Raw genomic sequence first — 66,648 nt, 5'->3', positions numbered from 1 at the left:
AAACGTGGGGATGTGCAGACACATTTTTATCTTTACTTCTTATGGGTGCTAAGCTAAGGACTCAAGACTGCTGTGTTTCATGCAAGATCAAGTGTTGCAGTGTGAGAAACAAAATACCCAGCCCTAAGACACTGCTCATTGCACCCTGCTTGTGGCTGGCTCTTTGTTATTGCTGCCGGAATTTAAAATGCCGCTGTGTTTCTACCCTACTCAGGATCGGTGTACCTCAGAGTCCTAAAGGTATGGGGAGTTCCCTCTGTAAATTGAATTTTTATGGGGAAAGTATTAAGAAGAATTATTATGTGTCCAGCCACCAGAAAGAATATTCTATGTCCAGAAGGAAAAAGAAGGGACGTTTCGAAGAAATAATTACCAAACTTTGTATCATCTATAAACCCACATATTCTCCATGGAATGAGGGTGGAACTGTAATTCCCCTGAGAGTGACAAGTGTGGCCTTCCCTTAGCCAGCAAACATGGGTCCAGGTTTCCTAAAAGTCATCTGTTTTGGCATTTATGACTTAGTGTGAGCTAAAAAACTATTGCAACAAGCTGTTATCATCTCGGGAGACAACACCTTGCTCCTACCATGTGGTTACAAAGGGTGGCCCCTCTCAGGCTGGGAGCCAGGGCGGTGGCACCATGGCTCCCAGAGATGGCCACCAAGCAAAGCAGCAAGGTGGAATATCGTCCCATAATCCCCAAGTTTTGGGATTCTTTCTCATTTACCTGCCAGGCAGCAGCTGTAATCTCAGCATGTCACACGGGGGTAACATATGGAGCTCTCCTCCTCAGCAGATGAGGTCCAGAGTGATTCAGTCCGGGTGTGATGTGGACTTCGAAGCCCCCTGGCTTAGGAGGACCTCCCTTCTTCTCTAATGTCTCGGTTTTGGAGACAAAACTTCAGGAGGAAACACTCCAGAATGAGTGTCTCCTCCGAAGGGAAAAGGGCCTCCCCTTTTCCTCCACCAGTAAGACAAGACCAAACAAAACAGGGTAGAACAGAAAAAAACCCAAACCAACAAACCCTCAAAATACAACAAATTCCCGGAGAGGGAGCAGACACACGGGCTCGGGCCCGCCGGGGCTGCTCCTCAGGCTCCCCGGCCCGGAGGGAAGGGAAGGGAGGCAGTGAGGCAAGGGGGGAGGGAAGGGAAAAAGAACCAGACAAACCAACAGAACCTTTTCCCAGCTATCTGGAACACAAAAGACACCCAAAAAGCAGCACAGCGCTGCCGGCGCGCTCCCTGCCGAGCCCTGCCGAGCCCCAGAGCCCCCGGGCCGCTGGGCCCGGCCCTTGAACCGGCCCGCACCCGGGTCCGCGCTACAGGCACGGCGCCCTTGGGCATGGAGCGGAGGGCTGAGGAATAAAGCGGCTTCGTAACATCGCCCCAGGACACATAAACAGAAGAACAACATGAAGCAAAACTAAAAAAAAACCCCAGTCCCCACTGCAGGAAGAAGGGAAGTGTCACAGACCCATGAGACATTGCAGAAAACGGGTAAATAAATAAAAGGTCCAAAGATGCCTTTTATTTTCTGGGGGAGCAAGACAGAATCAAGTGTCTCTGCAACCCGAGTGAAATGACATTTGAGCAAAGCTAGTTTTATATCCACTCATTCTAAAGAAAGGATTTAAGTTCAGCCAAGGTCTTCTTCTGGCTCTCTAACAGTGCTGATTTCCACTCAGGGAGAACAAATACATCTTTGCTCATGTAACAATATCTTGGTCTTTTCTTGAGCGACTTTGCCACAAATTAGCCAGAGGGAGAGAGCTAAAACTTGTGATAGAAATAACTCTCATCAGGAACAAATGCTCGAGGGCCTAGAAATGTGATTTTATTAACTTTCTGTCAGTTTTCAGTGCAGGATAAACATCCATTTAAGAGCATTAACAATGCATTCCCTCAGAAGAGTCATATGCAGGACCTTGCTCTTCCCAAACGTCTCACCAACTGCTCAACTTGCTTTGGAAGGGTGAAAGAACGAGATAGTTGGAAGGGCTGGGAAAGGATGGAAGCAGAGGCAACCTGCACCAAACCTATCCAAGGCTGCATTTCAGCTCCTTTGGCACCAAGTCTTCAGCAGCTGATGCTCAGAGCAGGAAGGGGAACAGCAGTCAGGGCAAGGAGGGGATGTGAGAAGTCCCAGTGACAAACAGGTACTCACTTGACAGTTCCAACTGTTTGTTTTGAGAAGGAAGCAGGAGCCTTGTTTGCACACAGCATCTCACAAACAGGAGTGTAGCCTTGGCACAGCACAGGCAGAGGTGGCTCCTACCTGCAGGAACAAGAGCCAAGTGTGATGAAAAAATGCTTTTAACAGGCTAATCTTAACACTGCTGAGTTAGAGCATGTGTCAAAGCTCACTGAGAGCCTGAACACTGGTAGAGAGTCTGTTCATTTATTATGCAGTTGGCTGAAGATAGAACAAAATGGGACCTGAACCTCACTTGGGGCTCCTGGGTGCTGCGACTGACCTCAACATTCGGGACTGTCTGCTTGTGAACTGTGACATCAGTCTGTAAAATTTACATTTAATTCAGTTTAACTCTCCTTACTCCAGCCAGCCAAAAGGACAGGTTGGTGCCCCAGGAGCAAGGGTGAAATGTTTCCTTGCAGCATCTTTGGAAGCAGGATCTGTAAGAAAATTTCAATGCACATGATGCCTCCTGTCCCAGAGTCAGGAGATCTTCTCTTGGCACTGACTCCATGTCCCCAATCTACTCTCAACAGCAGAGGTTTTGTATTCATCTAGGAAATCCATCTTTGCTAAGTTTCCAGAGTATCCAGCAGACAACAAGGAATATTTCTGGTTCCTAATGCCAGAGCACAGAGAAATATGAGACCATGCTGTGCCAAGCCATGGAATCTGTTAAGATCCCCCCAGAGATTTCAAAATATAGCAGAAGTGAATGTCCATGAGCTCACTGTGATGGGAGGACCAGGGCTCTGGGGAGAGCATAATCCCTGACGCAGGGATCACAGAAGGAAGGGAGAGCTGTAACACCCCAAATTCCCTTCTCCCCGGTAAAACGCCCTGTTTTTGAAATTCTCTTCTGACATTCAAACTCCTTCATCTGTTTGTTTTTAACAGCTAACATTTTCTGAACTTAAATGTCATCTCAGTTGTATTCCCACAGCTTAAATCATTCTGGTCCTATAACCATTCTTTTATGCTTATAGCATACATTTTGAATTAGTTAAATTAGATTTTACTCTGTTGTCAGTGGCTGTCAGTTGTGATGCTTTTGACTTTCAGTTGTAAAATGTGTGGAGCTTCAAGAGGCAGCAGAGCAAGCAGATATTCAAAACATGAATTAGACTTTTAATAGACAAAAAAAGCTAGGAAGATGGAACTCATAAATTACTTTAAATATGTGGCCATAATTATTACATGCATTTGGTTTCTGTATACACATACAGGGATTTTTAGGAGGCTGGTTGCTATGGAAACTTCTTTACTGCATGGTCCATATGTTGCTTCTGAAATTCTTTTTCCTCAGTGGAAAATTACACCCATGGACATGGATGGCATTTGTAAATCTTCTAAAAAAGCGGTAATTTTCCTTTTCTTCCTAAATGTCATCGACTGTGTAATGTAAGTCTTTGAAGTTCAATTCTCCTCATTGTCAGTTCACCAAGCAAGAGACGTGAACTGCATCCAAACCTTCCCTCTCTGCCTCCAAACCTTTGCCTTGCCTTGCTGGAAGACTGACTGATAGCAAATGCTCTGTCTTTGTCATGGGTGAGTGTGAACTCACTACTGTGGGTATGAATGGTTTTGGACTGGAGCTCCTCCACTCTGGAGACAGGATGAGAGAGCTGGGGGTGTTCAGCCTGGAGAAGAGAAGGCTCCAGGGAGACCTTAGACCCCCTTCCAGTGTCTAAAGGGGCTCCAAGAGAGCTGGAGAGGGACTTTGGACAAGGGCCTGGAGTGACAGAACAAGGGGGAATGGCTTCAAGCTGATGGAGGGAAGGGTTAGATGGGATATTAGGAAGAAATTCTTCCATGTGAGAGTGGTGAGGCCCTGGGACAAGGCTGTCCAGAGAAGCTGTGTCCCATCCTTGCAAGTGTTCCAGGCCAGGTTGGATGGGGCTTGGAGCAACCTGGGATAGTGGGAGGTGTCCCTGCCCACGGTGTAGAGGTTGGAACAAAATGATTTTTAAGATGCCTTTCTACCCAAATCATTCTGTGATTCCATGAAAGGAAATCAGTATTTCTGCAGAATGAAAGCTGGTTCTAAAAGTTGCTGAAGAGCAGAATTATTGTCTTCCATGTAGCTCAGGATGTCACTGTTGTACAAAGACAACGAGCTGGAGATCAGAATCAGCCCAGATCCAGGTGCATGCAGAGCTGGGAACACCATGTTCCTTTGGAAGCTGCACTGTGCTCTGCTCTCAGGGGGGACAGGGCAGCAAATTGGAGCCATCTATAGGCACACTGACACTTTTTGGTGTGTTTTTTGTTGGCTCTGAACCTTCAAACAGTTCCTGTAAGGTTGTAGCATTTCTCTATTCATCTACTGGGGTTAGGGAAAAAAAAAACCCAAACCCAAATACCTGCAGGGTTGCAATAAATTGCTTTGCCTGGTGTGTTTTTGATGTTTACGAATCCACAATAGAAAACTCCAGCACTGAGGTTGAAGGAGCAATTCTCTGAGCCAAGAGCCAGACTGTCTGACATGTCCACACTCAGGCTGTGCCTCAGCATTTCATTGCTGCCATCAGCCATGAGCACAAGCACATTTGTAAAACATGGATTTCAGTGCGACTAGATTAGGGGTGGATTTAACTTTGTGTATCTGAAGTTTACCAAAAACCCAGAGACATTTAAATGTATTTTTAACCTTATTTTTCGCAGCAATTCTGATTAATGACTGTGGCTTGGAAGCCACCACCTTTATACACCTAAAGAGTCTGTGAATGTTGGCTTTGCAGAAACCTTCCTCAGCGCCTTACACAGCTGCACTTCTGTTTTACATTGGAAAGGTTTGACACCTCAGCAGTATAAAGTTATAGGTTTTATCCCTAAAACTTCCCAAATGCAGTTTCCATTATTAACACAATTGTGACAGCTATAGTTTGTTTATATTGCTTCACCTGGGGCACATAAACTTAAAGGACTGAAAATACCTCCATGCAATAAAAGAATTTTATATAATTGCTACCTCTTGCTGTAAGGGACAGCTGGCCTTTGAAAGTTGGGAACTCATTTACGTCATTGAAGTAAAATGTAAGCCTGGGGTTTAAATTACTGTAATTTATGTTTCTGAAGCTCGAAACAAAAATATGGCTGTCCAAAGGGCAAATACCTTTCCAAACAAACTCTCATAATTCATCTCGGAGAGTGTACGTGTCTACAATCTCCTTATAGAAGGCCTTCAATGGCAGTTGCTGTTTTCTTTTGATATGTATTCTCTTATTACCTCTGGTTTGCTATCCCCAGTGTTAAAATTTCTATTGACACCTTCCTAATTCAGCTGTTTTTAATGTTTCCTATTCTGCTGTGCAAGGCTGTGCCACATCCCTGTACAGTCCCCAGGGATACATCCCAAAGTTGTCACAGGGGGCTCTGACTGGTGCGGCCCAGGTAAATGTGGAAGTGGTTGGGTCACCAAAGCCTCTTGAGAGCACTGAAAATGACTTATTTCTTGTGGCTGGACAAAAACAGTGCCCTGTGAGCAGAACAGCTATAAATGACCCTGCAGTTCTTGTGCTGAGCATTTTCTTGTCACTGTCTCTCAGCATGTGTCTGAACATCATTTATGTATTTTGGGTTTAGGGCTCCATTCCAAACAGCTGTTGCTTGTTTAGCTTTTTAATTTTTTCCCCCTTGTTGTTAATTTATAATACTGAAAATCTCTCTGGAATGGGCTGACACCAAAAATATTTGTTCTAGTCCTTAGATGAAAGCACTCACCCATGGTCCCTGCTTTTATGATTTACAAATTCACCAACATTTATTACGGCATTGCAAAACAACAGTGACAATAAGAAATTCAACCACAGCTCCCTCGCAGCGAATTCCAGGCCCAGAGCTCCTCTGCAATCTTGCAAGCCCATCATCAGGGGGGAGCCTGCATCCATTTAGATGGTTTATTTCCAAATCTTGTTTGGGGTGTGATCATGCTCTTGGCTCTGTCCCACATTTGCCATTTTCTTTTAATATATGTTCAGATATACCCATGACTTAAAATAATTAGTCTCATTTTCATGCTTTTGAAGAGTTTGGTTGTGCTGCCCAGTATAGCTCAGCAGAGAAGAACAAATGGCAGATTTTGTCAGTCTTGGGTTGTATAAGTGTGAACACTGAAATCAGGTTTTTGGAGCAAGAAGACCATGACAGGTGAATCCAAATTTCACCTGAGCATTGTGTGGGTGAACTCAGTTCCTTCCCTGAAAGCACCTTTTTGGGCAAAAGTGAGCACAACTGCAGGCAAAGTATATCCAGTTAAAATGAGGCTGGATATGCTGGCCCTGCTCTGCCTGTCCTCATCACATGAGGAATGTGACCATGCACCTGCTGAGAAGGAGAGGACACAGCGGCCGATCCACATCGGCTCCTTTACCTGGGAGCTGGGACCGTGGCGAGGCTGCACCTGGGAGCATCCTCCTTGGAAAGTCCCTGGAGCTTTATTTAGTGTGCTAGCCTGGTGTTTGGGAATGCTGTGGCTCACTGGGGACAGCTCACATGTTAGCTGCTGTGGGACAAAACGCCCCTTTTCCATAGAGCTTTTCCCCCGAATTGGGGAGATGTGGGTGCACACACACAAGTGAGGCAGGGGGATCCTGGCTGTGACACAGGTGCTCAGCAGTTTGCAGGCTGACCCTTGATGATGGATTATTTTCCCTTCAGAATCACAGTGGAAGTATTGAGGCAGCAGTTTGGGAAAAACACAGAAGGAGCTTTAGAAAATGTGTTCAAACCCTGTTCCCCAGTGAGAAGGGGAGCCTGAATGCAAGCCCAGTCTTTCCCTCCCAGCACAAGTGCAGCCCCTGGGCCCCTGGGATGTGCCGTCATGTCCCGGGAATGTGTTTCCTGGATGTGCTGCATCCAACTCCCTCAGCTCTCTGTCCTGGTCCTGCTGGGACCATCCTCCCTTACTCTGCTGGCTGAGCCTGCTCTGAAGGGACACCTCGTGCTGGGGATGGGGGAATTGCAGAAAGACCAGGACCAGGACTTGTTTCTCGGAGGAGCACAGCTGCCTGCAGCTGCTGCTGTGGTCAATAGTGAGTATGGATGGGCCACCCAAGTCAAAACCCCCCAGCCCAACTGATCTGAGACTGCCCGAGGGCAGGAGTGGACCCAATTCCCAGCTGCACCATCCAAACTTTGCCAGAGGCAAAGGAGTGAAGCTTGAGTGAAACCAGATTGCTGCTGCACCCACGGATTGTTCCCTGAGGAAACAGTCACAGATGCCAAATCACAGAATCCCAGAAGGATTTGGGTTGGAAGGAAGTTTAAAGCTCACCTTTTTCTAACCCCCTGCCATGGACATGGACACCTTCCACTAGTCCAGCTTGCTCAGTGAAGAATATATTCCTAAAATAAATTGAATGGTGAACAGAACCATCAAGTATGAACCCCTGGTCACTGCCATGTGTACACAGAGGTGGATATGTAGGTGGCAACCCAAGGAGCAATTTCCTTTCTTACTCCCCTTCCAGGGCTGGATGTCACAGGATGCAGTGGAAGTTTAATGTTTCTAAGAGGACACTATAATGAGGAGGTTTTCTGCCAATCAGGAGCTTGCCCCTTCCCAGGGACTAACTGATGGAGGTGACTGCCATGATCAGGAACTGCTATTCAGGTCTGGACAATTTTTTCCAGTCCTCCCTCTGTGTCACTGGTACCTTTTCTTCTCTACCTGCTCAGAAACAGCTGCAGATGCCGAGAATTTAAAGCGTAGCCCTTAAGATCTAACGTAGTTGAAATGTCTATAAACACCTCGAGTCTCTTTAGAGAACTCTGTGCCTGCCAAACTGTGCAGCTTAATAGGACATCTCATTATTTGCGGTGCTTCTCCCCTCCTGCAGCCCATGATTATGTGAGAACTGCAGGAAAAGTACCTTTAAAGACTTCAGTACATCCTCAATGCCTAAACTGAAAAAGTAGTTAAGAAAAATAACTTAATTAAAAAGTTGAAAACGTTTAATATTATTTAAGATGACCTCAAGACTTGGAGCATGTCTGCAGCTTTTTTTCCCAGCATGGGCAGGTAACAATATTGAAATATTATCAGAATATTTTTTCCTTATTTCTTTGTATTAATAACCCAAGAGCAAAGATTGCTCAGATGAAAGCTGTTGGACATTAATCAACAGATTCTGTTTTATGGCTGATTAGAAAACAGAAAAAACCCCCTAGTAAAACTAGTGTCATGATTCACCATGATGGAAACTCACTGATGGAAATAGGTTGCTTATAGAAGTCAAGTTTTGGTTTTGAGTAGAAATACGTATTGCACAGCTTACCAGGGATCAGCTAAAATGGATCCTAAAATGGAGGTCATTAATCAGCAGTTATCTTCTCTGCATATCTGTATGTTAAGAAGATGGCAAGATGCTTGATATAGAAGAGCTCCAAGGATGTACAAGAGGTAAAATTTTTTGGATATTGATTAAAACAGAAATTTCATTTTCTCTTCCTTCTCAGGGCTGGGTCTCCCACAGTATGGTCTGGGGGCTGCAGAGCTGCATAGCATCATCCATCACAGGAATGTCCTCCTAACAGGTAGGTGCTGTACCCAGCTATACCTATGTAAGGTTTGTCGTTAGGATCAGAATTTGGAAGCCAATTTCCCAACCATCTCCCCTCAAGGCAATTCAGTTTGTGCCATGGTGTGGAGCTGCAGCACATGAACTGCATGAGTCACTAAAAACCCCTCAGAACTGAGACCAATTCCCCAAAACACCCAGCATGGGCACTGGTAAGAGCAATGCTGATGTAGCCATCATCCCCGCTCTGCCCACAAATGTGTCAGGCAGCAACAACCATCCCCCAGCTCATGAGTGAGGTTATTGCTGTCAATACCAAATGAGATTTCAGAGACTTTCCACCATTTATCTTCTCATTGCCTCTCTCCTTCCCACAGGTGTACACCTGATACAGTCACTTTTCTCCAGGGGAAGAACCTGTTTCCCTGGGGGACAGGAATGACGACCTGCTTGCCTTCTGCTTTAAGCATCCATCAAACCCAGGCTCTGTGTCCCCTGGAGTTTTAATTTTCCTCTTGACAGCAAAGACAAATGACTCCCCCAGGGCTGTTTGCTCGTGTCTACTCAAGGTTTCTGTGACATTTCTTGAAGATGACCTGTTTTTTAAACACAATGAGTTTTCTTTCCACTGCCACCTACCACTATGAGGGTAGAGATAGATTTGCTTTCAGAAAACCTAATGGTATCAATCTCTGACACATCCTCCCTCTCTGCTTTCTGCTTTAGGCTTCTTCTGGTTCCCAGATGTTGCCAGCTGTAATTTTTTCCTGTATTTGGGGTTGTCCTGCACAGTTAAAGAGATATTTCATTGAGGTGCACAAACCACAACAAAATATATTTTAATTTTCATTTTTTTTCAATCCAGGTTTTCCCAAACTCACCCTGTAATCTGCCTTCTGGGTCCCCTAACACCATACCCCCAGCTCCCAAATGGTGGGGAGTATTCCTGTGGGGAATATTTTCCTGTCTCTAGGATTATCCCATGCTCTGACCTCTTCTGGGTCCACAACACAAAAAGCTGGGAGCTGTTGTTCGAGTCATCAAACCAAAGGAAAGGGGTATTTTGTGTGTTGTTTAGGACAATAGTTCAACTGGGGTGTTCCAGGTGATGCAAGCAAACATTACACCGGGAACATTTGCTGTTAAGACAGCACATAGTAATCACCAACTTTGCCAAAAGACAGTCGGATGGTTAATCTCCCTCATATTTGTTACTTTTAGGCTTTTAATAGACTTTAAGACTTTTTTTTTGGTTCCTTATTTATAAGATATTCCTGGAAATGGCAGCCATGTTTGTAAGTGTCTCAAAGACAATTTCTTTCCCAGTAATGTCCCCCGGGAACAGAGTGAAGCAATGGCCACCCACCTGCCAGCCCCTCACCTGCTCACAGGTGCAAAGCTGTGCCTTGAACACAGCTCTCCTTCTCTCCAGCCACATGGAAGGAAGCTGACCTCTGCATGCCACCGTGGGGAGGCAGGCAGGCAACACAAGGAATCAGCAGCTGGTCTTGTTATTGATATTTTCATGATGAGCCATGCAGAGAAATAGGGAAAAAGCACCTTCAATTCCCCCATTTTCTTATTTTGGAGAGCTTGTCTTTGCAATATACCTGTTTAATGCCATCCTTGGTAAAAATGTCCTTCCCTTTATTTCTGTCTTCCCAGAAGAACTGCCCTACAGTATCATACATGGGATAGCCAGATCTTGCACTGGAAATACCAAACACCCGGATCTGCAAGGAACACTGCCAGCCCTGGCTGTGATTAAACCCCATAAAAAATGCAGGGACTCTCTGGCCAGATCCATCCGGATGTTGAAAGAGAGAAGAATGTGATTGCCACTTTCCAGTTTCCCTTGGCACGAGGATTTTCCAATACTCCAGCATATCCTGAGGATGGGAAATGGTGCTGGACCACCTGCGTGCTGGCTGTGCTCAGCGGCCGCACATCCCTCCAAGCATCAGCATTTCCAAACACAGCCCTGAGGTTACACAAAGTCTTTTTGATCCCACCTCAGTGACCCCAAGGCTACAAATGCTGCCATGGGACCTTCCTTGCATTGGAAGGAGCTCCTTGTTCCCATAAATCACAGAATCATAGAATAGTTTAGGTTGGAAGGGACCTTTAAAGGTCATCTAATCCAACCCCCCCATGGAAACATTGCAATTTGGGCACTCTACCATGCAAACTCTCCTTGGATGTTGAATGCAATAATCACACTCTGGATAGCTGTGCGTTACTGTGCAATGGGAAAAGGCCTCTCTCAAACCCCCTGCTTTGTCCTTTTACCATTTGTGTATGTGGCTGCTTAATATATATTGAATAATTTAAACAATCCACATGCCATAACATGCCCCCAAATGTTTAGTTGAGTGTCCCCAAATTTGTTTTGCATGTTTATCCATCCATTCGTTAGGAACGTAAGTGTTCTTTGACTTCACCCTGTGCCTTTCAGCATTATTTTATGGAAATTCCGATTTCCTGCACTGAAAGAAACCCTGATGATAATGAGAGGCTTGAAGCATTTCAAACAAAGAAAAAGCAGATTGAGTCAATTCTTCATTTTGTTCTTAATCAAAACTAGTTGTGTGCATTTGCATCGACAATGAGCTCAGCACACAATGCTCCATATGGGCTTGGCTGTTGGCATTCAGTGAAGGGCAGGAGCCACTGAAAAACCTCCCTGGTTTTCAAAGATTTAGGGATGACCTTGTAAAAGTATCATTTGTCACTGCCTTCCTTGTCCAGAATCACGAGGAAAATCCCTGGAAACAGGCTATGGAATTGCAGAGCCCAGTTCTCACAGGCCAAAGCAGCACAGCAGCACTTGGCTACGGAGAAGCAGTGGGAAGTAAGGAGCTGGAAGCTTTTAATGGAGCCCCAAAACATTCTTTTTCATTATTCTTTATCTGCATATTGGTCTTCTACTTCAGATGTTACTCATTTTTCAGGCACACTATTATACCAAGTCTACCATAAACATGAATGCAAACAAGCTATGGTCCATTAATCCGGACACCTATTTGCAATTCCAAAGTGTCTAAAACGCTTGGAAACAAGCCACAAACTTTTCCTATTCCCCAGTTCAGACCTGATCTCGCAGAACCCCCTTCATGCTAATTCCAGTCGAGTTACACCCAGGAGGTAGCAACATATGTGCCATTTTAGGACCAGGTTCTCATTTTTGAGCATATTAACAGCACCTATCAGGCCTGTGGTGCACAGACTATGCAGGTCTGTTCTGCAGAGCATGAACAATTAGGAGAAAAAGGGATGGTGAGTCACACAGGCATCCCTGGTTGTGCTGTCATGAGTGGCTGGACAAGTTTTGCTCAGGAAGGATTTATTTTGACTCATTTTGGTCTTGTGGCTGTGAGAGGCTTGCAAAACCTTTCACCTTCTTTCCCTGGAGTCATGTGTATTTTATGAGAAATTTAAGAATTACCTCTTATTAAAATGGGGATAGTGTAATTACCAATAAAAAGCAGATGTTATGGCATGACTAATGCTTGAAAATGTGTATATAGCAAGTACAACATATGAGCACATCCAGACTTTTCACTGAGATAATAAAAATTGTCTTTGTTGAAACAAACTGGCCAAGTCACAGAGGTCTGAAGTCACAGGGAAATCATTGCAGAAAACACTGAAAGGGCTCCACAAAAGGGCAGCTTTGGTCCCACTGATCTCAGCAGCAAAACGTTAACTGCAGGAGGCTGAGACAGAGAACCCCCAAGGCTGCTCACCTTGCCCAGATCAGGAGGTGTTTGGAAAGGTGTCCCGTTAAAGCACCAAAACTCACCATGATGAGAACATCCTTCCCCTCCATGCTGTAATGAGCCATAGTTAATGAGCTCCTTGACACCTCCAGCACCTCTCAAGGGTCCACAATCCACCTGCAACAGTCAAGATCGTTCCCTTGGATCATTCCCAAGTATTTTGGCAAGGCGTATCAGGAGCAATCCGTGTAGGCTGACTTTTGAAACAGGAATGTGCAAATAGCATGTAAACGGAGCTGTTCAACAAATCTGTTCAGGCAGTCCCAGGGTTCAGAAATTTCTGCTGAGCTCAGAACTTCCTTTCTTTCCTGAAAATTGCATTCATTGCTCTCTACAGATACCTGAAAGGAGGTTGTGGCAAGGTGAGGGTTGGTCTCTTCTCCTGGGGAACTAGAGATAAGACAAGGGGAAATAGCCTCAAGTTTCACCAGGGGAGGTTCACATTGGATATTATGAAAAATTTCTTCACTGGAAGAGTGGTTAAACATTGGAAGAGGCTGCCCAAGGAAATAGTGGAGTCACCATCCCTGGAAGTGTTGAAAAATCAGTAAACATGGCACTTTGCAGTATGGTTTTGTGGTTACTCAGTCAAAGGTTGGACTTGATGATCTTGAAGGTCTTTTCCAACATTAATGATTCAATAATTGTACTGCTTTTTGCCATAAAAGAACCTTTAAAGATGCACTCATTTTGCAAAAGAGCCTTTGCAGCTCAGGACGTGTGTGGATGTCAGCCTGTGGGTATAAATTTGGGGGCATAGGAGGATCTGTGCTTTGGCCAGGGGAGGATGCAAGGGCAGTGGGAGCCGGAGGTGGGAACTCAGCATCCAGGGGTGCAGGAGGGCCTGGAACACCACAGCAGCCGTGGGCTGGTGCTCACCCCTGCCCACTTATCTGCATATCCCAAGTCTGAGTCTTTGAGTTGTTCTTTGTCCCAAAGCCCATGCCCTGCCCAAAGCCCAGTGATTCAGGGTGCACTGGAGGCAGCAGAGACCTCCCCATTTTTTCCCCAAATCCCTTCCATATTCAGTAGTTATTTCTTCTGCACACAAATTCCATATTTCAATTTAAAGGGAAAAAAGCACATCCAAACCCTCAGGCTATTCTTGGCCCTGCCAGAGTGTCAACTCACCGGAGCAACCTCCAGCACTGTGCTGGGGTGCGCTGCAGGCTGGAGGGGTTTGTTCCTGTTGGTTTGCACCAGCAGTAGCTCTGTCATTCTGTGAAATGAAACTAAGACGTGCCTAAGCAGCCCTGACAGCAATTAGTTCTGGCAGAATCTTCGTGGTAATGAATTTCAATGATGCTGGGGTTTTGGGTGCTTGAACACTTCATTAGCTGCTGGTATATCATACTGATGCAGCCGAGAAATCACATTATAATAAACCACTTTTTACTGCAGGGAGCAACCAGGATAATATATGGGATGAATAATAATAGTCCATTCAAAATCGTTCCTGTGTGTTAGAGCTCTGGAATTTCAGTAAATAGATCAAATACTATGCAGGAATGAATCTTACTCAGAATTTCTCCATTACCCAAGTATTTATGAGCATTTTTTAATGTACTGTCAGAGGAGTTGCTCTACTCTATTACACTCGCCAGCTAAACTCTGAAATACATATGTGTTGATGCAGTAATATGAAAAATCATCTATAATGTAGCAAAATGTATTTTAAGTTTAAATGGAGGAAAATACACAATAACTATTTCAGTGTGAAATATCATTAAGTCTGTCTGTTTCAATATATTTACAGGATATATTCTTTTTTTAAAGTATGGAAATAAATGACTTAGAAATACCTTAAAAGGCACAACTGAGGTATTTTTGTGCTTTCTTCTATGTTTATAAACCAGAAATGTGTTATTATAAGGGCAGATACTGAGAGAGCAGCTTCGTGCACAGGCCAATAGTGATAGGACAAGAGGGAAAGGTTTTAAACTAAAAAAGGAGAGATTTAGATGTGAAGTTGGGATGAAGTTTTTACTCAGAGGGTGGTGAGGCCCTGGCATAGGTTGCCCAGAGAAGCTGTGGCTGCCCCATCCCCTGGGAGTGTCACGGTCAGTTTGGATGGGGCTTTGACAACCCAGTCTAGTAGAAGGTGTCCCTGCCCATGCAGGGGGTTGGAACGAGATGAACTTTAAGGTTCCTTCCAACCCAAATCTCTGTGTGATTCTGTGATTATGTTGCAATAAAATGGAACATTACTTATCACTGTCTTTGCAACAATTAGCATAAAAATGAAAAAAAATGCATTAATCTGATGCTATTTCTATTAAAATTTATCCTTTTGAAGGAGTCATTTTGCCTGCTGGTCACATGGATGGAAGCCCATCAAACATTCTGTCCCACACCAGAGAAGAAGGAGGTAGAGGTAGGTGATCCCTGGTTTATTAGGGCTTGTCTCAGCAGCTCATTACCTCACTGTCAGGGACAAAAGCAATGATGCTTCTTTAGTAATTGGCCAGGCCATCTGTAAACATCCCAGTAAAGCCAGGACGCCCACAGGACTGTACTGGGGAGGAGGAAAGGGACAGCTCTGCCAGCAGGGAGCTGAGGTGGGTGGGGTGTTCTCCCTTTGTGATGCTCCCCCAGAACCCCATCACCATGGCAGCCAGAGATGCAGGAGGATGATGCTCTCCCTGCCGGCTTTCCCGTTCTTGGATTCTTCTTGAGTACGTGGTAACTATAAAAATATCCTTTGTCTCACCCTGGTGAACAGGTGGGTGGCAGTTACGTTACCCAATGTGTAGGTTCAGGCCCATTTGAATGAGATATTTACCTTTAAAATGCAAAAAACCTTGGAGACGGGGCTTTAGATGAGAAGAAGTAGGAGAAAGTCAATGTGGATGGGGAAATAACAGCATGTGAGTAGCAAATAGCCAAGCAGACAAATTTTCTAGTGCAAAAGGATTTGTGTTTATCTGTAACAGCAAGATGAGCTTTTTTTCCCAGTGCAGTAGTGTCTTATAATAGCAGTGATCTGTTAAATTAGCTTTTCAAATAAAGACAGAGCTATGACAAGAATTGATTTGAAACTTCAAGTTCAAACTCTTTTAAAGACCTGAATTGCATATGCCCATTTTGGTTGTACAGAAATCTCAAAAAGAATATCTGGAGGAGAGGAGGATTCTACAATTTTTTTTTTAAGGCTCTACCCAAATTTTAATGTTCTTCTATTTCCAGAATGCTCATAAACACTGCTGATCTACAAAGATTTTCAGAAGACCATAAATCACCCTAAATAGCCCAAGCCTGTGGGAGTCCTTTTCCTTGGCTTGGAATCTTCCAAGGCAACTCATGAAATCTGATGTAAGTTTAACCTCAAACAAGGTAAAAACACTCTCTCTGCCATGGTTTCACACAGTGCTGAACGGTAGCCTGTGAAAAATCAGGTAGTGAGACTGGGGGTTTGTTTTTTGAGCTTTGTTGTTGCTCTTCTTAATCAACAAGGAGAGAACATCGAATTGCCTATTTTTTCTGTGTGAACTACTAAAGACTGCTTGAGAGTATAGGAACTAACCTGGTATTTAAACTTAATTGAAAATGCTACATGAGAAAACATTTCAAGACTCAAAAAGTAAGAGCTGAAAGACAATGTGAAATCCTTACAATCCTCAGTCTTTACCTGGCCTGATTCTCTCTCAGCTGTGGCCGAAATGCCATGGCCTGGGTGTACAGCAGGACAGATCAACACTGGGGACTGACTTTGCTTGTAGCTCTTGCCCATTGATAGCATAATTTTATCCTGTTTGATCAAATACAAATTTATTTCAGGATGTGGAGACAGAACAAAAACACAGCCCCGTCATCCTCCCCAGGAGTCTTGGAAAACATCCCACTGACCAGAGACAGCCCTGAAGACTCGAATCCCAACCTTCTGGTTTGCAATGAGCAGCCTGGCCCAGATTCCCAGCTGTTGGACCTTGAGTATCTGCCCTACTACAGAACATCCCCCGTCTGTCTCTGCCCAGCATCTCACATCTGCACAGAAAGAGAAAAAAGCTCCAATGAAGGAAAGGCTAGCACTAAGCAGAATGAGAAAGTGAGTTATTCAGCCACTTCCACAGGGTATTTTCCATACTGTGGGATATCTAAAGAGCTTCTTGGCTGACCCTCACATATGGACTACATATATGGTTAAATGGGATTAAATACCTGCAAATTAGGTTCAGGTGGACTCACCTTTAATGTTTCTAAAAGGGGTAGGAAGGCAAGAAGAGAGGCAGGCATATCTTACACCAAGCTGTTACTCAAAATTAGGCCTTTAGGAACAAAATGGTGACTTGTGCTCTGAAAACACAATGCAGGAGCAGAGCTATCTGTAAGGAGGAGGTACCTGAGGCAGTCCTTTCAAGGTCCCTCTCCCTTGAAACAATGTGTGGGCCCCAGACTCCTGCTGTGTGGGACACTCTTGCCTCTGGGTGGGACCTGTCCCACAGCTGCAGGGCCCTGCTCTGTTCCCAGAGGCAGCGTTGCTCCCAACATCCTCTCGTTTGACACCTCAGCTCTTGGTTCTGGACATGTTTTTTTCAGAGCATCCTGCCAAGTGTGGAGCAGATCAAGAGGACAATTTCCTCTACAAGCAAGGAAGAGCCCCCAGCCCAGCAGCTCCTGGGGGCCAGCAGCTCTGCACTCTGCCTGCCCCTGGCCTCCCTCCCCAGTGAGCTCCCACACCTGAACCAGCCCCTTCCCTCCAGTGGGTACTTTCCTTATTACAGGACAGAGGCAGGCATTGGCCCAGCTCCAAGAAAAGGGTCCTTCACCAGGACAGAAGGTCTGGAGACCAAAGAGGGAGGACAAAGGGGAGGACCGAATGTTTGGAATCTCTGTGGCAGCTGCTTGGTGTCCTGAGAAGAAAGCAGCGGGTTTGTGAATGCAGACGTGAAGGAGAAACTCTTGAAGCCTATGACAACATGAAAATCTGCATGAATTTGAATAAAATAAAAATATTCATTCTCTCAAACAAAACAACAGGTGAAATCCCAGACTGCATTATGAAAGCAGAAAGAAGCAGAACAGGAACTGGGGAAATAAATAATAAACTTTCTCTAGAGGTGAGGAAGAGAACTGTGCTTCTCTGTAGCTAATACCAAAGGCAAGACACTCACTCGAGGGATGCGCAGCTATGGGAAGTGGCCAATAGGAAAAAAAAGAGAATTATTTAAACCTAAGATGCTTGGAGGAATTAAACAGAGACAGAATTTCCAATTGGGATTGGGAAATACATTTCCTTTCCTCCTCACTACAATCCTTCCATTGTATTACTGGCATCTGTTAGACCTGGTTACTGTGCACAACAGCCATACACAGGAGAAAAAAAACCCCATTTTTATTTAAATTCTTTGTCAATATGATTTTTTGAGCACGTTTCCATTATGTCTGTCTTCATTTCACTTGCACAGTCAGTAATGAAAATACTCTTGATTACTTTAATATGTGCAACTAGGAGCTTCTATAAACATCAGTTTGATGCTGGAAAACTGGGAAATAGCATCCAGAAATATTTTGGCATTGGTGAATCTTGACTGATTTACACCAGATGAGAATCTAACCAAAAAGGGTCAGCTCAGTATTTTCTTTGCAGTTGTGAAATCTTGCAACATCCTCTCCTTACTGCCAACTATGTCACCTCCTCGAGACACCACACGACTCAATGAAACACGGCTTTTTCCCATCCCTGCACTGTGCACAGACCAATTCTGCTCAAAATAGATGTGTTTACTCCAACCACTTAGTAAATCTTCAAGTGTTTCTGTAATGATTACACACTGGTATGACAGTGTATTGACAGGCTGTGTCTAAATGTACCAGTGTTACCTATTTTAAGGATTGAAGAAGAAAAACACATCACATTTCACTGTTTCACATCTCCATAGGTAGACCAGTTTTCCCTGTGGTAAGTGTGACACTGAGACCAGGAACCCTACAGCCATGCAAGGTACGTTATGGTTTTAGTAATAATTTCTGCTTACACCACACTTTGGTGGGTTTTGACCAGTTGGGAAGGGATTTTGGTTGGATGCTGGAAACCAGCAGAGCTCCCAGATGGGAGCTGTGATCCCAGTCTTTCTTATAGGCACTGCTGAGGATGAAGTGGTGCCTCACCCCCAGGTTTGTAAAAAATATGTTAAAAAACCTGGAGTCAGCCAGACTGGTGAAAATTAATCCCAGTGCCCTCACACAGCTGCCCCAGCTGGAACCAGGAATGCAAGTCGAGCAACCAGCATGCCTTCGGCATCCCTGCATTCCCAAGGGCACCTCAGTACCATCCTGCCACCTTCCCACTGAAAAACAAGGTAAATCAGATTCCAGATGAACTAAGTCACACTGTATGAAACAGCCCCTGGTTTTAAGCACAAAGAAGGCTGACGCCTTGGGTACGTTGAAAGAAAGCCATGCTAAATAGAGTGAGATTATCAAAACTCAAGGGATCAGGCAGAGGAGGGAAGGAATTCTGTCTGAAAAGCAGGTGTGGATTATTCTGAGAATATTAAATTCAGCATTTCCATAAATTTGGCATATTTAAATACTTTGAACTATGTAGTATCAAATCCACAAATCTGCCTGATTTTTACTAGATAGAAAGCCAGCTTTCTATTGGCTGTACTTGATAATTTATGGGAATAGTGAACATCAGAAATCAAGGATTTGGGAGATGAGAATATTGCAAGCTTTATGCTTATGGATCAGAGAAGCCGAATTTTAATCAAAAGCTGGCAAATATCATATCATATGTTGCCATCTTGAAACTGGAGCTGAGCAAAACTCATGATTCTAATGTATTTTCCATACAGTCTTGCTCAGAGGTAAAAAGGAAAGGATGGAGGGCAGTGCTGGAAGCTTCTGTGTTTCTCTCTAGGTTTATGCTACTTTATTACTTTTCCACATAGTTAACATCCTGTACACAGGCAGCAAACGATTTTTCTCAAACTGCTCCATGGATCAGATTCCTGCCTCAGTGAGGACATCATGTGCCTTCACCCCAAGAGTGGTCCCAGTCACACAGTTTGGTTCGTCCTTGTGTACTGATAATGTATTTCCTTTCATCTCTCTATTTGAAAAATTCATAATTACTGCCCTAAACCTTCAGTACTTAAACACTCACAGTCCTCTGGAGTTTGAAAAACAATCCCCAATTACTTTGATGCATGCTGTGTCATCTTCATTGATCCCATTTAAGCTTTTAATCTCATGAATTCACAAAGTTAATTCATAAAACAAACCAAACAAACCATGGCAAAATATGCCCTTTAATAAAAAAAGTGGTGATGATCATAGATGTCTTTGGGGATTTCTGATAACACAGATTCTTCTTTCTCAACAGTTGATGTCAGATTTCATTTGGAAAGGGGGGAAAGGACTCTAGCCACAATATTTGTTGATCTGTATACGCCTTGGGAAAAACCTACTTCAAAGTCAATACAAAGACCACAGAGATATGGTGGGGCATGGAATTTGTCTCTGAAGTCAGGTACAAGAGGCTTTTTTTAGTAAAACACTGCAGGCCTCACTAGACCCAAAGATTCTTAAAATCAATTAGAGAACTCCATTAGCCTCAGCAAGGTGGAGCTTGGGCCTCCAGTTACCCCATGTGGAACAGAACAGCATGTTCCTTATATAAAGCTGAACCCCACTAAATGCTGTTTTAGGTGAAAATTAGTTCCCCAATATTTAAATGTATTGGTGTGCACCCTGCCCCAAGGACTGGGGTTAGCTGGGCTCTCCTTCCTCTCCCAAATCTGGACTGTGTCAATGCATATGACTTAATAACTTTATTTTGAACTCTGCTAGAAAGGAAGCTTTTGGCAAGTTAGCATTTATCACAGAAAAGCAGAACTCAGCATGAAACAAAGAAGCTTAAACAGGTCCCTGCCCAGCAACATGATGGGAAGGAATGGAAGTGAGTCATTAATAGGAAACAACTTGGTTTCCTTTCAGAACTGTATTTATGGTGAGTGACTAGAGAATACCTTGAATATACACCTCCATGCAAATACCAGAACACACACATCACTGGGTAAGCCCAGGGATGGGGGAACAACACAGCTCTCCTGCTGGGACAGCCTAATCCAGGATCCGGTGTTTTGCCAATGCAATTTAGGAACCGCATCAGAGATGAGCAACTGCATTCTGCAGAGCAGGGACAGGTTCAAGGTGGTGCCTGAGGGCTGTGCTGAATGCTGATCATCAGCAGGAACACATGGAAATAGGAAGGAATGAAGAAGCAAGGGATGCAAGGTCGGGTTATCCACAGGGAAGCTGATGCAACAGGAGGGGAAGCAGCTGTGCTTCTGTCACATCTGGACCCTGGAATGGATTCCATTAGTCTGTCCTGACACACAGACATGTTTCTGTGTCGACCTAGAGCTATATCCTAAATCTCACCAGAATGAACGTGTTTGGACCCAAGTGAGGTACTTGCCCAGAGCAGCTGTTCCCCAAAATATGAAAAGGTGGGCTGGGGTGAAGGCACAGGCTGGCCCTGTCTTCAACCCTTTCTCAGTTAACGATGCAGGTGGGAAGGGATGATGAGAAAGCAAACAGCCTGCTGACCTACATAATCCCCCATAAATCTATTTGTCCCTACCCCAGTGCTACCAGTTCCCATTAACTCCTCCCAGGCTCCTGGGGGCACTTTTGCCTTTCCCAGGAACGCAAGTTGATGGGATTTGCAGGTGTGGGCAAGGCAGAAATGCCAGCGCCTGATCCAAATTATGTAGTCCTTGACTTCTGCAGCAATCATTAAGAGTTTCACATGTGGAAAAATGCATGAGCTATGTATTTTAGTTTGCAGCCTTTTGTCAAGGCTGGTGTTCTTGGGCTTAATTTCTGCTACCGGTAAATATAAATGGAGAAATGCATCCCCAGGGACAGCTGAACATCAGGATCACCTGAGCTGTGGACTCCTCCAAACTCATGTTTGAAATATATCCACTGTGCAGGGGAATGACTGTGCTCTGCTTTTCTGAGCACCTAGCTCTGTGCATGAGGAAGAACTTCTGTACTGGGAGGGTGACTGAGCACTGGCACAGAGAGGCTCTGGAGTCTCCTTCCCCGGAGATATCAAAAGCCCCCTGGACACAATCCTGAGTAATGCAGTCTAGGGGACCCTGCTTGAGCAGGGGATTGGACAAGATGAGTTCCAGTGGTCCCTTCCCATTCCCTGACTCCTGTGCATCAGTAACTGCATGGGGCACAGCCACCTGCCTGGCCACTGTCTGTGGTCTGGGGGGAAACTGGGCCACCTTCTCATGTTTTCAGCTGAGACAAGATAATGCCAAAGCCTAGAGGTGGCACAGAGCTGCTGCTGTTGCAATTACACCAAGGAGTAAGCACACTCCACACTGGTGGCTTGTACTGAGTAAAATTATCAAAGGCAAACAGATACACTGGAAACTCTTGCAGGAGCAAGACCTGACGGAAACTGGCAACACAAGCAATGCAAAGGGGGCGTGGTGGAGAGCAAGGAGTTAAGCTTGCCTGGCTGACCAGAGCTGTGAAAATAGACACCAACCTGCCTGGGAGGAGGTAGTGAACTCTTTCCCACTCCAAAGCTCTTCGATGGCTGAGACATCAAAACCCCAACACAATATAAACCTAACAATAGGGTCTGACAGCTGCAGAGTGTTTGAACAACGCCTCAGATGGGGAAGCTTGTGAAATCCTCTATATCCCACTGGAGCATGGGAGCTGCAGTTTTTCCTGGTTTCTCTGGCTGTATTTTCCCTTAAAGACTGTGCCCCTCGTCCCACCACATCCTTTCAGGGACCCAGCTCACACCCACAGCCACCAGGCTTTGTATTTACTCCCTAAATACATTTCCTCTGGCAGCAGAGTGCTGATCCCTTCCTCATTCTCTTATGGCATCCTCATGAATGGGTGCTCTGGGTGAACGTGAGGGGGTCTCACTCCAAGCATCTTCCCTGTTAGCACCTGATGATGGCTAATAATAATGATTAATGAATCTTAATCTTCCTGTCACAATTCCCTTTCATTAATATTTATATCTGGCAGATGTAACCCCAAGGGATAACTTGAGCTGCTAAGTATTAGTCTGCTATGTACAGCTGGTATTTTCTCCAGAAACTTTGAGGACATTCTTTGAAAGAGCATATTATGTGCAATTTTATTTTCAATTGTTAACACTGTCACGTGTCAGCATAGAGAAGAATGTTTATTTTAGGCCTCCTCATCTGATGAAGTAAAAAAACTCAGATACCAACATTTTAATGGAAAAAAAGGATCTGATGTAAAGGAATTATTACACACTTAAACAACTGGCATTATCACAGAGGTCAAGCTCAGCTATGGATACAGCAGTAAGCCTCCTAATTACAACAGGGTGTAATTTCAGGCATCTTTAGCTGTCAGTGATTTAAAGTGTGCCATTTTCCAGTTAAATATATGTGTTCAGCTGCTAAAAAAAGCCTTGTGAAGCACTTTTGGAAGCATAAACATTCAATTAAATGACCTAGTTGAGTCCTCATAATTGGACTGAAGTCTGTTTATAACTAATTAATGACACAGCATAATTAGCCAAATGATTAATTGGCAATTATGCTATGAAAACAAATTAATCACTGTGTTTCCCAAATCAAGATCCTCTCTCTGCACCATTGCAAACCATTTGGCTCTGGTCTCTGACTGTCTTGATTTATTTCTATTTATCCATATACATCCTGGCTATGAAATTTGGAGGAATCTCCTCCCGGCTCTCAGCAATGCGTTGTCAGCTGTAGCAACAGGCAGCATCAAAAACATTTTTTTATTTTTTAACATTTTATTACCCTTCCCAGACATGCCTGGACTGTGGCTGGCTGGATATTGCTTCTTTGACAGTGCTCTCACTTGAAAATAGGAAGGAGAATCTTGCAATTATGTTCATGTAAAGACTAAGAAAATGAGCAGATGAGGATGTGAGACAGCCTTTGTGTCTGAAACACTCCTCAGCCTGCAGGGGCTTCAACCTTAAGGTTTCCAAAATGAGTTGTTAAACCATGTGGGCACAGGGAAAGCACGAACAGGTTGTATTAAAAAAAAAAAAAAAAAGCTGCTTGCACAGCTGTGAGTTTTCTTCAGGAACTGATGGGAATGACCTAGCCTTTGGGAAATGTGGCTCACCATGTCCAGCCCAGGGAGGGACATCTGAGCTCACCCATCAGAGGGGTCTAGGGACATCAATGGGCACGGAAGGAGCTTCACAGTCAAAACAGCCTCAAAATAGAATCATAGAGTAATTTATGGAAAAGCCCTCTGAGATCATCAAGTCCAACCATTAACCCAGCACTGCCAAATCCACCACTAACCCATGTCTCTAAGTGCCACATCCACGTGTCTTTTAAATCCCTGCAGGGATGATGACTCCATCACTTCCCTAGGAAGCCTGCTCCAATATTTGACAACCCTTCTGGTGAAGAAATTTTCCTTAACAGCCAACTTAAACCTCCCCTGTGCAACCTGAGGCTGTTTTCTCTTGTCCTAGAAGATTACAAAAATGGAAAAATAAATCTTCAAGTGGCTGATAAACACTTTTATCTTTGCTTGTTCTCAGAAAGAGAAAGAAAATCTGAAATGCTTTAAGAGAAAGTACACTGGCAGAAAGGGGAGGTGAGCTCTCAGGGAATGTGCTGGTCATCTGGAGGAAAAAAGAGACGATGCATCATCAGGGAGCACAAAAATCCTGAAACTCACCAAAACTGAAGGTTGTTCAGAATTTCCTGAGGAAAGATTTCAAAGGCTGTGCTTGAACACGCAGGGCAGGCAGATAGGGAGTAAAACCACCCATGGGAGGTGGCTGGATCTCGTGACTCGAGAGCAATGGAGATGTATCCTGCTGGTCCCACACTGAGCTGGCAGCCCCTGCAAAGCACTGTGCTGACTTCAGATGTACAGCCAAGACTAACCACAAACCCCCCTGCTGTCTGATGGGCGATTTGCCAAATAGTGCCTGAGTAACCAAAATCAGATCTACCTGAAGCCCTTTGACAACAATTCAGATTTCTAGTCTCAGTTTGCTCCAGCTTTTGAGAAACGATGGAGTGAAGCAGATTTCTGTAGCAGTCAGAAACTGGGCATGGTGGTGACTGGGTGGTGACTCCATGATAGCCCTCACCAAGTAACCTTTATTTAAAAGGAAGCTGACATTGCTAGATGACACAGAAGACATCAGCTTCTTCATGCTCTAGGTATGATTCATAGCAGTTTCAGTATTTTAGCAGGATAAGTAGCTTCAGTGACATGCTAAAAATAAGGGCTGAGCCTGTTTTTCAGCTCGGGTGCCCCAGGGACCCCGTGCCAATTGCCAGATTGCTTCCTGGATGAGAGCGTAACTCGGCCATCAAATATTTTTTTACCCTTTGCATTCAGCTTTATGTACCCAAAGCTGATCCTAATGGGGTGCAGATGTTTCTCAGACTGAGTTATCACACAAAATGGGCGGGGGAAGGAACTACCGAAAACTTCAGAGGGAATGAAGGAAAATTGCGGCACTCGTGAATCACCAGCAATGTTGGGGAGAAAAAGCACAAACAACCTTTTTTGTTTTTTCACCAGTCATTACTGCTGTCTCATGAGGGGAAGATGGGACAGAGACAAGGACAATTAGAACTCTGAAAGTTAATAAAACATAAAAACTCACAGAAGGAAAAGGAAAGGAGACAACAGAGGCTGCGGGTCCGTGCTGGGGTGAGCTGCACTGAGAGCGGCAGCTTGGGTAGCTCAATCCTGGCCCCAGCGCTGCTAATTGCATTAATTGCAGTAACCGTGAGACTTTGGGCAGAGCGGCAAGCAGCCACAACACCACCTGCTGCAGCTATTGCCCTCCGGGCTCCCTGGGATCTGCTGATGAAGCTGGGATACCTCAGAAGGGGCAGGGACGAAGTCACAGCACATCCAGGCACAGTGCTACAGCTCTGAGATTTGGGTCACACCAACTAAAGAAAACTTAAAGAAACTTGCAGGAAGCAGCTGTGGGGTAATAAAAGAAGCTGAAAGTTTCTGCTTGCCTTCATATACAGCAGGCCTGGACTAGTTTTATTTATAAGATTTTTCCACTGAGCAGCAGCAGCAATGGATGGAATGAAATGATCTTGGGATGATTTGAGAACGAGTCTTCTGACGCTTCTTCTAAGTCACTCACTGAGAACATTTTCCTCCCTCCTGTCTTTTTTTTCCCCTGCCTTTTTACAAGCAAAATGTTGTGGTTTGAGAGGCAGGGCTGACGGTACCACATGCCCTGTTGAGGGGAGTGCTGAGGCTGGAAAAGGGAGCTTTCTGCCTCCTCCCTGCACAGTCCCAGCCTGCCCTTGGGAGGACCCTCACTCTCCAGAGCCTATTCCTCAGCACATGCTCAAGCAGCAGCAGTAGTAACAAAAATTCAATCAGCTTTGGACTGACTCCTCTGATGTTACTCCTCCTGACAAGGATAGGCAGAAAGCTGGAAAAAATGATGCTGAAATTATTATTAAAAAAACCCAATCAAAAATAAAAACAAACCCCGAAAACCTGAGCAGGTAAAAATATTCTGTCTTATAAAAATGTCACAGTCACAACTTGAAAGGTCACCGTTACCTTTGGCCCATTCAGACCAGTCTGTTGGCTGCATCTGTTAGCTGGCACTTGTGTGTACCCACTGAATGGAAAATAATTGCATAGGTGATGAGCCAAATGCTGAAAAGCACAGGCCTCAAGGTGCTCTGGAAGAGTGGGAGAGCTGCAGCCGCCTTCGCTAGAGAGGCAGGATTAGAGGAAACCCAAGAGCAACAATGAGCAAAACCATGGCAGGAATTTTAAGGGAAGAAAACAGCTTTTTAAACCATTGTGTAGTTGATGATGAGGAAGGCAAATGCATTTAATACTGAAATAAAATGGATTTAAAAGCCATCATGAAAAAATGATCTCAGCTGCTGAGTTCTGTAAAAGCTCCTCAGGATGTCCCATGGCTGGAGAGGGCTCGTGGTCCCCACCAACACCTGCCACCTGTATCTGTGTCCTCATCCCTGCCCTGTCCTGGTGTCCCCTGCAAGCACCACAGTGAAACCTGTGTCATGCTGCTCTGAATTAGAGAAAATCAAGGGAAAGGGCAGAAAGCAGCATTTAGTAGTAGGACCACAGCGTGGTTTTATCATTATTTAGGGCAAGAAGCTGCCTTTGAAAACAGAAGATGACGTTTTGAATCATACCAAAGGAGTGAAATACTGACTCCTGAAATGTGATGCTGCAGGAGAGCTCCAGCTCTCAGCCCCAAAGGTAGGACTGACACAGCCTAACTGTGCCTGGACTATTCCTCAGGAACAAATGGCATTTTCAGGTTGGTAAAACAAATAACAGCTTGTGCTGTCAAATGCTGGGAAGAGGCAAAGATCCTTAATACAGTGATAAAAGACTATTTTTATACTTCATCAGTGCAGGGAGGCCAAGTCATGGTTTCCTCATCATCACATTAAAAAAACCGAGGGATATACGTCCTGCCCCCACAGCAAGGAAAACACAGCTTGTGCAAAGCTCATTGATCCTTCCTGCTCTGCTCCAAGCAACTAGCCTGGTCTCACCGAACCTCCTTCTCTGGCTTTTTCCCCCTCAAACATACCAGTCTGGGGACACCCAGGGTGTGCTGAGACCCAGCAAGAGCTGCAAGACCCTGCTATGCTACATATCCAGACTGACAGTGTTTTTTCCAAGGTACCAAATCAAGGCACCTGGGTGGGATGTGCCAACAGGACCCAGTTTTTCTCTGTCATATTCAATTAAAGCCTTCAGATGCAGCTGTAGCATTCAGGTCTGTGCAGAGCCTGAATTGACATCCTAGCAGGAAAATTCTTTAACATCCCTCTGAATGACAGGGGTCTCTCCAGCTGTGCAGAGTCCATCTCGGCGCTGGTGTGCGCAGGTTAACAGCACCCTCTGCAGCCACCCCGGCTGCCAAAGCTGGGAAAAGACAGCCTCGAGGAGCATTTGAATCCATCTTCCACTGTAAATCGAGACCAAGAATCCTTGTTAAACTAAGATAAACTTGCAGTTTTGATACCAGCTTAATGTAAAGCCCATCAGATAGGCTTACTTTAGCAAAGTCAGCTATGGCAATGGACGCTTTAAAGATCAGGGCAAGCTCTAGTATGTTTAATTTCTTGTCATAGTGCCTGTTTGGAAAGAAAATGATAAAAGTATTCCAGTTAACCACAAGCAAATATAGTGTTATTTTGCAGGATATGGGGAATATGTTTTCCAAAACAAAGAATTAAATTTCTCCACATGCTGCAATTTAGCATTCAAGCAATTTTACATGATTTTATAGATCTGGAAATATATTTAGCTGCTAAAAAGCAGCTCTCTCGACTAAATCAATAGTTTTTCTTCCCTGGTGCCTCAGAAGGGCTGTGTGTATTTCTTATGGAGACACATGTATGGAAGAAGGGGTAAAGCAGAGATCTGGAGGGAGAGCAGTTGGGGAAACTGCTCCAAAAACACCATCAGGAGGCATTTCTAGGATGGGTAGTTTATCCCGTTTCCTTTTGGTGGCACCATTGGCCCAAACATTATCAATCATCAGGTCCAGGTCCTTGGGGGTCTTGGCGTTCTCCAGGTACCAAAATCTGGCTCTTGGTGCTGTGGGAAATACATGGCAACAAATTGTTTCTGTTGCTTTCATAGGTTTTGGAGGAAAAGCGTTAACATATGCAACGAGGTAATTACTCAGCATTGCATCTGTGGCAAATACCCAGGCTGGACCTGAAGTTTTGTGCATAACTTCCTTTTGGTAGTGATACACACACTGATGGTGTCTCTGGAATGACAGCAAGGAGGCACAGGAATGAGCCACTGGCAAAAATAATACATTTTGAAGAATGAACATTTCCTTGAGCTTTGGACAGACACCACAAGAGCACCACTCAGACCGGATATGGGCTCTGATCCACAGACTTCTAGTGAAAAGCTCTAGAATTTGCACACAAGGACCTGGCTCCTGCTGTAAAGCCCAGCAGCCTGAGCTATGTGGAGCCCAGTGTGGGGACGTGGGTGCTGAGACACCCCCGTGTCCCACAGCAACAGCAAACCAGTGGGAGATGTCGTCGTGCAGGGAGGTGACCCTTGACAGCGCCCAGACTGTGAGACCCAGCTGCCTGGATGGGAATGGGACCATGTGTGATGAGCAGCTGCTTTTGCCAGCGTTTCACTGACTGGATTTTTTCCTTTGCAATCCTTTGTCACAGCCTCCCTCAGCTAAAGCCCAGCAGAAGGCCTGGCTCTTTGCTCCAGAGTATTTGCTTTCCCTGTTTGCCCAGGAGATGGGCAACTCTTACCCACACAACTCAGTGAGTTCCAGGGCAGGTCACACACATATCTGAGAGAAAGAAGCCACGAGCAGGCATTTGCTCTTGAGGCATTCCTCATCTTCAGCAGCTCCTGGAGCCATAATGCACAAGGACACATCCAGCCCCAGCTGAAGGTGCAGCACTCTTCCCTTCCTTACTGGACTTCCAGGAGCCTCCAGAGAGACCTTCCCGGAGTCCTGTTTATAATGTCAGATAATTGCCATGGAGAGATTTGCAAAGGGTGAACAGGATTTCTTCAGCAGACCCAAGGCTCTGCTCCGCATTTTCCCGTCTTCACTCTGCTGATTTTTCCTACCCAAGCCCTTCTCAGCTTGATGCTGTCTTGATTTCTCCTTTCACTACAGTGGTACTACAAGACCAAGGATGAACACAAATTCTTCCTATAGACTCCACAGTGAATTAATGGAGCTTCAACAGGACATTGTGAGCAGGGAATCAGTGAGACTGAACACAAACAAAGGATGCTTCTCCATTAACACAAATGAGAAACTGTCTCACTGTGCCTGTTCAGTCAAAGCATTGCCCACAAAGCAGTGGTGTTTGCTTCTCTCATGTAAATTTTCCTGCAGCTTTCAAGCACCATGATTGGTATTTGCAACTCTGAAATCTCCTGTGTTGTTTGCCTTTCCTCTTCCTGCTGTTATTGATTGCAGACGTTTCCATGCAAATAGGGTGTTCACCCTGTAAAATTAGCCTGCTCCTCTTCCCCCCATGATGAGTTTCTACCCCAGCCCTGCTGGACCTGGCAACCTACACAAAATCCCTTTCCTGCCATGGGATAATAGTAAAAAAAGGCTGAAGAATGTTTGGAGGGGTAAACACAGAGGAAACTTTTTCACTGAAGACAGTCATAAACACACACACACACACACACACACCTCACAATATTTAAATTTAATTTTAGAACTGAATATTTTAATTACTCACAATTACAGAGATTTTCAAGGTGATTTACAAAAGCTAAGGTCCAATTCGCCATTTATTTTTCTAAAGAGTTAGACATCCATCTTCCACAAGCTGAAAAGAGGGGTATATTATAATTTACAACTGCCAGTGGGGTTTGTGTGAGATACTGTGCATTCACCTGCTGGTATTCCAGATGTGGTATTTAGCAAATGCATGTCAGCAGAAGGGGTTTGATCACATGAAGCTGGAGCTCAAACTGATCTCATCTCACCTGAAGCGTCTCTGCCTGGTCTCTGACTTGACACAAGACCTGAAAAACAAGAGTGGGGATTATTTTACCTAAATGTGGATGTCTGCAGTGGGAATGTATGCACCTGACCTTAGGTTCCCACTGGATCATGAGCCACAGCTCATCTTAGATGCCCAAGGGGGCTGCCATGACCAGCTCAGGCAAAGAACTGGAAAGGGAAACATAAAGATCAAAGGAGTAAATCCTGTCCCAAGCATTGAGAAGATTCCTCCTGGCCACTAGCCCTTTTCCCGAGACCTTCTCATTCTTTACTGTGAGGTTGCAACAGGTGGCCCAGAGAAGCTGTGGATGCCCCATCTTTGGGAGTGTTCAAGGCCAGGTCTAGGGAAAGGTGTCCTGCCCATGGCAGGAAGGTGAAATGAGAGGATCTTTAAAGTCCTTCCAACCCAAACCATTCTGTGGTTCTATGAAATGACCATGAGGTATGGTGGGGCTGAGTTGAGCACCAAAAGCTGTTGATGGAACAGTCAAAGCTCAGAAACCTATTCATGGCTTTGGGCAAAATGCTCCACTCAGGCTCATTAGCAGTACAACCACATGTTGCCTGCCCAGCTGCCTCTGCCAGGGAAACTTTCTGCTCTTTCCAGGTCTTATCAATAGCTGTTGTGTGGAAAATGAGCCTGGGCAATGGGAGCAGGGAGTATGGGTCACAGCTGGCTGTCTCCTCCTGCCAGGACAGAGAAGAACACCTTTGCTGCCATACTGTAGCTGGCTTTTACAGCACTGCTCTGCTCTCAGCTTCAAGCATGTCCTGGTGAGCTGGCTCATCTCAGCCAAAATCTCCTGAGCTTGTGGGACAGTCAGCCTTGCCTGAGTGGGAGTGTGGATACAGCTCACCAGGCTCCAGATACTGCTGCTTCTCCTGCTCTCCAGAAATTGTGGCAGAGGAAGAGCTCAGTACAGTGGACAGGGCTGCTCATTGCTCTCAAGAAAAGATGTTGGATGGTGTTTGAGAGCTGCCCATGGAATGTCTGCCCTGACTGCTGGCTGGTGCTCAGCCAGGCTGGGATCTGGGGGGATATGTTAGATATGTTAGATATGTTAGATATGTTAGATGCCTGGTGCTGAAGGCTGAGGGTAGTCAGCCCCAGGGGGTCTGTGCGGCACCATGGAACTGCATCAGCTGGGTCTTGCCTGTAGATCTGGAGACAGATCTTTTCAGGGGATATCAGCTACTTCAGGCATTTGTCAGAAGAGTTCCCTATATAAAAATAGATAGATAGATAGATAGATAGAATATGATATATATATATATATATATGATATAGATACAGGTGATGAAAAGACCTGAGGATTCCCTTCACTGCCTAATTCTTCCTGGAATGCTTTCCTCCAGTAAACTCTACCCAAGTCTTGGGCAAGGAAGGGCAGAGAAGAGCTTTGCAGCTGTTCACAGTGGGGCCCTCCATGCCTGTTTCTGGTGTGTTTGTAGCCTCTAATTCATCTGCCATGCACATTCCTGCAGAGCAAGCACTCATGTTTTGCTGTCTACAGAAACAGGCTTGTTTGGAAGCTCCTGGAAGGGAAAACTATTTCTGCTATTTGCCCCCTGACATGTCTTCCCACAGCCTGGATCTGTCTGGTTGCTATAGCCATAAGGTTGTCCTCCTATCACCACTTACACATTACTTCAGGCTGTTTGTACACTACTTTTTAATTTACTGGGCTCTGCTCATGCAACTCAGCCCCTCAAAGAGACACCAAGCATTAGAATCTGGTATCAGTGACTCTGGCTGCAGCAGTGAGGTTTAATGTCATTTCATTTGTCTCTTGTCCAGCAGCTTAAGCCATTATTTGTTACTAACAGGTCAATATTTTAAAGGAATTTAAAGGGAATATTGAAAGGGAATTTGAAAGTGAATTTACAGTGAAATGCATCCTAGCCCAAAAATTGTTTACAGATGGATAAGAAATTAATAACTCCTTTCCATCTAACATACTCTGTCCCTGCTGAGTTGATTCTTTAATTCCAAGAGCAGTTAAGTGTGCATCTACCACAAGTTCCTGAGTCTGTCCCAGTTCCTTCACTGCAATGCTCTTCCAGAGAAAATACACAGCTCTGGGTAAGACAGTGGGAAATTTCTTCCCTTTTATCGGTAGCATTATAAACCTGCTGGGGAAAGGATGTAAACTGGTCAAAAGAGTGTGGTACTGTACAAAAAAAAGGGTTTGTGGTTGAGGAGGAGAACATCCAGAGTGTTCAGGATGACACAATCTCTCTGTTCCCCCTCTTGGCAGGAGGAAGAGAATTCCTCATCCCTAATCGAAACCACACATATCTACATCTGACCAGCATTTGTAAGTAGCTACAAGCCCATGCTGGGACTCAGAGCAGCAGAAAGGATGGACCCCTTCCCAGTTTTCCATATGTCACTGCTGCCTGTTACCAGTAAAAGGAGATGTTCTGCCAGCTGGGAGATGGAGGTGTGTGAACAGGTCTCAACAAACAGCACTGTATTTGACAGTGCCAGGTGGAGATAAGAGCCCTGAGCCTCTCAGCCCACAGGCAGGACATGGCAGCATGCTGGAAAGCATTTCTGAGCGCAAAGATGCCCCTGCCAGTGCCACTGCCCAAAAGTAGCTTTGCTTTAGTGGTCCCAGCTCAGTCCAGTTTGGTAAAAATCACAGAAACATAGAATCCTAGAACAGTTTGGGTTGGATGGGACATTAAAACTCAACTGGTTCAAACCTGCCTGGCATGGACAGGGACACCTTCCACAAGGCCAGGCTGCTCAAAGCATCAGAAGGAGCCGCAGCAGCAGCACAGGCTCACCTGTGCATAACCAGAGAGGTGCGTGCCTCAGCCTGGCTGGAAGTGACTCACGTGCTCCCAAGCCATAGCTGGCACTAAGGAAAAACTCTTTTTCAGTGGCAGCCACTACACTTTAGGGGCAAACACCCCCCCACAACCCACAGAGGAGCGGGGCACTGAGGGGCTGAGCAAACATTGACTGTCCAAGCCTGCACACAGGTCCCTGCCCATGCTGGGATCATCTGTGGGTTTGTGGGCACTGCCATCAGCAAGAGCCACGAGTGTCCTGCACCCCTGGGTGTGTGCACAGGTACAGCTGCAAGGGCATCTCCATTCAGTCTGTCCCAGCCTCCCTGCCTCCCTCCTCTAGGCCAGGAGTTGTTTATAGTAAACTCTCCATAACTTGTGGATTCAACTCCAGGTTCAGTGTTGCACAAAGACCACGTCCAGTATTCTCCCTGAGTTAGCAGATGTTCTGAACTTGGCATGGAAATGTGTTACTCCCAGTTAAAGAGAATTCATGTGATTAATGATTAATGCTGCTATCTGAATAATTACCTCATTCAGCCAGCTTTTCTTCTAGCTTTGCAAGAAAATGTGCATGAAAAATGAGGACAAAACCCTTTTTCTGTGTTAGTGTGTAGTGGAATAATATTTCTTCTAAAAAGAAGAAAGCAAGTTTGAGAAAACAAGTAACTGAAATTTCCACAGTGCTTGTGCACACATGTTCTCTCCAGCATTTATCCAGGACCACAGTCCCCCTCAAAGTCCATTAGAGACTGATGGTGCTTGAGGAAAACCTTCCTCAACAAGAATGAGCATTGTTATATGCATTGAAAAATCTAAAGTTTCAGGTCTAGATTATCTGAGCTGATAACCATGCACACAATATTAAATTTCTATAAGCAATTTCTAGACAAAAGCCCCCTTCAGCCAACTCGGTGATAAGGTTTCCTGTGTATATGTGCATGCATATAAGGGAACATTGTTTTAAGGTCTTTTTGTGGAATATATTAATTTATCAGTGGAAATGAAAATACCAATTTTGTAAGAAAAACATTTAAATATTTATATTTTCAGCCAGTATTTTGTCATTCAGGATTTCTTGCTCAGGAGCTATTTTCTAATTTTCTATTTTTTTTACCAGAACGTGTAGACAAAATACATTTCAAGAAAATCCAATCTTGCATTTCAGGAAGGCAATGTAGCAAACCTGATGCCAATCTTGTCAGAAAGCCTCCAAAACTGACCCAAGGAACTGCCATCTGCAGAAATCTAGCCTAGACAGAATAAAATTCACTTTGGGCTGTAGTACAAACCTCAGCCAGATGTATGGGCCAAGGGCCACAACATCTTTTTCAGAGCAGTCATGCCCCTGAAGTCCAAGAGGACATTTCTGATGGGGTTGGTGAGCATAAGGAGAGCTGGTTGAAGATCCTGGTGAGGATGCATTGAGTGGCCAGGTGCTGTTCAGGTGTAAGACATTAGATTTACTGTTTGGAAGTGCCACAGAGGAGGCACAACAGCCAGGTTGGGCTCAAGATCAGGTATTCACGATTCAAGAAAGGCAGCCCAGCCTTCAGCCCCAATGAGAAAGGCATGCTAGGAATTCCCAGAAAAGGGTTTGAGATCAAAACAGAAAATATCTTTATTCTGCTGAGTGGTTCTTTCCTATCGCTGGTGGTTCTGGCTGCACAGTCCAAAGACTGTAAACAAAAATGACTGAGGAGTGTGGAAAGGAGTGTCATGCATGAAAGGGGAATAAACAAGATCTGGGATCTTGATTCTGGGAAAGACTGGGCAGATGGAGAAGCATGTAATAGATGTATAAGAAAATTGTGAATACTATGTAGAAGGAATGGTGTAGGTGGGCAATTGTTCACTGCTTGCCAAAATACAGAAATTGGGGTTATTTCCTGGAAGGATTACACAGAAATTGGGGTTATGTCCTGAAACGATGAGGCAGTGATTTCAATGAAGGGAACGGAGATGTTTTTCAATTGATTAAGGGTGTAATACTCTTTATTTCTGTACTTACATCTTCAGTTTGCGAGTGTACATGATCTTCCCCTACCTCTTCCGCTCTTCACGCTGAGCCTCGTCCCCCGTTGCCCGCCCAGGGAACGATGCTGCTCCTCCCGCTCCTCGGTGCCACCAGCCCCGGGGTGATGCGCAGCCCTCTCTGCTCCCCATCCCCGACGGACGAACCCCGGCGCTGCCGCCGTCACGCCCGCCTGGACCGCGACCCTCCCCGCCCCGGCCGGGCGGTGTCTCCGCGGCCCCTGCGCCGCCTTTAAGCTGCGGTGCGTGATGTCACAGCGCTTGGAAGCCGCGGGCGCGGAGCGCGGAGCGCAGGGACCCCGCAGCGCTGCTCGCGGGGACCCCCTGCCCGGCGGGGACCCCCAGCCCCGCGGGACGGGCTCGGCGGCGCAGCATGGGAAGCGTCCAGCTGCAGGACTTCGTGGCGGGCTTGGTGGGCGGTGAGTGATGCCGTGAGCGCGGGTGGGGAGGCAGCGAAGGGGGCACGGCGGAGGTGCCCGGGGATAAAATCCTCCGGGTCACCCACGGTCTGTGCCTCCGCCCGGCGTCTCCCACGGTTTGTTTTGCTTTGGCTCACACGTGCGGTTTAATCCCACTTCCACCGGCGGGATACTTAAAATTCAAGTTTAGAATGTGTGATGCTGCTGTGCGGGGCCGACTTCCAGAGGCTCCGCGTGCCCCCAGCTCCCACCGGCTCTCCCGTCCTTGGCCCCGTGGCTGGAAGCGCTGCCGGGCTCAGAGAGGGCTGGCAGCTCTCAACCCAGGGTTCCCCGTGTCCCCAACCCCGGGAGAGGCACTGCCGGGCTCTGACTCCGCCGTCCCACCGCGGCCACTGGGCCAATGGCCAGGGCAAGGATTGGTCCTGTCTGCTGGGAATTCCGATGGCAAACACCGGGAAACAGGTATCAGAAAGAAAAGGAAGCCAAGCCCATAGAGGTGCCAGTAATGGGGCAAGGTTTACCGAACTGAGAAATGTCCACTGGGTTTGCCAGCTGAGAGGGTGACCAGCTGTGCTGCCCCCAGGGCTGCAGTAGGACAGAGGATCTACTGTGGCACCAGCCACCACAGAGAAAACCTCTGTCCAGGTGACTCTTCAGACCCCACACAGGAGCAGGGTGTGAGGTGGCTCACAGGTGTCCTGCCAGAAGCGGTTACTAAGTTAGCTGACTAAAAAACCCAAAACCTCTGCCAAAAGTTTGCGTGAGCAGCTGATTTTTGGATCTCTGTAGCCTGTGGTTGCTCTCTCTGCCCTGCTGCCCTGTGCTGTGGCTGCACACCCCCAGCAATAGGACAGGATGTCTCGGGAGGTGAACAGCCACCAGTGCTCAGCAGCAGTGGCAGCTGGGAGTTTTCATGCATAGCACTAGACCATGGGTGGTCTCAGGTCCAGGAGGAGAGGGGACTTTTTTTAACACACTCTTAGAAAAGTCATGATGTGTTGACCAAGGACATGATGCTCTTTTCAGTACTAACCCACTAAGAGTCAGAAACCACGTCGTCCCCAATGCACCTGTGGGTGCTGGTTTGCACAGACTTGCTGGTGAGGACGCATCACAGATTACCCACTCTCCACAAACCCTAAAACCTGCCAGTATTGTTTGCAACAAACACACAAAACCATATCCTGGCACACAGGTGTTCCATTCTCCTGGAGAAGAGGGAAACCAGATTGTGCTCTGTCCTGCCATGAGAGCTCCTGGCAGTGAGTGGTGTGAGTAGGTGGGTGGACGGAAAGAGAATATGGGCCAGTTTCTCCCCAGAGCACCATGGGGAATAAGGTGGGATGGCTGTAAAGATCTATAGAGAGCAGGATCCTCTGTATCTGAATCCTCTCTGACAGGTATCTCTAGAAACTGCTCTTAAAACAGCAAAGGATGAGGAGTTCATAGGTGCCATTAGCAGTCAGCTAGGACATCACTGAACCAGGAGAAAGCACTGCCTTGTGTCTAACAGGAATCTCACCATTCTGAGGCTAAAAATTTGTGTGAGCTTACAGGAGCGCAAAAGGGGTTGGTCCTGGACAGGACATACATTATGACTTCTCCTTCTCCAGCACCTTTGAGATGTAAAGCTGAAGGAATCCAGGAGAGTGTACAAGAAAAGTACTTAAGCTCAGCTTTTAGCTGTTGTCAGGGACAGGGCACCATGCTGGTCATTGCTCTGGCTAGGCCCCTTACAACCGTTCCTATGGAAATCTCTTCTCTCCTCTAAACCCTTTGCATCCTGTCCTGTCACAAAAGCTTCAGTGTTTTGCATAATACTTTGCTTTCATCCCCAGGAATTGCCAGCGTGGTTGCGGGCCATCCCCTGGACACGGTCAAGGTAAAACAGTTTGAACTGTGTTCACATGTCACCACCCAAACCCTCACCAGTTCAGACCTTCTCTCTAGGTGATGCCTCAAAGGACTTTCACTTATCCCAAAGGGGAATTTGGAATGTTTTCACAGGCTTTCTTCCTCTCCAATGCTCATTTTGAATGAGAAACTAAAAGAACTGACTGATACGTGCAAGTTCCTCTCTGGTGAATTAATGCTGAAAATTAACCTGGCCTTACTTAGTGTGTGGTTCACTGAGCAGTTCTGCCAATGTTTTATTGAACTTTGCCACAGACTAGTATTCAAAGGGCAATGAGGGAACTGTACTTGTTTTGCTGCAGGCACATTTTTATGTGTTTTCCTGGTGCTGGCAATGCTGGAAGGGCAGAGTGCTGAAATTGTTATCCCAGGGCTGTGACATACAGTATTTATGGTTCCCACAAGATAATTATTCCTCCAATGGGAGGATTTAGAGAAGTAAGAAGGTATTTGTCAGCATGATGCAGACAAGCCCATGCACACACCAATGCATCCTGACTCAACCGAGCTGACCATCCCTACTGATGCAGAGATAGAGACGAGGATCCTGTTCCTTTCTGGTTTTTTGTTCAGGCATTTCTGGGCAGCTTTCATCACTTTAGCTTCTCTGCCCTTGTTGGGGTTGTTCAGCCTGAAGAATAGAAAGCTCCAAAGAAATCTTATTGTAGCCTTCCTGTACTTGAAGGGGGCCTAAAATAAAGACAGAATTTTTAGCAGGGCCCGTTGCGATAGGACAAGGGGTCGTGGTTTTAAACTGAAAGAGAATAGGTTTAGATTAGATATAAGGAAGTCTTATACAAAAAAGGTGGTAAAACACTGACACAGGCTCCCCAGAGACGTGGGGGATGCCCCATCCCTGGAAACATTCAAAGGCAGGATGGATGGGGCTCTGAGCAACCTGGTCTAGTTGGAGATGGCCCTGCTCATTGCAGGGAGGTTGAACAAGATGACCTTAAAAGATCCCTTTCAAATCAAGCCATTCCACAGTTCTGTGACTCTGTGTTCCCTGCTCTGGTTCAAGCCTGGCTCTGGCACCAGGCAGGACTGCCAGTTGTGGCAAACCCAGAAGTCACTGGTCATGTTTGCACCTTGAAGACTTTGGAGGGTGATGCCGAGCAGGCAGGGCCTAGCACGGCCCACACCACATCCCTGCCCCAGCCATCACAGCCATCCCCTTGCACACAGCAGGCTCTCCTGGGATCAGGAGATGCCCAGCCAGCACTATCCTTTCTGAGCTGCTGAAGTGCTACCAGTCCCAAGGGCATCCCTGCGCAAAGGTGGGTGCAGACGCCCCATGGGAGGAGACAGAAGGCTGCCCACACCACCCAGCCATGGGCAGGGCACAGGCAGCAAAGGCAGGCTCTGCCCAGCATTGCCAAGGCAATCCCCATCTCAGGCTGATAGTCATGGCATCATTGCCTGGTTTGCAGGGGGTTAGCAGTGAGAATCCTGCTGGGTAACATCGAGTTTCTGGATGCCAAGACAGAGCAAGCCCATCCTTCAGTGGTTATAAAGACAACTGTCAGGCTGCCCCCTCTGCTGCTCTCGGCTTTGGGCAAGGCTTTGCCTCGGGAATACCAAGTAGGCAGACTTGTTATCTTTCCCAATTCAGGAGCAGGAAAGTGGAAAAGAGAGGTTTTGCACAGCACTAGGCCAGCAAAGGGGCTGCTCAGCAGCATCTGCAGCTGCCAGGGCATGAGGGGTCTTTCCTCATCTGGGGGAGGAGGCAGGACTGAGTATAAGGCTCTGTGGGGTAAGTGGCATCTACACCACAGTTCCCATCAAGCCACCTCTTCCCCCTTCAGCCATCTCTTCCCATCGTTGCAGCTTCCATCAAACCCCAGAAGCTGTTTTTTCCTGTGTCCTTGCAAAACTTTAAAAGCTGTGTCTTTACTGAGTTTTCATCCTCCTCATTGCATTCATTTCCCCAGAACTTTCTTCAGCTTCTGGGTGTCACCCAAGAGCCCTATCTAATCAAAACGTAACAAAAAGGAGAACTTTACAGTGGAATATCCATACTCGTAGTAGCTGACTTTGTCAGAGATGCCAACAGCGATTTCAGTGCCAGATGTTAACAGTTTAGCTAAGGGACATGTGTGAGAAAACCATATTGTGAGAACATTCAGTTGCCCTCAGTTACTCAAAAAATATATTAACTTGAACCTCTAAATACCTGGTTACTGGGTAAAAGAAAAATAACAAGCCCATGAAGGCAAAGTGGAAATGTTCAGGCTAAGATGAAGCCAGGACGGAACTCAGGGCTGAGCACAGGGGTCACCTTGTCCTAGGCTGCTCAGAGTGCAGCCACCTTCCCCTGGTCCCCCCCAGCCCCGTTATGCCCAGTGTGAGTCAGTGTGCCCGGTCTGCACCCGTGGCCTGGGCCTGCCCGCGTTGCACAGCATGTGCTGCGAGAGCCACGGCAGCATCTTCATGTACCAGCTTGTTCTGAGGGCTCAGTAAATATTCTGCTTTTGCTGCTGCTTCTCTGTGGCCTCTGGCCAGGCCTGGAGCAGAGCAGGGATGCTCCATGTGTGCAAACAGCTGCATGGAGCCACCCCAGGGTGAGGGGCGAGCCTGGGCTCAGGGGCGAACACAAACCTTGGTCCCTCCTGCTCCTGCCAGGGTCCCATTGTGGCACTGGCAGCCTATTGCAGTGCTCTGGGCCAAAGGATTGTGCCAGATGCTGTTTGCCATCCAAAAGCTCCCACCAGTCATGAACTCTGGTGGACACACATTCCTTTGGGCTTTAAATTCCCAAATAATTTCCTGCTTCACCCTGGTGTAAATCAGGGCAGCACCAGCAGAGCAGAATGGACACTGTCCCTCCAGTGCAGGTTGGCACTGTCCCTTCAGACTTGACTGCTAGCAGCAGTGCTGATAAATAATGCTGTCCCCATTCCCTAAATATATTCCTGATGGAGCATGTGTGAGTTTCTTCCTATAAAAAATAAGCTCTGGCCTCAGCTAGGATGAAGCCCCAGGCGCTGTGGAGTGAACAGTGTTTCCATTTCCTTGTACACCTCTAAGCCCAAAAAATGCATCCCTTGTTAGGACATTTCTAGAGCAACCTTGTGAGCAGCTTGAATGAAAGATGATCTAAATATAAACATATGAGAAGGGGAAAATATGCTGAATCCTATAGGCTTTGTTGTGACTCACATGCCATTTCTTATATCTGTTGGAAGGTGTATAACCAAATTGCTTTCCAGAAATAAAATGTCTTTCTTTTAAATTATGTGAAAATGTATTTTTGAGGGAAGCACGGAGAATTCCTGAGATGGCACTGAATTATTTTAACTTCAATTAGTATCTCTATGTCTTAAAATCCACCTTGCAGAAGAAGGGCCCAGAAGTCTCCCAAAGGAGCTCACCTCTCCTCTCTTTGCAACACATCCCAGCCTTCCCTGAGAGTCTCCAAATGGAGACGACCACATTACTCTTCAATTTCCACAAAAATCAGGCCCTGGCCAATGACAGCACTGCACATCAGCAGCCTGCTGTGCCGGATCAGGGTGGCTGGTCCAGACTTCAGAGCAGTTCGATAGTCATCAATTCCAGATGCTGCGGAGAGCCTCAGGCTGTGAGTTCTTGCTTAGCCTTGCTTCTGGGAAAGTTCAAGAGGGTGGATGCACATATATCTTATTTTATTGCCCAGTTCTCTTTACGACTAAGGAAGGACTTGCTCTCAAAGCAAAGTACACACTGTTTATGTAGCATGAGCTTTCATTGGGCTGGAAGCATAGGATTTTAATCATGTTTTACAAATGTCTTTTGCAGACTCGTTTGCAAGCTGGACAAGGATATGGAAATACACTCAAGTGTGTTCTCACTGTGTACAGAAATGAGTCTGTAAGTACTTCATTGTACTTTAAATGTGCTGGTAGAAAGTGCAAGTCAATAAATAGATAAATGCATAAAGCAATTGTACAAAATGTTGTTGACACCAGCAGTTATATAAAGACCAATAATGTTGATGCAATTGAGCCTGCAAACCCTTACAGCCTTCTCTTGCTTAACTCTAAGGTAACCCTCTTGATGATCCTATAGGGAAAAGAGTGATCCCTGGCATGGAATGATCAGTGTCTCCACATGGGTTAGAGCGTTGCATCCACTGGGATTCTTTTGCCTGATCTCACTGGCAAAGGTCTCCCAGAGGGATTTTGCTGACTTTGGTGAAGCCAGAACAAACGCTGTCTATACAAGGAACTTCTATGTGGGTTCCTGTGCTTTCAGCCATATCCTGTATTCTGCACAATCTTCATAAGCCTTTAGCAGCATGAACAAATTTCCTTCCCTCAGCATGTGCAAACAGTTGGTCCCAGGAGACATCTGCTACTTGTATTTGCATTTCATCCCTGACTATGGCAGGGGATTGGAAAGAGATGACTTTCAAAGTCCTTTTCAACCCAAACCATTCTGTGATTTCTAACCTGATAGACAAGTAGGGGTTTACGCTGCTCAGTCTCCTAAGCCCTGCTCCCTTCCCTGGATAGGTGGCTGGCTTCTTCAAGGGCATGTCCTTCCCACTGGCCAGCATCGGCATCTACAGCTCCATGGTGTTCGGTGTCTACAGCAACACGCTGCGGTTCCTCAGCCGGCTGCACCACGGGGACGCGGCTGCCGCGCCGTCGCTCACCGACATGACTGTGGCCAGCCTCGTGGCAGGGGTGCTCTCTGTGGGCATTGGCACTCCCGTGGAGCTGGTCAAGATAAGGCTACAGATGCAAACACAGCCATACACCAAAGGTAGGAAGCAAGAGTTGCTTCTGCCTGTCTCTGCCAGTCCTTGGTGCATACACAGAGCTTTACAACAACTTTTTTTCAAGGCCGGGCTCTCTGCTGCCTCGTGCTGCTGCAGTTGGGCTAAAACTTCCCCCTTTTGCCTGAGGATGGACCCCATCCTGCTCAGCTCAAGGGAAGGGTTTTTATCAGTGGCATTTCCAGCCATTTGGGACCTATAAGGAACATGAGGCAGGTCTGCTCAAGACCAGAAGCTGCATGAACTGTGAGTTCCTGGTGTGTGAGGTCCCCTGGAGATCCCAGCAGCAGCACCATGGCTGCCAGCACAATACTAGCTCCCCATCTCCCTCTGCACGCTCTCAGTCCCATATATATTTGCCTATAAACCTTTCTCCATTATTCCACTCTTCTCTGTTCAAAAGCAGAAGTTTCCCATTTACATTTAAAAACCACTGACTTATTTCACACAGGGTGCCAGGTAGCCCAGGTGTGGGCAGCATGGGTCAGGAGGGGACACCAGCAGGATGGCAGTGGGTGGCTGTTCCCTGTCCACAAGCTGCAGGCAGAAGGAGCTGCTTCAGCTCTAGACAGCAGCTGAATTCCATTGAAGGCTGCCAGCATGCAGCAAACCCCAGCAGAGCACATGCACAACCAAATGAAGACATGGAGCAGCTTCAGAGCTGAATAGCTTGGATTTTCGCATTTCACCTTTCTCATGATTACAGTCATGGTGTTGAACTGTGAAATGCTGCCATTTTTCTGTTGCTTTGATAAAACAACATTATGTCCATTTTTAAAGCCTCCATGCGGCTTAGCAACCTAATGCCTTTTACAAAAAGAACTTGGTCTGCATGGGAAGGGCCAGACTCTGAAGATGTTAAGGCTTTCAAAGATGTGACTTGGCATAAGTTGAAGTTAAAATTCATGAAAATTGGGAACATAGCCTTAAACTTATTTGGAAATCTCACTGGGCACATACCTATTGGGAGGTATGCCACACATCTAAGAAAAATCTGTCCTGAAGAGTCTAAATGTCTTCTGAAAATGGTCCTAAGTACTCTCTCTTAAAACTTTTTTCCCATGCTATCTGTTGATCCCAGCAGAAGAAAATGGATGGCAGTGACTTCTAATCAATGGCAGTGGGCTTTGGACAGTTGTTCTGTGGCAATACATCTATTTTAACAGTTGTATCTTTTTTTTTTTTTTTTTTTTTGTAGAAAGTGTTAAGCTAAAATCCACAGTTCCTGGATCTCCTGTGTACCGAGGCCCAATTCACTGCTTTAGGACAATCCTGCAGAAAGAGGGGATAGCAGGAGTATACCGAGGCAATGTAGCAATGCTCCTAAGGGATGTTCCTGGGTACTACGCCTATTTCATTCCTTACGCAATGTTCTGTGACTGGATAACTCCTGATGGAAGCATTTCTCCTAATCCCTCCTCTATCTGGGTGGCAGGGGGTGTAGCAGGTAAGCACCTTTACTTCCTCACAGCACTGGCAAAACAAGGACGGGAAGGTTCTCAGGGCAGATTACGAGGGTGACTCAAGGGCCTCCGCATCATCCTGAACATCAGGAGAGGACACGGGTCTGAATGACCTTCCTCCCCCAGGGCCAGGTTTTCTGGCACCACAACTGCACTTTATGACTTGACAAACTTTATGGAAGTCGTGTTATCAGACCTTCATTGGGCTCAGTGTCAGTGAAGAGGAGAACAGACACTGCCTTCGTCTCCCTGGATGCCTCAGGGCAGCCTGCCAATCACATTGCCAGGGATACATGGCAGCCAAGATTTCTCCAGAAGAGGACTTCAACCTGTTGGCTGGCCACCAGGAGGGAGTGCACCTACCCACACCTAGCAGAAGCCAAGTTGACTGTTACTGATCTCCTTTTTTCCATGTATATGCTTGCCAGTAAGGCCGGCACGTGCATCCCCCACCATGTGAAAGGTCACCCCTACACCCACTCCCGACTTCTTGGCCATTTCTAAATTGCAGATCCATAAAGGCAAATCAATCCTTAGCTCAGGTAATGATAATAAAATGCCTTCTCCATTCCTCCTCAAATAAAGAGGCCCCTGGTTCCCCTGGACAGCTTTTCTAGTGTGCCCCAACACTCATGTAGGTTCAGACAAATTCTTGTCTGTCCAGCTGGGCCACAGATTGCAGTCGTGTGCTGATCTTTCCAGAGGCAATGCATCCCACTCAGCTGCAGGCTGATCAATGGAAATAGGTGTTTCTTTAGAGGAATGATAGCATATCTCACTGCGTGGAGCCTAATCCTGGCAGCCTGAGATGCACCTACCTCTTATTCGTATCCTCAGCTCAAACTTTGCTTTACAGTGGAATTATCAGAAGACTCCATTTTTTCTGAAATAGTCCCAAGTGGCAGCTCAGACTCTTCCCATGGCATGTCCACGTTCCACCAGAAGCAGCAGCAGATAGATTTGCAATTGGAGAAGCCCCTCTTGGGTTGCCTACATCTGATCAGCAGCATAACCTCCAAAATCTGAATGCTTCTTCCAGAAACCAGGAACTTTCTCCCAGAAACACTGTTTTGGTGCCTGAGCAGGGTGAATGCCCTGACATGAATATCGCATGAATATGATGTGATAGATGAGAGGTCAATTTCTGAGTTCACTGACCTGCGGCCAAAGAAGTATAGAGAAGGAATTATTCAAATACTTCTGCATTTTTCCAGGAGCTGTTTCCTGGGCAGTATGTACTCCAATGGATGTTGTGAAAAGTCGACTTCAGGCAGATGGAGTTTATTTAAACCAGTACAAAGGGACCCTTGACTGCATGTTGCAGAGCTACCAGAATGAGGGCGTAAAAGTAAGTGACATTTGAAGTAAAATCTGGTTATTAGGTATTTAATTGTCAATTAGAAAATACAGTGGCTGTTAAAAACCTGTCTGCAGGGTTGAGAGACAGCTAAAGGCAGTTAGTACTAAATTATTATAATGGCAGTAGGTAATTAGCATGCAGATTCCTTCTAAATCAGAAAAAGTGAGAGTAATAATGCATGTTACACAATAAAGAAATTAATGACTGGGGATCACACACTGTTGGTGTAATTAACTTCAAACAACATTTCATGTTACTGTATTTAATAATGGATATAATTTGACTTATCATAAATCAGAAGTAGAAAGTCTTACCTCCGTGCTTGCTTCTACAAAATGCAGAGGTCAAATGTTTCCCACTGACTTTGATGTCAATGAACCAATTCTGGTGGGACTGTCTTGGCACTCTGGGTATGTCTGGTCACCTTGGGCAATGCTTTGGTGGAGTTGCTTTGCACTGCACGCCCTCATTTTGCACCCAGGTAGAGTTGATTGTCAGCGTTCCTAAATCAGGATTGCTTCCGTTTCAAACATGAAGAAGGGCTGCGTGCCAAAAAGCTTATCCCCCTTTTCTGACTCTGTCTGTTAGTGTAATAAAAGATATTTATTCTACCTGCAAACATTGCCTCAGTAAAATGTGAATGGCAGGGAACAAGGGTTTGAAGTTTTATTGCATTGCCAAGGCAGGGTTGTGGAAGTAATGTCTTCTGATATTGAAATCAATCTGGATTTATCATCAGAACAGCACGTTGGCTCTTAGCGCCAAAGTTTTAATTTTCACATTCTGTGAGAAATGCAACAAGTTACAAGCAGGAAAATAACCCACAAAATCACAAGTCAGTGTGATTTCAATATTTGCTAACATGCCACTACGTTAGGCTAGCTGTCACAGGAGCCTGTGGTGTGGTTCAGTTTTCGCCACTGAGTGAAAAAAGTCACATTCCTGTGAAGCACAAGCACCTGGAGAGCTGCTGGGGACTGTGCTTGGACAGTCAGAGGGGGAACAGGGTGCCCAGGCTCTACAGTACCTGCCTCGTGCATTCCCCTTGGTGTGCACTTTCAGAGTAGGGTGGCTGAAATGGGAACTTCCATGGGTTTTCCCTTCTCTCTCCATCCTCATCCTCATCCTATGCCCTCCTTGTCCTGCCTGAATTAACAGCTGTAAGGGTTTGCTGCTGGAGTTCTGTACTTCTTGTAGTTTTCCTGCTGTCACACCTGGCACCTGCCCCAAAGCCATCAGTAGGATTGAGTAATAGTTGATAGCAAGACTGGATCCTGCTCTTGTAAGAAAAATCTTTTTAAATGTTGGGAGATTCACGACTGACAAATGGCAAACCCAGGGCTGTATGTTTTCATTCTGGGACAAAGGAACAGCATTCTCAGTGCTGGAAAAAACTGCTTGATGTACACAAAGAAATGCAACTATAACCCTTGTCTTTTTCCAGAGCCAGGTGTGTTCATTCTGATAAGAAAAATTTATGCCTCTGGACTTTTCATCCTAAATCTTCATTATTATTTAACTTGGCTCTCTTGAGTTACTTTATGGATAATGCAAAACCACTGAATTTCCTCCCAGAAACTTCTCTTTACTAACAAAATAAAACATCCCAATAAATCAAATAATATGCAAAATGTCCCAACACAGCAATTTCACATTGCAAGTTTTATCTAAACTATGTGAACATATTTTGATTCTATCTCAAACAAGTCAGCACTATGCTTAGGATTTATTGGACATAAGATAGGATGATTTTTAGTAGAGTTCAGTAATTTCAAGGGAAAAACTGGTTATACATTTAAGTCTAAGGTCTTCTGCTCTTGGGGACAAGATTTTTCATGTTTGTTTTATAATAGCTGTGGGAACTTTGCCGTTATAAAGCCTGGAAAGGGGTTTAATTGCTGATGCTCCTTTTCATGTCTATTGTGAACTTGTGGTGTTTAGATTGGTGACTTGTGGTGATGAGCCGTGGTGGTTAATGGAATGATTTTGTGAGAAATGGGCCAGCAGAGATATTCCCTGCAACCATCATGTTATGAGCAGACTCACCCCGAAGCGAGCAGTTTGTGCCCATCCTCGCACACACCAGGGTGTGCTGTTTGTAGTGAGGGGGGGTTCAAAGGGACACCAGTTAAGGCCAGGAGTCAGAAGTGACAAGGTTTTTTCAAAAGCACTTTACTGTTCGAGCACTTAAAAGCCACATAATCTTTCACTCCTGTACATGCCAGCATCTTTTAAAAGGAAATATATTGAGCAGAAAAAGGAAATCTGGAAGCTGGTATTTATTATTTTAATTAAAGAAAGTACTGGGTTATGTATGGGTACCAAAGTTTGACCCTAGGAAGACTCATGTGAAAATATCAGCTTCTATCAAATATTTTTGCCAAAGGCAGTAGTGAGAGAGTTCTCAGCAAGGTACGGAGGAAGTCTGGTTTTCAGTTGATTGAAAAATTCCTTCTATGCTCAAAGGTGAAACCTGAAAAATAATCCCTGTGACACAGTGCCCGCATGGCTGGGCCGGCTCGCAGCCACACCGCTCCCTCTCCGCTTTCCAAACATCTTCTGTGCCCACAGACCCAGCCCCGGGGGTCAGAGCATTTCCTGCATGGAAACAGAGCCTTCTTGTACCCTGGGGTTTGCATAGGGTTTACAAGTTTATGGATGCAAAGGGAAGGAAGGCCAGGTTGGACGAGGCTTGCAGCAATGTGGTCTGGGGGAGTACCCCTGTCCATGGCAGGAGGTTAGAACAAGGTGAGCTTGAAGGTCCCTTCCAACCCAGAGCACTGTGTGGTTCTGTCACCCTATGACTGTAGCTAGGTAGGACAACACTGGAAGACATTTTAGATTTCTTGCTTTCTGTTTTACACCAGTTCCATGAGACCAGCTTTTACCCTTTACCTCTTGTAGCTCTGGCTGGTACGTACAGATGGGGGTCCATAGGGAGCACAGGGCACAATGATACCAAACCAGTGACTTCTGCCATTGCATTCCCGTTCCCCAGTGCCGACCTCAGCTAAGACCAGCAGTGGGAGCGTATCTTCCAAGCAAACCAAAAAGATTTGGTTCTTCAGAATCCCACAATGACTTCAGTCAATGTTTTCTTCCTCTTCTTAAAGCAGTCAGTATATTCTTATGCTCTAACCTTTCTCCATCCCCAACAGGTCTTTTTTAGGGGCCTCATGGTAAATACAGTGCGAGGATTCCCATCGAGTGCAGCCATGTTTCTTGGCTATGAACTTTCTCTCAAAGCAATGAAAAGATGCCAAACTGAGACCAATTCCTAACTCCCAGGTCAGACCCTCTAGCTTTATTAAAATTACAGAATTAATCTTTGAATCCAATAGGGTTGCAATTGCATAGATCCTCTGAAAGTCATATTACTTACATGGGTACCTACACCTGAATAGCCAAACACAATTTGGGTCCATGGGATTCCGAGCAGACAGCAGATGTGCCAATGGATTTTAGTTTCAGTCTACATCTCCTGAAGCTTCACTGTAACCCATTCTGATTGTTGTGATTATTTTAATTAATATCAATCAGAAAAAAAATTTGAAAGCAGAATATTCTCTAAATTAATAATTAATAATTAATAAAATTTATAAATTTTGAAATATTATTTTTACTGTAGTCCCTGCACAGTATTCTTTCTTCCCTTGTTCTATCCACAAAGATATGAAATTAAGCTGTTTCAAAGTGCCTTGACTACCAACTCACTGTTTCACTCTTTCCCTCATTAACTTAGAGTTGCATAAAGGAGCAAGATTAAAAATACCTGATTAAAGAACCTTTTTTAGCAGCTAGATACTCAAGATTTTTCTTGGAAGTCTTTGCTGTTTTCTGCAGTACTTCATAAATCTCCTTCTTTCTTATTTCAAAAGTGTTGCCGAGAAGACCAGAAAGTCTCCTACTTTCCTGAGCCAAATCAGCAGTGTGGTGTTGGTGAGGGCTCACCTGCCCTGACTGAAGACTCCCATCCTGCACCTACAGCAACTGCTGTGGACACGTAGTCCATGGAGGACACTGAAAATCACACACAAAAGCTCTATCAAATCCAAAGACTATTTTATTATCAAGTCTTTCACTGTTGACTGAGAACAACTTAATAATTCTGGTGGTAGTGGTGGGCTTCTTCATCAATGACATTTTTCCTATTGAACCAGGAAGACAACTTACTTCCCTTTCCCAAGGGATGTACCCAAACCCAGCCCACCTCACATCACCAAGGCAGTGTCTTTCGTACAACACGGCATTCCAACATTGATTTTTTTTTGTGAACAAGGAAAGGAGGAAGTGCGGTAGGTACACAGGTGCTTTTTCTGTAGGAAGGTCTGGATTCCCACCAAATCCTAGTTTGCTTTCAGGTTCAAAGTGGGTGACTCCTCACATACAAACGCTCATGTTCTACAACACAGTTTGGCACAGTTTAACACATTATCATGAAAAATGTGAAAGGTTTCAACAAATTCAGTCTGTTATTCAAGGTATAAATTAAATTGAGAAACAGGAGTATGTTAAATTCAGAGACTAAGCTGCTTTTTTTAATACAGAAAACAACAAAACAAGTCTGCATTTCATATAGAAGGCTGCCTATTAATTTACACAGCTTGCCTGGTGCAGCCTGCCAGGGACCAGCTTGAGGTATCTCGTTAGACCTTCTGAGCTCCCTGACATGACCTGCCAGCTGCCAAAACGTGCAGACATCACTTTGTAGCCTTGAGCAGACCAACACCAGAGGAACTCTCTTTAGGACAGTACATTTCAGACCTCCAGCTCTTTGCTGGAATCCCACTGAGACCACTGGGGCAGGCCCAGTCTATCTTTGGTCTACCTCAGCCTCTCAGTTATTCCAAGATCTTTTACATCATGATTATTTCTGTTTATGCTGTTAAATATCCTTATGATTTATTTTCTAAGCATGGAGCTTTTGATGCCAAAGCCCAAGAAGAAACAGCTTTGCTGCAACAAGAGGACTCTGGTGGTGCTGGCAGGAGAGGCCAAGGGGTAACTGGCTCACATGCAGAGGGACACACAGCATGCAGGAATAATCTAGGACAACACTTCATCTGGGAAATGTTCTAGAGGAACAGTTCTTCCTCTGGAGAAGAGCTCTGGGGGAAAGGCCCAGTGATTGCAGTTTCAGGAGATGCCTTCAAAAACGGTTTTTGAAGACAATGTGGAGCAGCTCTCCAGCTTTCCTTCATAAAAGGAGAAGAAAACAGAAACTCCCATGTCCTCTTCCCTGGATGAATGGAGGAATTGGTCACAACACTTGAAGATCTCAGCAGAAAGTGCCTAAAACTTTGGTTCTGTAGCAGTACTTGGAAACGAGGTCACCTTCCTTGGGCTCCTCATCACTGAGGCCCAGATTAAAAACAGAAGTGTGGATGCTTCCAGAACTGGCCTTAAAATGGTGAATAAACAGCTGGTGTTGCTTCATCTCAGGACTTGCAGGTGAGAAGGCTCACAGTGCCTTTGACCTTCTTGAGGACACATGGAACTGTTTTTGACAAACAATATGGAAAAAAATTGATGAGCCTTCACACAAGTATTTGTTGCTGGCTGCATTTAAGGATTCATCCTTTCCATGTTGCCTATTTTAAGGCATGTATGTAAAACATGTTTTTTAGATGGATAATACTGTGTCTCTCCAGGGATAATACTTAGGCAGACTATTTTTATAATGCAAATAAGCGTTGTGTTTATCTACCTGCATAATGTAAAATGGACCATGAATTAATTAAACTGATGAGTTCACAACAAGCTTGTGTACCTGCATGATCCTGCCGTCATGGTGCCCAAGTTTGATCCATTCAGTGCTCTCTGGGTGTAAAGCCCTGAGACCCACATTGGAGTTGCATGGTGATATTTCATTATATTATTCATCCAATTAAACCAGTTTTGAGATGGGAGCCCAGGATTTGCCTGGACAAAACTCTTGGGTAGCACACACCTGTCAGAAGGAGCTGTCAGGGAGAGCCATGGGCACCCTGGTGTGGAAAGGGAGCAGAGGGCAGAAAGCTACTCTATATAATATAAATATATATAATATAAATACAAAATAATGAAGAGCAAGTGGGAAGTGAATATAAAGCTTTGGCCACTTGATGGCATCCTCATCCCTGGCAGGGCATGTGCTAGAGCTGCCGGGCAATCCCTCTGTGTCTTGTCCATTCAACCCCGAGTCCAAGTCTGCTGCCAAACCAGAACACATTCCCTTCCCCATGGGCAGCCCCCCACTGGACAGCTTCTACATGATTTTGGGGTGACCCTGCCTGGCCAAAGTCTGCCTTGGTCTGGCAGCACTGGAGGGAAGCCCTGGATGCACTGGTTAATCAGTTTGTCACCCCATTAGCATTCACAGACAAACCACAAAAGAGGCAAAGCAACCCCAGGCTAGAGCACGAGGATTTCAAAGGTGACGGCAGCACAGGCCACTGTGAAGGAGAGTAGGCTGCCTCTGGACCACTGCTGGTGACCAAGGACACCTTAGGGTTGGGACAAGCAGCTTTTGAGGCACAGTCCTCTGTGATACCACTCGCTGTGAGCGATCACACCCCTGGGAAGTGCTCAAGGCCATGTTGGGCAGGGCCCTGGTTTAGTGGAAGGTGTACCTGCCCGTGGTAAGTGGGCTGGAAGGAGATGAGTTTTAAGGTCCTTTCTAACCCAAAGTCTTCTATGGTTCTGTGATTCCTGCACATGGAGACTGACAGCTTAGTCTTGCTTTTGCAGTAGTGAGTGTGTGGCTGTGTCACCAGTGAAAGAGGTCCAGTGGTGCTGGGGTTGAGTGACACCACAGGGGTCAGCCCCATGTCCCAAAGATGAGGGATGGAAATTACAATTTATACACACAGAGACTTGACAACTCTGTGTCTTGTGAATAATCTTCTGTATGATATATTGAATGCATTCATTCTTGGAAATAATATCAGTATCTTTATCCATGGATAGAAATTAGGATCTCTGAAGAAATTTTCAGGGACCTGGTGATGGAGTTTACAACAGCCTTGCCTCACAGGCAGACAGACAGACATACAGCTGATTCAGTGGGGTACTGATTACATATATTGGTGATTTTGTCTCTGAATTACAAAAAAGAAAACACCTGTATCAACAGAATTCAGAATATGGACCAGCTCCTTTGTCAGTGCTCTGTCCATACGGACCTGCCATCAGTGGCATGTTCCACACACATGCTGGAGTGGATGGCTTCTACCAGCTTGGTAGGTTGTTCAAGGTGTTTACAGAGCCCCTCATTTTTAAAATAAACGCAGTAAATCCTGAAATTGTCAAGAAATGAGAAGGGAGACCAGAAGAACCAGGGATACCCACTTCTATGTATTTGTTGCCTGGATAATAAAAATGTATTCAGACCTGTCACCCCTCAAATAAGATTGTAATTGCCCAGCTTCCATGCCTCTGGCAGCATTCCAGCTCTTACAACAACCTGTATTACTTAATGAGATGCTGTCTGTTTTTCATACTTTATAAGCTATTTAGTGCTATGGAAGGAAGAAAAGGTAACAGCAGCTTATTTCCTTAATTGAAAAAAACCAATCAAACAGGAACCAATTTCCCAGTGAAAATCTGCTTTTCTAGCAAACAGCCCTGATTTGGATGAAGGTCTTTGGGGCTGGGAGAAGCTTTGTGACGTCTGTGGTGCATGGGGTGGGAAGAGGCTGGTGCTGCCCAGCAGTTTTAGCACCTACTGAAACCCTGCTTATACAAGTCTTTTTCAACCTAAATGATTTTATGATGGCTCTAAACCAGGCTGAGATTTTCTCACGCCTAGGGAGTCCCTGCCTGGTGTGTCCCCACCACAGGGGAAGGCAAGATCACAGTTCACATCTCAGTTTCTGATTTTCTGAGACAGAAGAGTAGGTGACGTCTTTGTAGGCATTAAGATATATCTCTCTGGTTTATCTGAAGTTCTTTGTTTGGTCATAGAGGCTGTTATAGTAGAGATTCCTCCCCTAGGCATGGCATTCACGTCAGCCAAGAAGGCCAATGCCTGTCTTGCACTTGTGAAGAAAAAAGTAAAATGTAGAGCCAGAAAAATGACGAGATCCAAGGAGACAAGTGGGAAGAAGTTGAAGTGCTAAACTGAATGTAAACTGCACAAGAACAGCTTCCTCTCTCTAAAGCCAACTTCTTCCTATATATACTCCTTCAGTAATGCGCAGACTGATCACTGCCAGCTTAGATAAGCAGCCTGTAGAGTATCCTTCCAGAGACAGGCTCCAAAAGGAATGAAGCCATGAAGTGAGGGGAAATTTAAGCAGTCACACTGATTTTCAATGCAGTTTTCCTAAACTGTAGATCCTGTGACAGCTCCAGAATCAGACACAAGTGGAACAACCAACCAGTTAGGAGTCACTTGTGCAGCAGAAGAAGCCTATTTCTTTAAGAGGATCTCAGAGGGCCCATATGCAGTTTCACTGTGAGATATAAAGTGCTGGATACATCAAGAAATCCCTGCTTTGTAAGATGAAATTCTAAGGCCATTGGGCTGTACAACACCCAGTCTCTGAAGAGAATACAAAGGTCCTGTTTGAGTGATGGAGAAAGCAATGGATAACCTTGGGTCACAAGGAGAAAAATCTGGAGAAACCAGAACCTTGCAAGTGGGAAAGAGAGAACACGCTGAGACTGCCCTGCCACCAACACCTGCTGCATCAAACTGGCACCTGCAAGGCCTCACCTCTGTGAAAGCACCAGGACTTTGCTCATCTTCATGGACTGGTCTATTCTCCCACGTTTCAAAATGTTTTAGCACTAATGTAGCCTACTTCACACACGGCATAGAAATAACATGGTATAGAAAATCCTGCCAATTCCCATGGATAAGGGCCAGCTTGTTCTTACTTATGCAACTAGGTGGGAACCAATATCTGTGCCTACTTCGTTGTTAAATTTCTATCACTGTGTTTCCATCAAGCAGCCTGAAGGTGGATTTTCAATGCTTCCAGCATGAAAAGTGAGCTGTGATATGGGGCTGGCTGGGGAAGAGCTCTAACACAGCCATGGAGTGAATGCCTCATGCTGTCTGTCTGTCCTGCATGTTCAGCCTCCCTCTGCATGCTGTGCTGAGTGGGAAATCCAACACAAAGGGTCATCACACAGTGGGACAAGCGAGGAAGGGTGAGTGGACTTTTGATGTGAGAGCACTCAATGTTTCTCTTTCCTGGTATGAAAGCGGGCAGGCCACAAAAGAAGACACTGGAAGAAGACACCAGGAAAAATCTTAAAGTACAAGAGAACTGGTGACCTTTGTGCTCAATTCCTGCTGCCTTCTGCCTGCTTTTAGAGACGGTTGGTTGTGGGAAGCACTTTCAATATGCATGACACACAGCACGGCTGGTGTGCTGCTGTCAGGGCTTTTTTCTTTTCGATGCCTCAGCTCTTGCTAAATATAATTGCAACATGGAAAGCTTGGCTCACCCCAGGACAGCGCTGGTGACTGTACTATTGCATGAAACAAGGAGGACTTGCAGCTCTAAAGGTCTCTCTCATGTGCTCCCCCCTCTCACAGCTCCTGAGTGCCACTAGTGTTTGTTAATAAGCTTAAATGGTTTCAAATGAATTAAAACTCTTCTGCAAGTAATGAGAGCTCCATTACCTACAGAAGCTAATGTGAGCCCTGAGGACATCCTGTGGTCCATCTGCTAGGGCAGACCACAGCGTGTGGCTCTCAGGGGGTGCCACTACCCTCTTGGATTGGACTGAATCTGAAATGTTCCCTGAGTTCATCAGGATTCAATGCCTTTCTGTAATAAGCAATCTTGCTATTACTATGTTATGGTTTACCCTTTCACAAAGGGATTAGAATGCCCCTATTTTCCTTTATTTCCACAGTAACTTATGTCATCTTTATCTAAGAGAAAGGGAAAAAAATACTCCAAATACACCTTATCTCTGGAAAATGAAACTATGGACAGCATCTCTTCATTTGCGGTCTTTGCATCTCTTCTATCTTGATCAGTGCACACAGCAAACGTAAAAGAAGCTGGTTTGTTATCTGGGTGTTTTTCCTCTGCAGGGAATTGGGTTTTTTTACATTAGAAAACCCAAAATGTATAGAGATTCTTAGAAACTCTACACTGGAATGCAAATTCTCTCATGAGAACTCAGAAGATCTGGAGGTTTATGCAAACCAGGTTAAAATATCGGTCTGGAAATAGGATGTTTTGTGGCATTTTTGGTCATTCCACCTAGCATCAAAGTAAAAGCATTAAAAGAAAATATATATCCCAAAGTATTTACACATAAACCACAAATGTGCAGGACATTAGAGTCTTCAAAGGAGCCAGAACAAAATGCCTGTAAGAGACCACAGAAATACATTGGAGAGTTTCGTATATTCACCTTTTCTAAATGATCTTTTCTGGGTTGGAATCTTAATATCCCATCAATTGAAAGTTGATGGGCTGCCTTGGTGCTGGCAGTACCCGTGGTGATGGAGCTCTCTACCTCCTCCTTATTCTGCTCCTCCACTGCACCCTGCCCACTGCATCCCTCAGCAGGCAGGGAAGTGGTAGGGCATGGGGATATGCCATCTGCTGCTGTGTGGCTCTGCCCCAGGCTGACCACAGCGAGTCTCCCCATTCAAGTGTCCCAGTGGCAACACAGGGGATGTTTCTATGTGCTACTGTTCCCAGTACCTTTAACACTGGTGATCTTTATTTCAATTTTTTGAGCAATGGATGAGAAACCTCTATTTCCTCTCCCCATTTTTGTCTGTGTTGCTGAAAGAGAGATTAAGGGAGAAGAGTGGATGATCAGCTACCTAGACATGAGGACAGAAAATTAACTGACAAATGACAACCTTGTCACGATCCGCTAATGCAAGCGGGGGTCGTGATGGTTCGTTTATCGATCTCAGAGTGTAAAAGGACACAAGAGATTTCAGTTTTAATCAAAGCAGTGCACCTTTATTAAGTGCCCACAACACAGTAATGCGATAGAAGAGAGTAAGAGAGAGAGAGAGAGAGAGAGAGGGAAAAGAGGGGCAATAGCTACCAACGGATGAGACGAAGTCCTCGTGGTCTTCCGCCAATAGATTCGTCTTCTTTCCGTGGGGAGATCTCGTCTCGGTTAATTTAGAAAGTCCCTTTATAGTCCTTTTCAGAAGCGAGGGGCAGCTGTCCAAGAGGTTGGGAATCTACAGCCATTGTTATGGGGTCGTTGCTTTGGGAAACAGGTACAGGACAGACGTACAAGACAGGTGTACCGGAGAGGTGTACAGGACAGGTCGTTCCTTTCCGCTTCAGCGCAGTCCTTCCCGCCTGGGCAGCAAGAACGGCGCAGTCCATTGTGACCTGCACTAATTTTCCTCAGGAATGCGTACCAGTTCCCAGTGGGCACACCCGTAGGCAACACTTGGCAGACAATCCCACCTCAGCCAGGCCAGGACTGCTGTGTTCAGTCTCTGTCTTCGGCGATGATCGTGAGGCAGATGAGGGATTTTCGGACCGTCTCTTACACCACCCCGTGACTCACGATTGTCGTCAAGCGAGCTCCATCAGCATGATTTCGTAGTGTTGTTGTGAAGTCTTCAGGACTCGTCAATGTTGGTAGCATATCCCGGAAAAGGGTAGAGAACATAAGAAAGGAAGGAAAAGAAAAGAAAAGAAAAAGAAGGAAACAAAAGAAAGAAGTAAATAATTTTTTAAATCAGAATACACATGTAATTTTTTAATCAAAATACCTCTAATTTCTTATCACATCTTATTTTAATACTCATGTAGTTTGTCTCGTGTCAACAACCTTGGGGATGTCCACAGTGGATGGGACGTGGACATCTATTATAGATGTCAATTGTGTTAACCGTTTCATCATTCTCCAATTCATGATGTATAAGACTGCTGATAAAGCAAAACCAATCAAGATCAAAATCAAGAGAACAATGATGGGATGACACAATTTGTTCAGGACACCTGTAGCAGTAGGTGACCACCCAAAAAGAGTATCCCACCACCTGTGTTCAGCATCTTTCTTTACCCTTTCTAGAACACGATGAATTTCTTTCACATTGTGATGAACAGTTACCAAGGTTTTCTGTCCGTTTTTCTTGATCTTTTCCAAAATTTCAATTAAATCTTGGTGAAGCAACAATTGCTTTACCAAAGTAAGATTCATCCCAATGGGGGTAGGCAGTAATTGGTGAATCAGTGTGTAATTGGACTGTAAAAGGTGATAAGAAGTAACTGGGGCTAAATATGAAAAATCACATCCTATGATTTTAGTAAAGTTACAAACACAAAAATTTGAATGATTTTTAGTATCTATACTAATTTTCTACAAATACTTTATCACAAGCAGTTCTTAAGCATGCACATCCATTACCTATATAGACAAGCACTGTTTCAGGAATTTCGTTAGGATGAATTTCAAAATGACAGATATTTTGTTCTGTATCTAAACAAATGTCTTGAGCTCTAATTGCATTACTTTCACAGATAAACCCTTGTTGTTCTCGGACAATACAAGTTTCTAAATTAACAGTTTGCCACTTCTCACCAATTTGACGGGCCCATTCTCTATGCTCGAAAGGATAGAGAACAGCTCCATCATGGTTCAGCCCTAATGCAATGACAGGGAATATCAAATGCACTGAAGCATTACGTATGGTTAGAACAAAGGCTGTGGCTGTGTTTGTGAGGGGATCGTAGGTAAAATTTACTAAGTTCCACCAGGATTGGAATTCTCTTTCAAAATCAGTGGCACTGTCCCAGATTATTTTCCGAATTTCAGTAGGAAAAGTGCCTTCTTCACCTTCTCTTATAATTGAGGCAGCAACTGACTGCATCCATAATTGAGCCTGGATGCAGCTGAGAGCCAAAGAAACGTTGTTTTGTGTAGCATCGAGTGCGTCAATTATCAATTTGTGGTCATTCATATTTACCTTTTCCCAATTTGGTAATATGTTCGATAACAACCACTGATGGCTTCCCAAGGCTAATAGGGATGACTGTAGTGGTTGTTGTATTTTAGTCAAATCTGTAGTTGTGGCAGCCAATTTATTCATTAGTACTTCTGAATCAATACTATTTAAGATTCCCAATCCTGTTCCCATAACACCGGTTATGTCTCTTTGCGTTCGTTTCTTAGAAGGGTTCCGCTTTTGCAACCAGGTTGTCCAGCCCTCGAAGGAAGTTTGCAGAAAAGGTGAACAAGCTGGCTGAACTTCTGAGACATTGTTTTGCATCAGCAATTTAACTTGTTTGAGGGACCATGCTGGATTCTTCATGTCCCTCGGAGTTCTTCTGTGAAAAGCAAACACATCAGAGTCTGCCACCAAAGGCAGAAAAATTAGAATGATGGAATTATGCAGCGTGTATGTATCCGATGCTCTCTCCCTAGGGCATCAGAGGCTACCCATGCATATTTATTTAGAGGGCTTTTTAGCACTAGTGGTACTTCTCCTACAGTAGGAAGGTCTACCAAAACAGGTTGTCCAGGGTAGTGTGCAGGATTCTTAGGATCATTTGGTCCCTGTAGTGAGAGCGTTCCCAAGGCATTTAAAACACAATATTGGTTCTTTGTTGGAACAATTCCACACCTCTGGGCATCTTTCTTTGTCAGCGCAGAAATTTGTGCCCCAGTGTCAATCAGAAAAGTTACAGGTGCCCGTTTAGGGCCTGTAATAGCTGTGATCATTATATCTCCTGTTTTATTTTTAGTGAGCATTCTCAGGTATACCCATGCTCCGTCTCTTCGCCCACTGACAAGAGACGGAGGGTCTAGTTTCCCTGGTTTTGAGGGAGAGGTCGTTTTGGCTCACTGCACAGACTCTGAGGGAGAGGTTGCTCTGACTCACTGCCCAGATTCTGAGGGAGGAGGGGTGCACTGGGTTGAATTGACGGATTCGGTAGGATGGGTTTTCGGCACTGCCAGTTAGACACTACCTTACTCAATTTATCTAGGGGTAAGCCATCCATCATATCTCTGGGGACCCCTTTTTGATACCTAATAACCACCAATGCTGACGATTAGGATCTGTTTTATTTCTGGTTTTTCACTATGAGGAGCCCTAATGTACCTGACACCTTTTGTTTTTTCTGATTTTTCCTCTGGGATTTTTATAGGTCCATATTTCCTACTGTAATTAATCAAATCTTCTGCAACCTCACTCCATGTCCAAACTTTGCGATCACCGGCAGGTGAATTTGATTGTGAACCTGGCGGCTGAGAGGGGGTTGAATATGGAGTAAACCCAGGATCGGTAGATCCAGTTTGGTCGCTCGGGTTTCCAAGGAATCTATTCAGCCTATCTATGGGGCCTACAGCTGCTATGGTTTTTTGAAGGACAATTGCTGTAGGTTTGAGTGATTCTGGAAGACCTCGGATTAAAGGGGTCATCAATTCAGGTTTCACAGGTAATTGCATGGGGGATTCATATCCAGGAGTTAATTTCCTTTCATGGATCATTTGCAGACAGGCAGCTTTGTGGACGCTTTCTAGAAGTTGATCGGGGTACCAACTATAGCTAAAGGGTCTCCCCTTTCTAAAGGATTGAGTCCCCCGGCCCAGAAAGCTGCGCACTGAGTCAGGGACCATGTGCCACGTTTGTCTCCTGTTGTCAAGAAAACTCCATGTCCCCAGTATCCACTGGCCTCCTGTTCAGTTAATTGAATTTGGTCTCCTCCAGTGAGGGACACTCGGAAAACATCCGTCTCTTACAAACCTATTTGTGAAAATACGTTGCTGCAGCTTGTCATCATAATGAAGATTTTTAAAATATCAAAGCCAAATGTTTGAAGATTCTACTAAAAAGTTAGTCTTTCTGCTGGGATAGCACCAAATATTAATTTCTACAGCCTTGGATCAGCCTCTAAATGCCAGAAAAGAATCTAAACTCTCTAAAGAGAAGCTGTAGCTGGTGCCACTCGCTCCTGCGCTCATCCACCCTGGCTCTAACCAATACATGGAAAGATCTTTCACTGCCAGTTTGACTTCTGGTGATTTCTCTATCACTGTAAACTGAATGCAGCTTCTCTGATGACTCGTTTAGCCTGGAGCAACAACAGTGTGAGAGAGATCTCACTAAGATACCAAATAGAAATGAAAAGATGTAGAGATAGCGCTGGCACTGCTGGCAGAGAATGACCTTGGGCAAGGAGGAACCGTGGGCTTGGCAGCAGCTCAGAAGCAGCCCTGAAAGCTCTGCCATTCTGATTTGCAATTAGCAACAAAAATACAGACCTTGCCTTTTGGGCTGTAGGCCTGGGAAGAAGTTATCTGATGTGCTCACTGCCCAGTGTCCATAATTACATTTAGTGTATGGAAAGGTCCTAACTATGTATCTTGCATTTATTTATATATTTTATTATTTTTATATTTATTTATTTATTATGTATCTTGAAGTTTGTGCCAACATTGCTTTTATTTACAGAGCATGGCAGCTGCACTGAGATGTCATTACTCGGGTGACGAGGCCTGAGAGACCCTGCTAGGTACATCAGATTTTGTAAAATCCTTGCAAAGACAGCGTAGCAGTTACTGGGAAAAATGGGATTTCTAATGAACATATTTGCCTTAAAAACAGACACAGTAGAACTTCCTTGTTGTCACAAAGAGCCCCTTGCCCCTCTCTTCCATGACTTGTTACCACTTTCATGGCACAACCTTGGCTAAATCAAAGACACTTTTGAACTCTTTCCTTTAAAGAATGTAAAATCATTTTGTCAACCATCTGAGAAACCAAGTCTCTCACAAATGTTACACGTAATTTAGTTCCCTCAGGGGATTCATGCTTTAAACTAATTGGGGCTTTACTGGCTGAACAAACAGAGAGCAGCATGCCCACTGCTTTGCTTGGGCAAAGAGCAGTTTCCTCGAAGGTGATGTACCTGTAACAGAAGTCTCTTTATTGTTTTTTAGGGACTCACAGGCTCTCAGTCAGAAATCAATGATTCTATTCCTTCTCTAACTGTCTGGTGCCTTGAAAGATGCCTCTGCCTGGCTCATGGATGCCAGCCATCCCCACGGTATATTTATGCATCCGTTGATCATAACATAGCCTGCCGTCAGCTTTAGCTTGCCAAGGGAGGGTCTCTGGCTTTCTCTAGGTGTTCTGTGGGGACTGTGTACAAGCTGTACCTGCCTAAAGGGCTCTGTACACTTTCCACACTGAATCACCTAAGGACAAATTTCAGCAAAAAGGCAGGAAGCATCCGGCCCAGGCCAGAGGTGATGCTGGTGTGTAGGCAGGGAGGCAGGGGCAGGAGCAGCAGGCAGGTCCTCCTCTGCTCCCCTTGTTGGCAGCAGAGCCACACTCAGCCACGTGAACCCGCTGCTGGTTGGAAAATTCCAGAGGAAAACCAGCTAATTGCAGCTCAGTGTTTTCTCTTTCCAGGACAGTTTCCAGAGGAATCACACTTATCCTTCAGCCAGACTGACCAGAAGAAGTTTCAAGGTTTTGGAGGAGAGCTTTAAGGCATAATGGGACTTATGGCAGACAGAAGGGAAGCATAGAAGTCAACCCTGGGGATTTAAAAGAAATCTGAAGGGCTACCACATGCTCTGGAAAGGTGTGCAACTTGCAAAAAGGAAACTTCTGTAGCCAGCGAGGGCTCTCACCAACATCCAGCCTTATTTGGAGAGGCCACCTGAGAGAATTGCAAAGTTAATACCATTTGGGTTACCTAGGACTACTTTTGCATCCAGTCCTTTCTGCTCAAAAGGCAATGGGTAGGATGCAACCCTGTTTGCACTCTGAGGACCCCATGCTCAGCTGCACACTGGTGCACGTGCACTCCACAGAGGTGGGATCACGGTCAAGGACTATGGGATTGCGCTCTGGATGCAGCAGCTGTAATTCAGTGTGACAGCTTGTCCAGGCACTGCTCCACAACTGCATCCATCTATCTGTCTGCTCCACAGATGCCAGCAGTGTCACCAGCTTTCTTTGAGCAAGGTCCTGCTCTGACTCTGGGGGGAAGCCACCCTGCAGCACATCAGTTTGCTTTCTCAGGAACTTTGGCAATGCTGAAGCATTACCATCTCTTTGCTTTCATGTAACTGTAATTTGCATAAGTACAGGAGGCAAACCCCACATCTGAAAAAAAAAAGCTTTCGTAGATTTTTAACCATTGTTTCCTGCTGGGGTGTGATATCATAATGTTAAAATTAATCTCTTCTGAGGAGCATTTGTGAATTTCCAGAGTACTAAAGTCACTGAAATATGTGACTCAATTCCACATTTGATTTCTTTAAAATGCTGTCCAAGCTATGGGAAAAAATAGTGGGCACCTGGTATCAGTTTATAATTGGGTTTTTCCATATTAGAATGGGAATTTTGCGAAGACTCAATTAAAAGGAGTGTCCTCCTGTTCTTCTGTCACCCATCAGACTGAGCTGACATGAATGCCAGCATGCTGTCATACATACTCCTCTCTTGTCTGCTGCTCTCTGTGCAAGCAGAGTATTGCGGTGTCCGGGAAATTATCCGCTATACAGAGCACCTGCTTGTAAGTGGCTGTTCAGCACCTTAATTCTGAAAAAATGCATGCTTGTGCAGGAGATGATAGTAAATACTGATTTTTCAATTGCTCTTCTTCCAGGGCAAAAGTCCTGTGAGTTGCCCATGTAGGCAGGCTGCTGTCAGTGTGAGTACATGGCTTTTGAGAATATAATGAGACTAAACAAATCTGTACTTGTACATTGAATGCTGGATTTTAACACTCACTCTTTTTGTTTTCAGTCATGTTCGTGTCTCCCCATCCCTGAAGTAAGTATATTTCTTTTTAAGCTATTGTAGATGTTAAAGAAGGTTGGTATTAACTGAGTTTAAGTTTGTTCACTTTGCTCCTTATGTAATTTTTGCTTTCAGTTATAAGGAAGATTGTAATACACCAATAGCAGCAAATCTGAGCTTGATGAATAGTGGTGGGGAGGGAAGCAGAAGCCCTCCCACTACAGAGCAATCAGAACCAAGCCCAGATTCAGGCCAAAGTCCTCTGTGGGCTTGACTTTCATCTCAAGAGATACAGGCTCTTGCTTTGAAAATCTCTGCAAGACTTTGTTTTATGGCTGGGTGCCTAAATACTAAGTGAACCTGGGCTAGAGATGTCAGGCCTCAGACTTAGCTCTAGCTGTATCCAGCACTATTTCATTGTTTTAAGACTCCTCAGATGTGGTGAAGCCCCAGTATTAGCTGAAACTATGCTTCAATGAGGTAACTTTTACAGTTTGAGGTTTTCTGAGAGATGGGATAGGTATTTCTCATGGCATACATGAGAATTCAGTGTTTTACAGTCTCCCCAAAATTCTTTTACCAGTTTTCAATAAATGGCAAAATAGGTTGCATTTGACTGTGACATGCTGCCACATTGAGGAATACAAATTTCTTCTTTCTGTGGATAAACACAAAATGCATTCTAGGTTTTTCTAATGTCTGCTTTGTTGAACAGAGTGGCCATGAACTGGCATGCTTTGTGAATGGAACCAAGCACCTGCTGGAAAACAATGAATCTTCCAATTCAGTAATTACAAGGCTTTACCGGACCTTCCAGGCTCTACTGGATAGAAAACTCTGTAAAGTAAGACTTTCTTACTTTTCTACGGATCTTTTTCTATCTGTTACAAAAGAAGTGATTTCTTTTTTATAATTTAAACATTTGTAGATTAAGTGCTTCATTTATTTCAGATGTGTTGTAAATACTCATATTGTACAGGAGCCAGATAAAACTGCAACATGTGTGAGGCAGTGAAAAGCTTTTTAAGTTGGCAGAGGAAGAAGGGAGATGGGCTCTGCCCCACTGTGCCCTTTCTCTTCTCCATATCCTTTGAACATAGATCTCTGGGACAGGAGCTTTATTTAAAATGCTTTTCTATTCTCCTTTCTCAAAATGTGTTTTGACATGAAACAATAATGATCTAACACTGGGAAATGGATGTGCAGGAGTTGCATGGCTGGAGCCAGGTCCTTCTCCTCTGCAGCTTTAAGCAGCAGTTTCTTCACTGGTTCTTGGCCGTGAAATACTGCTGTGACCTGTAGCATTTTCCAACTTGTGATGATGCTCAGGAAGGCTCATGGGTCCTCCCTCAGGTGCCTTTTCTGAGGCAGTGAAACATCCTTTATCTACTTGCTGAGCAAAGCTCTGGTGTGATTCAATGAGACACAGAAGATGCTGACAATGCAGTGTCTCCAGCTCCTTTAAGCTGCCTTCAAACCTGCAAGGAGGAATAGTTAGGGTGGCCTTGGGACACTGAGCAGACCCCTTGCCCCAGGCTTACCCAGCTCCTTATGGTATCTGCACTGTTTTCTGGGTTGAAAAAGCCTAGTTTAAATGACTTCAGCTATAACTGAATATATGAACTGAATATACAGAATTATATGACAATCCACCTGCCACCTTCTTAGCCACCATGAAAAGCCACTCTTACAATCACTCCTCAAGGAACAATTCTCTAGGAAATGTTTTTGAAATCCTCGTGTAGCTCCAAATAATGTATATTTTCACTCATTCATCTAAATTCTTTATTTTATTACAAAATCTTTGCTAACCCAATCTTTGTTCTTTCTTTCACAGAGAATGGCACATGACGATCAATGCCAGTACAAGACCAAGGGAAATGTGACGGAATTTCTGGAAACAATCCTGAAAACCTATCAAAAAATTAATAAATCCGATGCTTAATGTTTTGGTTTTTTTTAAAGATTTTCAAAACTCCAAAGTCTTTGAAAAGAACAGGGAACAGAAGAGTTATTTATTGTATTTATTGTTCACCTGCAATATAAAAGGTAGAAATAACCATTAATAAACCAAATAAAATTATAATTTACCTGAGCAGGAAAAGTATTTGAGTCTTCATTTTATGTTCTGTACTTGGTGAAAGGTTTGAACATCCTGTTACCATACCAGTAGGTGTCAAAATGCTTTTGCAAAGCTCCAGTCCAACAATTTCACTAATATGAGATGCTCCAGCAAAATTCACACTTTTCCCACTGTATAGCACATGAAATATTTCTGGACTTGAGATGGAAACAAAAAATCTGTGTTTTCTTTCTGCATCACTTATTTTTTGACAATATCTACACACCATGAACAAGTCACTTAGCTTCTTTCTTGCAAGGCTGCAGGTTTTCCTGCCTACAGCCACTTTTTTTCTTCTAAATATTCAGTAGTAGACAACTCATGAGCATCTTAACTTACAAAAACAAGACCAAACCCAGCGTTAATTACAAGGTCTTAATGGGGTTGTGCATTTGAAATGTGTTGTGGACAACTGTTTATTTCTCAGGATGTATTTAATGCTGACTTTTTTCTATACTGCCATGAGCTCAGAAATGCTTCTCTATCACTTCTCCACTCAGCTCAACGGAAGAGTCAAAAATGGAGCTTTGCCGGAAAAAGAAACCAACCCATGTGTATGGGGAGATGCTTATCTCAGCCACCTATTCCAGCCTTACCAGCACCTTACTTAGATCTCTTCACAGTAGGGAAAATCCCAAACAGGTGAGAGGTCAGATTTCATCTCTGTTGTGGCTCAGAGAGGAACAAAAGCATTGTAACATGGCCTTTGAGATGGAATATCTTAAATATCTCCAAGGACTCATATCTTCACCACCTCCAATGGAGTAGGGTGGATTTTTCAGAGTTCAAGAAAAAGACACAAAGCATATAATTTCCTTTCTTTATTTCATTGGCGGGATGGACATGTTTCTGGGATCAAAAGCATGATGGAAATGCTCAACTAAACTGTTGTTCTTAAATTTTCCATTTGTATGGGCTTGGGGAAGACACAGAACTGGGTTATAGAAAATGCATCGGATACAACTATATAAAAGGAATTAAACTTATGTAACATATCAGAAGCATTTTCTCATGTGTTTCTGCCACCTGTTTAAAATGATAAGGAAATAATAAATATTAAAACAGAAAAGACTATTCTCTGGTAACACCTACAAAGATGAAACCAAGAAATAAAAAAACTATTTCAACTTTCTCACATTTTCATATCTTCCTACATTTTCTATACCATTCAGCTCAGACAGCTCTGTCCTAAAAAAACACTTTTTTTTTTGCATTCTAGTGCAAAGAAAAATCCTCCATGTCTCTGATGAATCAGCAGAATTCTTATGAGTGCTCCTGGCCCTAAGCAGAAGAATTAACATCCATCTATCTTATTGAATCTATGATGCCAGATCTAAAATTCTAAGTATCATCTCTACAAAATTGATATTCAGTCTTGTTAATATTTTCCAAGTGCAAATCCAAGCTATTTCATTCTTCCCATAGTGTTTTGCTTAGTGTGTGCAGCTCACCAGCACTGTGTCTAGACATATTATGTAGCAAGAGGAAAGAAGCTGATTCATTTTTATAGATGAGCAAAAAAGACTTCCCAGGTCATAGGACTGCAGACAGCAAGGAAAAATAAAATTCTTTGTCTAATACTTTTTATTCCCAAAATTACTTAATTAAATTTATGAAATATAACAATGGTGAAATTGTGACACAAGCAAAAGATACATAATAATTTCAGCATAGTGCAACATAAGCTGGCAAGCATGGAATATAGTCAGTCAACTTCCAGTCAAGAGACAATAATATGAAACTCTTGCACAGAATTTGAAAAAAAAACTCCCAACTTATAAACTGCAGAAGATACAGCTGCAAAATCTCTATTATCTGATGCATCAGTTTGCATCTGCGTGAGAGAAATGATCACTATGTGCTTAAACCATTGAGTGCAGGATTGCGCAACCTGAAATAGGAGCTCCACTGCCGACTGTCACTGAACCCCTGTGAGCTGATGCAAAGTGTTTGCTTGCACTGGTGACCTCCCCAAGCTCCTGTGAGCTCTAGTCCAGGAATGGGGCACTCCTTCATCCTCAAATATTTTCACCCTCTGCCTCCTCACAGGCATT

General features: G+C 44.8%; 2 protein-coding genes and 1 long non-coding RNA gene across 4 annotated transcripts; all 3 read left to right on the top strand.

The window, feature by feature from the left end:
• The first annotated feature begins 8,656 nt into the window (after window positions 1-8,656).
• On the top strand, window positions 8,657-19,764 carry LOC104689622. Its single transcript, XR_751838.2, has 4 exons — window positions 8,657-8,736; window positions 14,796-14,873; window positions 15,686-15,811; window positions 16,277-19,764. It is a non-coding gene; the product is annotated as an uncharacterized LOC104689622 (long non-coding RNA).
• A 15,375-nt stretch (window positions 19,765-35,139) lies between these two features.
• SLC25A48 (solute carrier family 25 member 48) lies at window positions 35,140-50,537 on the top strand. 2 transcript variants are annotated; one of them, XM_010399847.4, is made up of 8 exons: window positions 35,140-35,281; window positions 37,120-37,163; window positions 40,973-41,044; window positions 41,689-41,941; window positions 43,153-43,401; window positions 44,632-44,765; window positions 47,936-48,065; window positions 48,656-50,537. In XM_010399847.4, exons 1-7 carry the CDS (start codon window positions 35,236-35,238, stop codon window positions 48,056-48,058), a joined length of 921 nt encoding a protein of 306 aa, XP_010398149.1. In that variant the 5' UTR covers window positions 35,140-35,235; the 3' UTR covers window positions 48,059-48,065; window positions 48,656-50,537. The 2 variants fall into 2 exon arrangements, with proteins under 2 accessions (XP_010398149.1, XP_039415874.1); XM_039559940.1 differs by lacking the exon at window positions 47,936-48,065.
• Window positions 50,538-60,755: 10,218 nt separating this feature from the next.
• Window positions 60,756-64,567, top strand: IL9 (interleukin 9). The gene is made up of 5 exons (XM_039559747.1): window positions 60,756-62,245; window positions 62,339-62,383; window positions 62,479-62,505; window positions 63,188-63,316; window positions 64,310-64,567. The coding sequence occupies exons 1-5, from the start codon at window positions 62,138-62,140 to the stop codon at window positions 64,415-64,417; spliced, it is 417 nt and encodes a 138-aa protein (XP_039415681.1). The 5' UTR covers window positions 60,756-62,137; the 3' UTR covers window positions 64,418-64,567.
• The last annotated feature ends 2,081 nt before the right edge of the window (window positions 64,568-66,648 follow it).

Source organism: Corvus cornix, chromosome 13 (assembly GCF_000738735.6).
Source record: "Corvus cornix cornix isolate S_Up_H32 chromosome 13, ASM73873v5, whole genome shotgun sequence".
In the NCBI taxonomy this organism is placed as follows: domain Eukaryota; kingdom Metazoa; phylum Chordata; class Aves; order Passeriformes; family Corvidae; genus Corvus; species Corvus cornix.
The sequence above is the reverse complement of the archived record's forward strand: the minus strand, read 5'-3'. Positions and strand labels throughout refer to the sequence as shown.

Bases quoted from the DNA above. Each gene is read 5' to 3' on its own strand.
- SLC25A48 (XM_039559940.1), top strand. From the start codon at position 35,236: ATGGGAAGCGTCCAGCTGCAGGACTTCGTGGCGGGCTTGGTGGGCG. The intron at 37,164-40,972 runs GTAAAACAGTTT...TGTCTTTTGCAG, and splicing joins ATCCCCTGGACACGGTCAAG to ACTCGTTTGCAAGCTGGACA. The intron at 44,766-48,655 runs GTAAGTGACATT...TTATTTCAAAAG, and splicing joins ACCAGAATGAGGGCGTAAAA to TGTTGCCGAGAAGACCAGAA.
- IL9 (XM_039559747.1), top strand. From the start codon at position 62,138: ATGAATGCCAGCATGCTGTCATACATACTCCTCTCTTGTCTGCTGCTC. The intron at 62,384-62,478 runs GTGAGTACATGG...TTTTGTTTTCAG, and splicing joins GTAGGCAGGCTGCTGTCAGT to TCATGTTCGTGTCTCCCCAT. The intron at 63,317-64,309 runs GTAAGACTTTCT...TTTCTTTCACAG, and splicing joins TGGATAGAAAACTCTGTAAA to AGAATGGCACATGACGATCA.